Consider the following 72,089-nt stretch of genomic DNA (forward strand, 5'->3'; position numbering starts at 1 on the left):
TGTGTGGCAAAATCCCTTAATGACCAAATACCCATAAACTATTTCTATAGAATTCTATATCTCCAAGAGCAGTCATTGAGCAGTAATAAAAATGGAAACTTTCAAAAACCCCGATGTAGGAAAATAAGTCCATTTTTCTAAGCTGGTCTTTGCTTTATTTCACACATAAAGACTATGAGTGTATTATCTGATAAAAAAAAAAGTTTAGTAACTATCAAGAAATATTATTACCATTGTTCTTATAGTGTTCCTGAGTTGTATGTATTAATAGATGGAGGCTTGGGATTAATGTGCCTTTGTATAACTTCTGCTTTACTTAGGATAGCAAGTTCTCAATGCTTTGCTCATGCTCAAAAACAATGTCTTCCTTAGTGTCCTACAGCTTATAAGTACCCAAATGTGGTTCCCAGGAGAGTGAGGGTTTATGAGGAAGTATACATCACCTAAGAGGTTCTTCTGAAAGAACTGGTGATAATATGTTTGCGAATGAGGCCTGAAATATTCTCCTCAGCCGTGGCCATGAAGGGTTGCTGGCTGGACAGCTGCATGGGTCTCTCACCAGCTGGACAAGCAGCTGCACCTTTGAGGTGAGTGTTCATCTTTCCCCAGGGTGCTCGGTGTCATCCAGATTTTGAGGAAAGGTATTAAGAATGTTTCTTTACATGGTAGTTATGGTTTCCCCTTAGGGTGGGCATGCCACTTTACATAGCTTTGATAGCCCCGAATCAGTAACTTTACATCAAGTACCATGGCAAATTACTAAGTGACTACATGAATACTGTTATAAGCCAAATTGGATTACACAAGTCGAACTTCTTGGGAACTTTCCAGATGCCCTTCTTGACCTGTCTACGTAACGAGGTAAGTTATATAAGAAATCTTGTTCAGTTTAGCCTATGTAGAGCCACACTGCTTAAGGATGGAACACTTAATGAAAGATAGCTTGCCTCTGCTTTCCAAAATCAATCGATAAACATTAGCATATGTAAGAGACCATCTTTTGTATGCTGCTGACCTTGACCCTCATGTGTGTGTATGTGTGTATATATATATATATATATATATATATATATATATATTGCACATTTGGCATAGTGCCAGGCTGGGTTCTAGCTGGCATCAGGGAGACCTTGCACAGTCAGACACAACTGCCAGTGGCTTTGGCATTTGGCTTTTCTGTTTGATGCATCATAGAAAAGAAACAGGAAGTAAACAAAAGGCATGAGGAGGTTTTTAAAATAGCACCTTGAAACACATTGTGGATGTTTACTTCAAAGTAATATGTATGGAGATGGGACAGATGCCACTTGTGTCCTACAGCTCAGCATGTGCCACGGAAAATATGTCCTACTGACCATTAGAGTTTAAGCTCCTTGAATCACAGGGAAACGTGCTTTTCTGTGGGTGTGTGTATACAGATATTATTTCACAATAAAAATGTTCTTTGCTTCCTTGTCAGAAGAATCATCTAGAAGGAAAAGACATTTTACAGTTTTACAGACAAAAGCACCAAAAAATGAGGTCCCAGACAGTGAGCACTGTTCAATTGGTATTGACATACAAGGCCTTAAGAATACCTCATTTGCCTGGCCAGTATGACTCAGTAGTTGAGCATCGACCTATGAACCAGTGTGTCATGGTTCAATTCCCTGTTAGGGCACATTCCAAGTTGCAGGCTCAATTCCTAGCATGGGAAGTGCAGGAGGCAGATGATCAATGCTTTTCTTTTATGATTGATTTTTCTATCTCTCTTTTCAATTCCTCTGTGAAATCAATAAAAATATTTTTAAAAATAAAAATAATACCTCACCTGTCACTTTCATGGGATTTCAGAATGCATGTTCCAAGTACAATGTCTGTAGACTTTATGTGACTCTGTGAAGTGTTAGTACACCAGATTGCACAAAAGACAACTGAGACTAAGAAAGGTGATACATAGCTAGCAGGTGGCAAAGCCAAGCCAGAAATCAGCATCCACCCAATCACGGTAGCCTCTTACCTCTTTCCACATATCTCTTCTGAATAGGATTGAAGCAGAGAAAGTATGATTGTAAAAAATAAAATTTTTATTGAATGCTATCTAACATAGCATAATGCCTTTTGTTTACAGAAGATCTGAATTTGTTTAAATGAAAGCACCAGAATAACCTTAAATATAAGGTCAGTGTAAATGAAAAAATGGCAATTATTTTAATGGCATTAATTTCTGAGACTGTTATTTATTTATTCATTCATTTATTCATTAACTTGAACTTCTGAGCAATTCCTCAGGTCATATCCATACAATCACATGTTTTTGTCATCATTAGTTTGGTGTGGTCATCCTATGAAAAATATTCTACACAAAAGACATTCAGAGGCAAGTGAATATTCTTTTGAGTGGAACGTCTAGTGCTAAAATCATTTGCTCTGCACCTGAGTCCTTAAAAGTTTCTAAATGTTTCTTACAAACATTTAAGTAGAACAGGCAACTAAACCCTTGCCCAGTAAGTATTACTTTGTATTCCCTTCTTCAGTCATCACACACCACTTGGTGAGCTGTTCATGCTTAGCCACAGTGGATAGGCCAAAACATTCCAGCTTCCATTCAATCTTGGGGCCACTTTCCTATAACTGGGAAGAAATAAAACATAATTATACCAGGTTATCTGCCTCAGAGTGATTCCATTTAACACAAAGTCATTCTTTTAAAATTCTCACTCAAGGATATTTTTCCATTGATTTTTAGAGAGAATGGAAGAGAGAGGGAAAGTCAGAGAGAAACATTGATGTGAGAGAAACACATCAGGCCCCGGCAGGGGAGGAGCCTGCAACTGAGGTATATGCCCTTGACCTGAATCTACTGGAATCAAACTCACAGACCAACACACTATCCACTTTGCCACACTGGCAGGGGCAACTTCATTTTTATTTAACAAATACTCCTATGCTTGTCTTTTGTTGATGAGAGCATTGGTTCTTTTCTTACTCTTATAACCCATCTAAAAAATATTATCCTCAAATATTTGTTCTTAGAATACATGTTCTAAGCAACTAAAAACTTTCTGTCTGAGAGTCGGGATTGGATTTATGTGTATTTGGCTCTGTTTCGGGCTGAATTGTGCATGTCTCTATTCATATATTGAAGCTTTGGTCCTAGGACCTCAGAAGGTGACTGTACTAGAGAGGGGGGCCTTTGAAGAGGTGATTAACTTAAAACCAGGCCATTAGATTTGACACTAATCCATTCTGACTTGTTTCTTTATGAGAAGAGGAAGTTTGGTCACATAAAGACACACTTGGGGCCCTAACCAGTTTGACTCAGTGGATAGGCTTGTAGACTCAAGGGTACCAGGTTAGATTCTGGTCAAGGGCATGTACCTTGATTGCACGCACATTCCCAGTAGGGGGTGTGCAGGAGACAGCTGATCTATGTTTCTCTCTCTCTCTCTCTCTCTCTCTCTCTCTCTCTCTCTCTCTCTCTCTCTTTAATATATTTTATTGATTTTACACAGAGAGGAATTGAGACAGACAGAGAGCTAGAAATGTCGATGAGAGAGAAACATCGATCAGCTGCCTCTTGCACACCCCCTACTGGGGATGTGCTAGCAACCAAAGTACATGCTCTTGACCAGAATCGAACCCCGGACCTCACAGGCTGACGCTCTATCCACTGAGCCAAACCAGTCCCGGCTTTCATTGATGTTTTTAACTCTCTATTCCTCTCCCTTTCTCTCTGTAAAAAAATCAACAAAACATTTTTTAAAAATATAAACAAACAAACAAACAAACAAATAAAAAACAAAGACACACTTGGGTTATGAATACACAGAGGGACAACCACAGAAAGCCGTAGCAAGAGAGCAATCATCTGTAAGTCAAGGAGAGAGGCCGGAAACAGGTCCTTCCATTAGGGCTCTCAGCATCTTCATTGTGTGCTTCTAGGCTCCAGAACTGTGAGCACATTGATTTCTGTGCCCATGCCATCCAGTTTGTGGGCCTTTATTGTGGAAGTCCTAGTATATGAATACAATTCTTGTGCAGCCAGCCGAGGGTCTGGCACATGGTTGATTTTCTATGGCTTAAAGAATAAAGGGTTGTTTTTGGAGGAAATTGCCTCCTCTTCACCCAATCCAAACAGCCTCCCTCTCCTTTCTCTTGTCCCAGAAAATCATGATTGAGTTTGAGGAGTAGTTGGGAGTAAGAGATAGACCTCTGGAGACTGGTATGAACATGCACAATTCTTATACAATTACTTGCCATTTACATGAAAGAATTCTCAGGGAAGTCCCATTTTAGATATTATTTCCCTCTTGAATTTTTTTGGGGGTGTGTGATGTACACTCCAGAAAAACACAGAGATTGTACAAGCCAATGGAAACATGACAAGCATAATAATTTTTTCTCCCTGTGGTCTTGTTTTTCTCTTTTGAGTCTCAGAAGTTGGAAAGGACTGGGCGGGGGAGGGGGGGGAGCTTTGGCTCTCAGACACGTCCCTCAGGAAAAATAGCGTCAGCCTTCATTGTTAGGTTCTGTGGTGCTGCCAGGAGAGAGTATCCTTGCATCTTACAAAGTAAACTCTTACGGTGGTTTCTGGAGAATAAATGCTTCTCTCTGTCATCTAGTATAACTAACCATTCAACTCACTGGAGAAAATGAACAGATTGACATTTAAAAAAATGCCTTGAAATTTATATTTTGCAGACCATATTGATTTTTAAGACACACTAGTGAGAGTTTCTATAAATTTGCAAAACATAATTGCCCAATTATATTTTATTGTGAGTAAGACTGTTCTGGCAATTGTAAGAAAAAGAACAAAAAGGCAAGGCATGAACAAGCCATTGCACTTTTTATTTTTTACAAAGTTGGCTATAAATGTCCATTAAAACCTTAAATTCTTCTAGCAATGTGTACCCTATATAAAAAGGAAAATGACTACTCCATTTTATATTCAGTGAAGACAAAGCTCAAGTTCAGATAAAAAGGAAGGCATAACATACAGTGTAGTCATAAAATGCACACATTCATCATTTTCTCTTATATTAAAAAAGAGTGGTCCTGTTCGACCTTGTCTAGCACAAGCTGGGATTATAGGAGTGTATAAAGTCATCTGGAGTGCTAGGGATCTATGTAATTCTAATATATTATACTTATTATGATGATTAAATTCCTAATTATTTCCATTTTTCTTAATAGAAATAATCGAATCTAAAGAGATTAAGTTTTACTTAATGCACTCAATGCAGATTTTGGCAGAGTATAAAAATGAACTCATAAGCCAGAGTCAAGAAACATTTTTGTTCCTGTTTAAAAAACCCTTTTCCACTTTGAGAGAAAGAACTACTGTTGAAAGTCCTTGAACTCTCCCAGTAACTGTGCATTGCAGTTTGCAGATTAAGCTGGGAGCATGCCCTTAGCACCACAACTACAGTTAATTCTGCGTTAGCAGTGACTTTCACACCTGTCTTTCTTTCCTGTTTAAATACAACCCATGGGTTAAGGTATTTGTCTTCTTCTCGTTTTATTTAAATGATATGACTCTGTTTTATTTAAATGATATGTCATTCCTAAAGTTAACAGATTGATTTTACAAAAATATTACCATCAAAACATAAGAACAGCCAAAACCGGCTTGGCTCAGTGGATAGAGGGTCCGGGGTTTGATTCCGGTCAAAGGCACTTACCTTGGTTGTGGCCACATCCCCAGTAGGAGGTGTGCAAGAGGCAGCTGATCGATGTTTCTCTCTCATTGATGTTTCTAATCTGTATTCCTCTCTCTTCCTCTCTGTAAAAAAAAAAAAAATCAATAAAATATATTAAAAAACAACAAACAAACAAACAACAACAACAAAAAAAACCCCATAAGAACACTTCCCTGTGGTAAACATGTAACAATTAAACTGCATTCCAAATGGAAGCATATCTTCATGGCAGAATACTCACTAATCTTTTTCATGAAAAAATACTCTCATAATTGCTTTCTATGGCTACAAAGTATGAAATTGTTTATTTATCTTTAATATATCTTAATGGTAATTGAGAGGAAAAGCACTCTTACTGGCAAACAAATTGCATTCAAACCCTCCTTCAAGTTACTCCTAACTACACAATTCTGCTAGGTTTCCCCAGATTGCTAGTTGAGGATATGCTTCTACCATCATGCTTGATTACACCATGCACATTACATGTGAGCAAATATGTTCTCTGAAATTAATCAGAGATTTAAAAATACAACAACACTTGTACAATTTTTTAAACCATAAATTACATACGGAAATGAGAATATTAAAATTAAGGAAGGGTAATTCTAGGCTCAAAGACTCTTTTGGTTAGTAAAATATCCTATTTTTGAGTTCTAGACCCAGGACATCAAATAACATGGGGCAGCTAGAGGCTGTCACTCTGCCTGAGGTCAGTGAGTTCCCTGTAGTCCACTTTCTGGACCTTTCTTTATGTGTGGACTCTCTGTAATCATGAGTTATACCACCCTTCAGCTTTCCTGGTCCTGTCAGTCTGCCAAGATATAGAGTCTCCTGAGTGAGAAAGGGGATTTTTCTGACATCTTTAACACAAATTCCTAGTGGTAAGTAGCAGAAGTATCCAATTTCAGGTTTCAGGTAGTCACACCTTTTGATGGGTGACATTGCAATTCCTGCCTCTAATCTGATTCTGAGCTTAGATCTGAGACCTGCTCTGGCCACTGTCATTTTAGAAAATATGATGCAAGTGGAAGACAGAAAAATGCATGCAAAATTGAGCTTGCTTTCCTGCTCTTTCTTGCACTCCTTTCAGCTTCATGGCTTCTTGATTGGGCTATCCTACTGAAGGACAAGCGGCACACGGAGCAGATCCCAATTATTCCATTGTCCGGGCCAACCCTCAGATATTTAGATGAGCTCATCCAACATGAATAGAGCTGCCTCTATGACCAGCCTAGACATGTGGTATGCATGCTAATGTTGCATGATACTAAAGTTTTGTGATCATTACAAAGTGTTACTGTGGCAAGAGATTAGCTCATATGGTTCCACTCAAATTTCTCTAAGTTTCAAATCAGCCAGATGCTGGGTAGCTCCAACCATGTTGTTGCAAATGGTATACACATATTCTTCATTCATTCATCTCTTAAACCCCTAGATTGCTTCCATATCTTGGTTGTTATAAATAACTAGAGGCCCAATGTACGGATTCATGCATTGGTGGGGTCCTTCGGCCTGACCTGTGGGAATTGGGCTGAAGCCAGCCCTCAAACATCCCCTGAAGAGTCCTGAATGGTGATAATGTGCAGACCAGGCAGAGGGACCCCCACCAGTGCACAATTGGGGCCAGGAAGGGACCACGAGGGGGCTCCAGGGCTTGTCCAGCCCATCTCTCTCAGTCCCAATCGGCTGGACCCCAGCAGCAAGCTAACCTACTGCTCAGAATGTCATAGCTACTGGTTGAATGGTTGAACCAAGGGTAGGACACTTAATATATTAGGCTTTTATTATATAGAACTAGAGGCCCAGTGCATGAATTAATGAGCAGGTATGGTCCGTAGGCCTGGCCTATGATCAGGGCCATCCTCTTCCGACTGCCCTCAGCCAGCCCCACCCCACATTGCCACACACCCCCAGTTCCCTGTTTGCCAACAGGGGATCGGAGCCTGCTGGCCAGGGAAAAGGACTAGGAGGTGATCAGTGTGCCTCATAGTGACTGATTGAGCAGTTGTTCTGGTCATTCCACTGTTTGGCCAATTTGCATATTACTCTTTTATATATATACTAGAGGCCCAGTGCACAAAATTTGTTCATGGGGGTGAGGTAGGGTTATCCCTCAGACCAGCCTGTACCCTCTCCAATCTGGGACCCCTCAAGGCCTGATCCCACTGGGTAGTCAACATCCCTCTCACAATCCAGGACTGCTGGCTCCCAACTGCTTGCCTGCCTGCTTTTCTGATTACCCCTAACTGCTTCTTCCTGCCAGCCTTATCACCTCCTAACCACTCCCATGCCAGCCTGATTGATGTCTAACTGCTCTCCTGCCAGCCTGTTTGCCCCCAACTTCCCTTCTCTGTCGGCCTGGCCACCCCTAACTGCCCTCCCCTGCAGGATTGATTGCCTTCAACTGCCCTCCCTTGCAGGCCTGGTGCCTCCCAACTGCCCTCCCCTACTTGCCTGATCACCCACAACTGCCCTTCTTTACAGGCCTAGTCCCTCCTAAATGCCCTCCCCTGCTGGCCATCTTGTATCCACATAGGGGCAGAATCTTTGACCACCTGGGAGCAGTCATATTGTATGTTGGAGTGATGGTCAATCTGCATATTACTCTTTTATTAGATAGGATAGATGCTGCAATAAATATAGAGTACATATATATTTTAAAATTAGTTTTTTTTCTATTCGTATAAATTATCCAGAAATTGAATTGCTGGATGATATGACAGCTCTATTTTTTAATTTTGGGGAAAAATCTCCATATTTTTTCCATAGTGGCTGCACTAATTTACAATACACTAACAGTGTCTGAGGGTTCCTGTTTCTCCACATCCTCACCAGTACTTATTTGTTGATTTTTTTTTAATTTTTTAATTTTTAATTTTTTTTTAGTGGTAGTCATACTGGCAGATGTGAGGTGATAACTCATTGTGGTTTTGAATCACATTTCTTAATGCTTAGTGATGTTCAGCATCTGTTGGTCATCTGAATATCTTATATCTGGAAAATATGGGGGAAAAGTAAAAACTGCTTTGTACAGAAGCTAACATTTTAATGACTGATTTTGCTCACAGGAATTTGGAGAAACTAAAATGAGATTCCACATAAAGTAGGAAGTTTTGTAGCTGTTGTTATGCACTAGCACCTGGTATTATAGGTGGAAAAAGGCTGTAATTCAGCCCTCACCCTCTAAGAACTAATAATCAGATAGGTGGTATCAAATGTTCACATAATTCTTCATTCTCAAGAGCTTTATGTTTCTTTAATCCTCACTGCCATTACCTTGGTTCCAGACACCATTACCTCATATGTTGAAAATGTGAATGTGTCTTCCAATCCATTTTTCACTATGACAGAGTGAACTTTGTAAACCATAAATCTGACTAGGCAGGTCCTTGGCACTAACTTGGAGTGGACAGCTGTGGCACTGCAGCCCCCATCAAGAGTATTCCTAAATAATGGAGGTAAACTGAAACCCTCCCAGGGGAAGAATGTTTAACATTATATCTGGTCATCTCTGTCTGGACTGAGAGATGTGCAGTAACTAAGAGGTGGTCAGATGGTCAGGAACCTGTAAAGCACAAAATTAGATGACTGATAACTAAGGTGGCCTAGGAAAGAGGTATGCAAATAACCTCTTGGGATGCACACAAAGCATGAAAATATTTTGACTTGTGTGAAGCCACTGATTCTGCATACTTATTATCTTGTCTTCCTAATTGTTGAGCATCTACAATGCCTACAACTATTTCGATTTGAAGAGGCTTCACACAAGTCAAAAATATTTTCATGCTTTGTGTGCTTTCCAAGAGGTTATTTGCATACCTCTTTCCTAGGCCACCTTAGTTATCAGTCATCTAAGTATGCAGAATCAGTCTCTTTTACAGGTATCCTAGTAACAAAATATGAGAATTGCACATCCTATATAATAAAAGGGTAATATGCAAATTGATCCTAAAGGCAGAACAACCAGGAACAACCAGTCACTATGACATGCACTGACAACCAAGGGACAGATCTCAATGCAAGAGCTGCCCCCTGGTGGTCGGGGTGCTTCTACAGCGGGAGTGCCACTCAGCCAGAAACTGGTCATGGTTGGCCAGTGCAACAGTGGTATCAGGAGCCTTTCCTGCCTCCACCAGCACTAAGGATGTCTGACTAATGGGTTAGTGGTCTAAGCCATTAGTTGGACATGCCTAGAGGGCTCAAGGGCTGCCAGAGGGATGTCTGACTGCCAGCTTAGGCCCATTCCTTCAGGAAGCAGACCTAAGCTGTCAGTTGGACATCCCCCTAGGGGTCTTGGACAGCCCCCAAGTGCATGAATTTTTGTACACTGGTCTCTAGTGTTTCAATAACATGAATTTTCCTTACTAAGGCTGATTAGGCTAGTGCTACTGCCAAGTGTGTGATCAAAACCAGAGAGACAAGCCCCTGGATAGAACTGGTCCCTCATCAGGCAGACATCTAACAACAGGTGGATTCTATTAGACCTGTTCCTTTGTGGGGGAGTTAGCAATTTAGCCTCATGAGAACAAATAATTATTCTGCATTTGGTTTATTCCTCCTGCCTGAAGTGCTTCTGCTAGCCCTGGCATATGTGCACTTACACAATGCCTTGCCTGTTGTCATGCTAGCCCTGAATATAGCTTCTGGCTAAGGAACACATGTTCAATAGTAAAAATAAATGGAAAAACTGAAACAATAAAAACAAAAGGCCACAAAGGACTTAAAACTTCTCAGATGCATACATTTGAGTCACCAAACTTGGGAAAGAACTCTGACAAGCTAAGAAGCTGGCCAAGGCCAAATAGGGTATGAGGTGGTTTAGGAAGGAATTTACATATTGTTATGTGTGGTCTGTGAGTATTCCACAAAAATCAGGACTGTAATGATTGTGTAGAGTTTTACTGCTTGTTAAGAAATTATATATATTTATTCTCATTATTCCTGTAAAGATTGCTGGTAATAACTACTTAACGTAAATTAACATTTAGGTTATGTTAACCTTTAGGTTAGCAGGTGGAATTGTAATACTTATGGATAAATTAACATCACCCAGATATGGATACCACAACTCCTGGGATTTGGGATCATCCCAAATAGCATATTAGGAAACTGAACTGTGCCAATTCTTATTGTCTTTCTGTACCAAGTCCCTCCTTCTATACTCAATTTTATGATACAGCGGCTTGGATTCTGCAAACTGTGCATCTCCCTTACTAACTACCAACTCCCTGTTATTAAGTTTTTGCAATAGGGGGTAGTAGAGGAAAATGGGAATATGAACTTTGATGAAGGACTTGACATGATTATCCCAGCAATAGTACTTTGCCTTATTAGTAGCATGTCTGCTTCTTCTAGCCTCCAGCTTCTATCCATGTTGTAGTATCTGGCTCCTAATACCCACATAATGTATAATGATTCAGCTAGACCGTCTAGAGCATTCCCCCTTCCAGAGCTCTGAGCCCCAAGATCAAATGCCCCTCCCCATTTCGAATTTCTTTAATTTAACTTCTATTTATTCTGAAAGCCATAGAGATATTTAACTTCAATTTATTCTGAAAGCCATAGAGATATTTAACTTCAATTTATTCTGAAAGCCATAGAGATAGTAGCTTCTTTTTATAGATATTATCCCTGGAATACATTTGTTTTTATCTTTTAGCTAGAAGCTTGGTGCGCAAATTCATTCACAGATGGGGTCTCTCTGAATGGCCTGTGAAAATTGAGCCCCAGGTTGTGCCTCCAGCCTTGCAGCTTCACAGCCCTGCCTGGTATCCTGCTGTGGCCTGGCGCTGCCCCTTCACCTGCTCCACCATCTGCCTGTGGGACGATGATCAGGGCTGGGCCTCCCTGCCTGGCTCCCTCAGTGCCTGGGAGCTGGATGGTGGCCCTGACCCCCTCCTCCAAGGATGGTCGCTATCTGTGGAGTGATTGGCTGGGCAATTGGACCCCTGCTTGCACCTGCCTTGGCCTGGCACCACCTACTCGCCTGCTCCACCATCCATCCCACTGCAGTCCTGCTCTCATTGGGACCATTGGGGCAGCAGCTCCTTTACTGCCACCCCTGCCAGTGCCATGTCACTGACGCACACCATGTTCTGTGCCACCCCCTAGTGATCAGCACACGTCATAGTGAGCAGTCGAACTCCCAGTCTCCTGGTTGAACTCCCAGCTAAATATCTGCCTGAGGGGACAATTTGTGTATTAGGCTTTTATTATATAGGATTACTTTAGTGTTCCACTTACTCATTCAAATCCCCTATGAAACCAGTTCCCTACATTCTCCATATTGAAATGTCTAGTGTAGCTCATGTCTTTCTACTGAACCCTGCCCAATGCTACACTAGTTCCTTATTTCCCTGAGGGTAAAGTCCAAAAGTCTCTCAACTTGGCCTATAAGGCTCTTTGCATCCTGCCTCTCTACTAACTTTGCAGCTTCCTTTCAAGACCCATGTCATTCTAGTCAAACTGACCTACATGCAATTCACAGATTGCCTTTTCTGATCCTTTGCACATGATATTTTTTCCACTTCATATATATATATGTATATATATAAAGTGGATATATATATATATCTCCCCACTAGAATAATCTTTCCCATTTATCACTGTTGTGAGTGTTGTTGTTTTTTTTGTTTGTTTGTTTGTTTTATATATGTGTGTGTGTTTTACTTATATACTCTTTTGTCCTTTTAGGAGTCATGTCTCATTCTTCAATGACTCATTCAGGATCACATTTTGGGTGCACTGATTTACACCCCAAGTATATAGATATATCCCACACATCACTATCCATAAGTCTACACTAGATAGATGCTTGTTGCTTGTACTTAACAAAGAAATAAATTTATAGTTTCTATCTCCCAATATCATAGTAGGAATCCAATAAATAGTTGTTAAAGAAATAAATACATTATATGAGGTAGGTAAGAAAAATATCAAAGATAAAAAGGAAAGATGTTTCCTTGAATGGAAAACAAACAAACAAACAAACAAAAAACTCTATAGTTAATTAAGTCTGTTGTAAATATATTGGGTCCACTTGGATAATCAAGGGTGACCTTCTATTTTAAGTTACTGATTAGCAGCCCTATTCAACTGCATTCTTAATTCTCTTTGCCAGACAATGTAACATATTCATTCATAAGTTCTGGGAATAAGCTCATGAACATCTTTGGGGGACCACTAAGAAACCTACTTCAATCACTGCTGGAAAACTAGGAAAAGATTGTGTGAATTAGGTTAGTATAAAATGCCACCCAGGTTCTATGACAAGCTATTTTTTTTTTCCTCCCCACAGTTTTCAGCACTGTCTGACTTATTAAAGGGAAAATTTATTATTTACCACTAGCATACCCTAATGTGAATGGCTGTGCTAGCTGATTCTTCCTTATGTTATTGCTTATGTTCATTTCTTATTTTATAACTTACCCTATATAAGAAGAGCTAATATGGTAATTAGACTGGATGGTGGAACGACCTTTCAGAATGACCTTCCAGAATGACCAGTGGTCTGGGAGCAGGGCTGCCAGGCAGCTGGTGCTGCAGGGCTGAGGCAGTTAGGGCTGTGAGGGAGTGCCTTGTACAGATTTCATGCATCGAGCTTCTAGTGTTTAATAATCACTGAAGATAGAGTTTAGAATCAATTAGAGATCAGGTGAGTGTGCAACACGATTATAAGATAAAGTTGGCTGCCCTCAGTTACCTCCCCCTGTGACCCCTCTTCCTTAACTCCAAGACAAAAAAGAATGTTTCATGAAATCTGGAGGCTGCAGTAATCACATTTAGCTGCTCACAGTGATGTCCTGGTATTGCAGAAAATGAAGAGAAGATTGGGCAATCAGGAGTATTGATCTTATACATTGCATTCAATGTTTGTCTTCATTTTGTAAATAGCTATCTTAAGTATAGAAAATATTTCAGATTGAACATATTAAGCTTAATATAAACTCTCAATTTTAAATAGCATAAATAAAAGCAAAGAGGTTTTAATCTAGAGTACCATTAATAATTAGCTATTTCTTCGAGTTATTTTCATTTGTGTTTGATTAACTTCAGGAGTTATATGGCTATAATTTTGGCAACAGATCAAGAGGGTAATTAGTTAATGAAACTCTTCTGTTGCTATGGAATTTAAGTCTATGTGACCTAGGAAATAGCAAGATGTCTATTTTACATTCAGAAATCAGTCAAAAAGCCATACAACAACTGTTATGTAGGATGCATTTCACAAAATAGGTTGATTTTTTTCTTTCATAATTCTATAGTACCTACAACTATGTAATATTAGAGTACCAAAATAATTTTACTTATTTTTAATCAAATTTTAATTGTCACACCCATACAATTTAAAGCAATTATTTTAGCATCTTGTCTTTTTAAGAATATATTTTTTATTGATTTCAGAGAGGAAGGGAGGGGGGAGAGAGATAGAAACATCAATGATGAGAATCATTGGTTGGCTGCCTCCTACACATCTCACACTGGGGATCAAGCCTGCAATGGGCATGTGCCCTGATTGGGTTTGAAAGTGTTTATTTTTGAAAGTAATTACTGTGTTGCTATTCCTCAGATTTTATTTGTTTTCATAGGAATAAAATATAAAGGAGATATATTAGTAAAGATGGAGGTTAAATTTTCTGAATATAACAAACTTCTAGACATTCAGTAGCAGACATACATATGAAAGAGCAATTTTTCTCTGCTCATTGTCTCTCTATCAAAATCCTCTCCCCATCAGTGCAGGCTGAATCAGTGTGGCTGAATCATGGCACCTGTGAGCACCCTTCCTATCAGGCCACACTTGATTGACTTCTAATCACTCACATCCAGATGATCTAAAGTGCTCCATTTTTCTCCTTAAAACACAGATGCACTAAAGCTCAGAGCTATTAGTTGACTCTCTGGTGTGTTTCTGCTTACGTTACTGTTTAGCTGGTTATTTTTAACCAACTAACATTTGTTTGTTTGTATTTGTAAGCAAAAAATAAAAAACTCACGCAAAACAGAAGATTAATATTATTTTTGTGAATATCATGGAGGCTGCTTTTTAACAGTTCAATGCTAGCACATCCAGCGTGGTGCAGTAGCTGAATGGTGATTTATGAACCAGGAGTTCATAGTTAGATTCCCAATCAAGGCACATGCCCATTGCAGGCTTGATCCCCAGTGTGAGGCATGCAGGAGGCAGCCAATCAATGATTCTCATCATTGATGTTTCTATCTCTCTCCCCCCTCTCTTCCTCTCTGAAATCAATAAAAAAATATAATATATTCTTTAAAAGACAAGATGCTAAAATAATTGCTGTTAAATTGTATGGCTGAGACAATTAAAATTTGATTAAAAATAAGTAAACTTATTTTGGTACTCTAATATTACATAGTTGTAGGTACTATAGAATATGTATTATAATTGAGGTTAATATAAAACAATGTTAATATCTAATAAAATAATATATACTTTATGAAAAGGCCACACACATCTCTACTTAAATTATTAGCAAATTTATTTCTTATTTTATTCAATTTATTTAAACTAAAAAATCACAGTTACCCATTAATATATATATTAACAAGTTCTTTATTTCTTTTTAAAATATATATATTTTATTGACTTTTTACAGGGAGGAAGAGAGAGAGTTAGCAATATTGATCAACTGCCTCCTGCACATCCCCTACTGGGGATGTGCCTGCAACCAAGGTACATGCTCTTGACCTGAATCGAACCTGGGACCCTTAAGTCCACAGGCCAATGCTCTATCCACTGAGCCAAACCAGTTAGGGCTTCAATAAGTTCTTAGATCAGCAGGCTAATCCTGGTTGCAGTTGTTCCCAATAAACAGATTTTGCTGTATTAAGGCTTCATTTACCCTGAAGATCATGCTTATTCTTGAGCCTAGGTTTGTGCCAGTCATTGACTCTCTTTTGCAAATGAATCAAGAGGTAGATTGTCCTTCATGCATGCAATAGGCATTCTAAAACTGTACTTCTAGAGTTAAAATAGACCTTTTGAATCTTCATTACCAATGAAGATGCCATTTCTTGAGGTTGTATAGTGTAGTTATTTAAAGGCATGGGTTTGGCCAGGACCGGTTTGGCTCAGTGGATAGAGCGTTGGCCTGCGGACTGAAAGGTCCTGGGTTCGATTCTGGGCAAGGGCATATACCATGGTTACGGGCACATCCCCAGTAAGGGGTGTGCAAGAGACAGCTGATCGATGACTCTCTCTCTTCGATGTTTCTAACTCTCTATCCCTCTCTCTTTCTCTCTGTAAAAAATCAATCAATAAATAAATATATATATATTTAAAAAAAGCATGGGTTTGATGCCTGGCTGTCTCCTTTTGAGTTTGGACATAATCTGGCTATGTGAACTGGGACAAGTTACTTAATTTATGTTGGTTTCACTTTCCATTTTGAGACAATGAAACTTTTTTAAAAATAGGACTTACCATGATTACCTTGAAGCTTAATAAATAAATATGCTTGGACTAAATAGAATGGTGGCTTACATACTTCTATGTATGCTACTTTTTATTAACAGTAAGATGATTTTTCTAAGATCTTTCACATCATTATTAGTTAATTAAAAAAGAGAACACATATCATAGTTCTTCAATATTAATAAAAGAAGATACTATGTATAACATCAGGTCATAATAATTATTAAATAAATATAGCTATTTTATGAACTGTCTTACATTTCTAAATTTGTTATAGAATATTGTTATAGAATTCTATAACACATTTAATAAATACAGATTAATACTTCAGAAATATAAATTAATCAAATTAATACTTAAAAAACACAGATTGGGAAGTGAAAATAGAAGTGGCGAGTGGTGAGAAGCATATAAAATATTCCCTTTGAAGAGAAACCCCAAATCTGAAATTTTTTCACTTTTGTGTTGTAGTTCAGGCAGCTTTGCTTTACAAATGCACAGTGCCAAGCTCAGTAACCTTAAAAACCAAAGACAGGGTGTATCTTTAAAGAGTTTAAAAGTAGTAAAAATGAAAATAAATTAAGATAAGTACACATATATTAAAACACATACACAAATAGGGAGGTTATAACAGAATTCAAAAGGGGATTGTATCTTTTTTAGATATAATGTTTGTGAAAGTTCTTTATGTTTATGATTTTTTTTCAATAGAGAAATTTAAAACTAAGAAGAGAAGTTTCAAAAATATGAAGTTTCTACATGATCTGGAACTGGTCAAGTGTGGTAGTGAATATTGTTACATAAAGGGACACAAAAATTATTTTCTCACTCAGCAATCCTTACATGAACAAAAATAGGTTATGACTATATAAGCAAGTAATCAATGTATTAATCATTTTGGTACTCATTCATACTTTAAAATCTGTGCTTTCATGTTTAATATTACAACTAGTTTACAGCTGTAAAGTAGTTGTAACAAGAGACTTTTCTTCTGTTATGAATGACTTGTAAAATTCCAGTGTAATTTTACATAGTGTCTTCCACTCAATAAGTAAAATGTGGTTGATTGAGAGCTGTGGTCAATCTCTAGTTTTCCTACTCAAAGTAAAATGTATGATTTTATTCAATAAGAATATGTAAGAAAATTCTACTTTGGAGAGTAGTTTAGTATTATTTTCAGGATATTGTGTCATTATGAGCCAGTTATTCTTATTTTATTTAATACAGGGGCATCTAGCAGATTTTCCCATTCAGGCCACTTAGAGTGAATTCCAGAATATTATGTGCCATGCTTGCTGGGGCAGGTGCAATAACTGGATCCTTAGTTAGCTTTGTGGGAATTGTAGGGATATGGGCTATACTGAATTACTTCCCATTGATTTGGACTTCTTTTGAACTCTTTTCCTTAGGCCCAGAATGATAAATTCAATCATTGAAATGATCAAAATAAATTCCCTAATCAACATCCCAAATATCTCATTTTTCCACAATTTTCTCATCAAAGAATATTTTTAAAATTGATTTCAGAGAGAAAGGGAGAGGGAGAGAGATAGAAACATCAATGATGAGAGAGAATCATTGATTGGCTGCCTCCCACACACCCCCTACTGGGAATCAAGCCCAAAACCCAGGCATGCTGCCTTGACCAGGAATTGAGCCTGGGACATTTTGGTCCACAGACCAATGCTCTATCCACTGAGCCAAACCGTTTAGGGCATAAACTATTTTTTGATAAATAATATGAATTATTCAAACATTCTAGTCAAAGATTTTATTCTGAGTGACAAAAGTAGCAAATTAAAAAAAAAAAAAAGACAACTGGCCAAAATGTGCAGTTTTATTAGAGCTGTTGTTGATTGTACAATAATGCCGTCTGCCAGCCACACAGACTAACAAATGCTGTGTTATCTCTGGGTGGGCTATTATAACAAAGTCATGCCAAATGCCAGTAAATGGAAGAGAATAATAACAACTGCAATTTATGAGCATTGGTTTCTATTCCAGGCAATTAATAATCATATTTAATCATCAGGACAATCCTCAAGATTGGCATTTTTAAAACTTATTTATTTTATTTTGTTTTTCACAAATTACAAATTGTGTTTCAGAAAAGAAAAAAACATGTTAAATTACATACCTCATTCAAACTGGTAGATATTAGTGGTATATTTTATGATTTTCACCATATTCAGTGTTTTTCTTTGAGCTGCTCCTCTGCTTGTAAAACTCAGGTACAATTATGTGAGTCTGCTTTGTTCAGTGAAATGTGAGTAGGAGTAACGTATGTCATTTCTGAACAGAAGCTTTAAGCCAGCAGTTTTGCTCTGTCTACTGGTTTAAAACCAGCCTACTCCAACAGTTAGGGCTGAATGGTAACATGTTATAGAACAGAGTTGCAGCCCACTCAATATAGGTATGGAAAATATGCTGGAAATAAACTTTCATTGTCAGCCACTGACCTACTGAAGTCATTTGTTACTATGACATAACATTTATTGATTGACACAGAGCCAAGACGGAGCATACACAAGTTAATCTCAGGGCCAAAGATTGTACTTATTTTTTTCTTAAAAGAAATAGACTCAGCATTAAACATATTCATTAATATTTTCTTTTTGATCATGTGCTCTATACTTGTGCAGTAGATTTCTCCTAACTTATTTACTTAGTAATCTGCCTTCCACTCTTGAATTTTTATGATTCTTGTCTTTGTGCCTTAACTTAATTCTCATAAATAATCATATTTTGTTTTCTTTCCTTTTATCCAAACATTTTTAAAATTCCCAAGACCTGGTTAATAATTCTCCTTTTCTAGAAACCATTTCCTGATAAACTACAAAACTTGCAATGCATCAATAGAGTGAAAACAATCATTCCTAGTTTGTATCTAGACTTACCACAGTCTCACCAATTCATAGGGCTCTTACATATCTAATGTGTTTTAACTGCATTTTGGCTTCTTATCCATGAGCAAGAAAAACTCATAGTCAATGGGACAAGAATGTTGTTCTTACCACAAATAGGAAACAATGCAAGCCCTTACAGATGTCCCAAAGGAAGCCATGTTCAAAGAAATATTGTTCAACAAATATCTCCACTGTTATCTAAAATGTCCATATAATTTTGTCATGTGCTAATGGTCTTATTATTTTGTTATTTAGCTAGGTGGGGTGAAATGTGGTTTGTTTGTTTGTTTGTTTTAGTTTTTTGTTCTTTTTCTGTTAATCCTCACCTGGGGTAATTTTTCCATTGACTTCATTGACTTTTAGTGAGAGTAGGTGGGAGGAAAAGATGATGGAGGGAGAGAGGAGAGAGAGAGAGAGAGAGAGAGAGAGAGAGAGAGAGAGAGAGAGAGAGAGAGAGAGAGAGAGACTTGGATTAATTGTTTCCTTCACGTTATGGGGGGCCAGTTTTGAGGGAGGGATCAAAACTACTCTCTATGTATATACCCTTGATTTGGAATAGAACCCAAGACCCCTCCAACTGTGGGCCAATGCTCTAATCTCTGAGTCAAATTAGCCAGGGCAAGACTGAGTGAAGTTTTAGGCATAAATCAGTTCAGGAACTTTATTCACAGACTGGACAACCTGGTCCTCATTAATGGTCTAAGTGTGCAGGCATTTCCTTTATGAGAAATATTTTTTACTAAAAAATAAATAATTAGTACATCCCTAAGAACAAAAACATCAGCAAAAAAAGATGTTGGCTCAGTTTTTGGATAAGCTTGTTATAAAACCCCAAAGGCAAAAAATAAAAAAAATAAATAATCATAGCACTTTTTAAAATGTTTAGTTTTGCTCTTAGTTTATTTTTATTAATGTCTTATTTTATTTTGTTTTCTGTATTATCTGGGAATTAATTATTTTTTAAAAATGGTAATATTGTGTTAGGGGAGGTAATAACAATGACATTCCTTGATAGGGTAAATGTATCTACTTTAAAAAAAAAAACAACATCTTGAAATATTCTAGTTTTTTTTTTTAAAGAATAAGATTATTCAATTTGCATAACTATTAAGTTAAAGAAATATTTACCTTAATGGTAGGGTAAATAGGAAAAGGGCCATTTCAAATACAAATGACTCAGTTTTTTTTAATAGTCACACGGAACTAAGATTTTGTTCTTATTTACCACATAATAATTTAACAGTGCCTATTTTCTTTCTAGTGAACCTAGTATACATGCATGTAGAGGCAAAAGGAGCAATGCAATTTATTAATAGTGCCAGTTTTTGCTATTTTATCAATAGGTTTACTATAATAAGTCCTAAATCCAATTCTTATTTATGTTACAATGGTATAATCCCAGAAGATCTTAAAACTTCTGAAACAACCTCAGCTAACTAAAATGCATCATCTCTAAAATGTATATGGTTTCAATCCTACCCAATTAAATTCTTTATATGTTCTTAGTATCTGATAATTACCACACACACACACACACACATACACACACACACACACACACACACACATCTAAAGTGATAGAAGAGGATGTAAATGTAGGCAGAAACTGGAGTACAGTTGACATTTAAAAGAAAAAGGAGTGAGTTTACACCTTTTACAGCTTTTAGCCTGAAGGCATGTGCTAGGAAGAACAGCTAAAAATCCAGTAGAAACCTTTAGTATTTCTGATTGAAAAACCAAAGAATAGATTATGTCACTGAAATTAAAAGGGTAAATCCTAGAAAGCATAACTCTAAAGAGGAAACCTTTCCCATACAGTAAGCAGATCAGCTAACTGAAAAAGACTAAAATAATATTTAAACTGCCACCCACCATGGAGATTCCAGAGTTTACAGTTTTCCTTCAGCCACATGTTATCTGCCTCCTTTAAAAATAATAATACTCTTGGGAGAAACATGTAAAAAATCAAGAGTTTTTTAGAACATATAATTCACTATGTCCAAAATAGAATTTTAAATATCTCAACGTATGAACAATCAAGAGAACATATTTTCTCAAAAGAAAAGACAATCAATAGATATAAACTTTGAGCCCAGATATTGAAATTAGTACATGGTGGGTTTTTATTTATTTATTTATTTTTAAGCATTTATACTTATGCTCAAGGAAATAAGGGAAATGAGCTTATAATGAATAAAAGAGAAATCTCAGCATGAAAGTAGAAATAAGAAAAGTGAACCAAATTCTAGACTTAATAAATCAGTATCTGAAATGCAAAGAAATAATACAAGATGTACTTACCGTAATAATGGAATGTAGATGACAAATATTTAGTGAAGTTGAATCAACTGAGATTGTCCAACGTTAGTACAGAAGGAAAAAAAGATTGATAAAGAGAAAAAATTAACAGATACTAGGGTCTTGTGGGATCCTATCAAAAAGTATGGCATACATGTAATTGGAAACCCAAAAGTAGATTCAAGATAAAATAGGGCTGAACATTTTTGGAATAAGTAAAGTCTAAATTTTCCACAAAGTAGTGAAAACATCAACTTGCAGATCCATGAAGCTCAGTGAAAACAAGTCAGGATTAATACAGATAAAGCCACACATACACACATCACAATTAAAGTGCTGCTAGCTAAAGATAAAGAGAACCATTTCAAAGCAACCAGGGAAAAACATTGTATTGCCTATAGCACAATTTCATTAACCATCTATTTGTCACTAGGAAGATTGAAGGCCAAAGGATAGTGAAATACTCTTTAAAGTGAAGGGAGAAAAAAAACACCAACATTTGTAATCCAGAATCCTATATTCAGCAAACATATTTCTCAGCAATAAATACAAAATAGGACATTTTTTAGATAAATAAAATGAAGACCTTCCCAATAATAAATGTTCCAAGAAGTTCTTCAGGCTAAATAGAAATAAATCAGATGTCAAATGAATCTTCAGAAAGGTCTGAAGACATTTAAAAACAATAACTATATAGGTACATATAAAAGGTTAATTTCCTTCATTTAATTTATTTATAATGAATATTCTCTCTAAATAAAAACATTGTAAACATTTTATTTCAGATTATAAAACAGCTCTATTTTATATATACACTGAATCACCAGATTATTATGATCTCTGAACACATAATAATCTGGTGATTCAGTGTATATCTTATATAATAAAAGGCTAATATGCAAATTGTCCCCTTGACCAGGAGTTTGACCAGCAGGCAGGCTGGCCAACCACCCATGTCCCGTCCCGCTGGCTGGGCTGGCTGGACCCCACCCATGCACAAATTCATGCACCGGGCCTCTAATGTGTGTTTGTGTGTGTGTGTGTGTGTGTGTGTGTGTATGTGTGTGTGTATATAACAACTATAAAAGAATAATGAGGTAATAAATATACCTATATAGTTGCAAAGTTTCTATATTTTATTTGAAGTAGTTAGTACATTATTAACTCTAAGAAACAATAACTTTTAAGCAATCATTAACATATTATACAAATAATATAGATGAAAGGCCAATATATAAATGAAAATGAAACATCTCTGTTGGTCCTACAAACAAAACAAAAACAAAATGAAAAACATTATGAATTAGGTAGAAAAAGAGGAAAAAGGGAAAAAACAGAAACAGAAAACAAATAATAAAGTGATAAAAATAAATCCAAACATATAATTACATTGAATGTTAGCAGAGGTTAATAGACTAATACCTATTATTTAAAGGCAGAAATTATAAAATTGATTTTAAAAAAAGCCATTTTTCAACTCTATGACATTAGTAAAAGTCACATTAAATATGAATGCATGGATAAAGTAAATTAGTGAAAAGGGAAATGTGCAAATGTTAATCATATTAAGGCTGAAAAGATTATATTAACATCAGATAAAATATATCTTCAGCAAAAATATTATTGAAGATAAGAATGGACATTTCTTTGTAAAAATAGGTTCAGTGTTCCAGGAAAACATATAATATCACTCTCCCCCTAACACCTGTATGCGTCATGCATACATTCTCATGGTTCATTCCCCAATTGTTAAAAATATGTTACAAAATAAATTCACATAGTCATGCTAATATGCAAAGTTCCATGCATTCTTGCTCTTGTATCTAAAGAGAAAATTCTCAAAGCAAATGCAATTTTTTGTGCTTTCTTCAAATATTTCTCAATGGTGGACAGATATCCTTCCTGTGATTAAAGTCTTCATCCCATCACCCCAGAGACACCTGTGGGATTACAGAGCAACTTTTTACTAAAAGGAGGTCATTTTAAGGAACAATCTTGTCAAAGGAACAGGTTTTGCAAAGGAACTTTAAAAATAAAGATGGACCTCCTGAAATTGGTATAATTTCCCACACAGATGTATTTACACACTGAAATTATGCATCTGAGGAAAAGCTTGGTGTTTTGGAGCTAATGATATTACTTATAATTGTACATTTCCTATTCTGGACTTAGATTCAGATATTGCAGAAAATAATGAGAAAAATCTATTTGCTTTTGTTAGAATAGGCAGTTAGTCAGGTATTAACAAAATAGAAGGAAAGGAAAGGCGCCAGACATATCTGATTAAGCTTGAATAGCTTTTCAATCACTCCAGGGAGTAGACTGCATCTTTCCACCCAATTAAAGGAGTAGAGGGTGACTGGGAGGAAGAATTCCTTTCACTAACTGCTGGGGCAATAGGACCCCAAATGGCTACCATTCAAGGGGGAGGAGACTAGCCTGGAAAATTCTAGGGAAATGATCAGATTAGGGGAAGGCCTTTGAGAATTCAGGAAAGATATTTGATAAGTGGAGGGCACAGGCCAGGGAAAAATCAGAAAGAGACTGGGTAGTCTTAAAGAAGCCTGTTCTTTCCCAAACCGAAGGGCACATGAGGAAGCTAGACAAAAAAGCCATCAGGGGCCTCCTTGGAGCATACCCATGTTCTTCCCGCTCTCCCACAGGAACTTGTTGCCTTCTTTTCTCCTAAACTCTAAGGATTCCCCTGAGACTTGCAACCAGGGGAGTAGTGAGCAGCAGCAGCAGGGGAGTGTCCTTTGGCCTCTAATTTCCTCTCCTGAGTCCACATAGCCTGCCCACTCTCTCAGCCTCTCTGAGAGCTTACTACAACTTTTCACACTAATAAATCTTGCCACTATCACTTAAAACTTACCCTACATGAGTGCTCCTGAAATTCCTTGCATGTGACACTGCTGAAAAACCCATTTCCTCCAGAAACACTTACTCATAAAGATAAATACTTAATTATCATCAGGGAAGGTTAAAATCTTATAAAATTTCACATGTAGTTCTTAGGCATGTATTTTCAGAGCAAAGATCAAGAAAAGGGAAAAACAACAAATAATGGAATAACAGTTGAGGGTAATTAGGTGCACTGAATAGAACATATGGTCTAGAACAGTGATTCTCAACCTGTGGGTCCCAACCCCTTTCGGGGTCAAACTACCCTTTCACAGGGGTCGCCTAGGACTATTAGAAAACACAGAGATTTACATTAAGATTCATAACAGTAGCAAAATTACAGTTACGAAGTAGCAACAAAAGTAATTTTATGGTTGGGAGTCACCACAACATGAGGAACTGTACTAAAGGGCCACGGCATTAGGCAGGTTGAGAACCACTGGTATAGAACATTATTCATTCTGCAAAATGCCCACTTAAGCCCTGAGTAAAAGCCCTTTTCTATATAGAGCTTTTAGAATTTATTGCTTCTGGGGCCTTTTTCCCTGATAACCTATTTAAGAATTATGGTGAGAAGGGCATGGATTATTGATAGTTTAGGTAAGTATTCCTGTGATTCTAACTTCGTGCCAACGTTTATAACCATTGCTCTGGGAAATTCTCTGAGATTCCACTCAATTTAATTTAGTTATAGGTATATGAGTTTAAGTAACTTTGATTCTGTTTTTTACTTTTTCTGTAACATTAACATTACTGCTTTTTATAGCCATCACAAGTAGCAGGCACTCCTATATTTTTGGTGGGTGGGATTTCAAATACCATTAAGTGAGCACTATGCATGCAGAAGGTAAAAGTTGGGGTGGGAACTGGCAACATTGCTTAGTCTCCCTCCATTCCTTTCTGAGAAGTAAGCCCTGGAGAGAATTCACAGCTGTCCTCCTTTCCTCAAAAGAAATGCTAGAAGCTGCCAAAACCAGTTTGGCTCAGTGGATAGAGCATCGGCTTGCGGACTGAAGGGTCCAGGGTTCGATTCCGGTCAAGGGACTTGGTTGCAGGCTCATCCCCAGTAGGGGAGTAGGGGGTGTGCAAGAGGCAGCTGATGGATGATTCTCTCTCATCAATGTTTCTAACTATCCCTCTCTCTTCCTCTCTGTAAAAAATTAATAATAATAATAATAATAATAATAATAATAATAATAAAGAAATGCTAAAAGCTAAACCAGGAAGCCTTTAATACTATTGCTCCTATAATCTTACCTCTTATTAAAGACTAGGAGTCCGATGCACAAAAATTCATGCAAGAGTAGGCCTTCCTTCTCCCAGCTGCCAGCACCAGCTTCCCTCCAGCACTCAGGATCTGGGTTTTCTCTGACCACAGGCACCCAGAACCTGGGCTTTGCTCTGGCCCCGTCTTCATCCTGAAGGACATCCGGAATGATGTCAGGAAGGATGTTCGGTTTAATTAGCATATTACCCTTTGGTGATTATAGATGTAAATTAACCAATGTGGGGGGATGGGACCCCCTGGTTGTTTCCTTCCACATAGGTACTCTAGCCAAATTCTCCTTTTAAAATTAAGTTGGCCATTTTTCAACAGTCCAAACAAAGGAAACTCTTGACTAGCATATTGTGCAATTATATTATTCCCCAAATAAGTAAAGGTAAATGCTGCAAACCTCTAAATGATTTATAACTATTTGCAGCATTAAACAAAATACTTTCAGAGAACATTTCAGTCTCCTTGTTTCCTGCTGCTAGGCAACATGGCTCTACAGGTCTTTGTAATGTGCGCTCTGTTGCTAAAACTGCTGAAATGAAGTTCCTAATGCTGTAGCATAAACTCGGAGACAGTGTGGTATGTTTCCATTTGTGTGGAAAGAGCTGGTAATCTAAATCCTATCTAAATGAAACCTTTATAATTCACTCCCATAAACGTGAGACTCTTTAGCTATTGAATTTCTCTACTGTGCGATGGCAGAGTTGAGAGGTTTTAAGAACTGACTTCTTCCAGGATTTATGGTGATTTGTGGAGCATGGAACAGAAAATGCTGACAAAAACTTCGCTGCCTGACAGTTATCCATTAGACACTGGATTTTTTAATAACTGGTGCGGATGTACCCTCAAGTTGAATGAGTTCTCAAAAACACCATTTGGAGAAAGAGCCACTCATTTTATGCATCCGAGTGAAGCTTCCTACAAGTGATCTGTTTCCCTGCTTAAAGGTTTAGGTTTTGGTAGAACATAAGAAAATATTTTGCTTTCAAAATACTTTTTTTTTTTCATGTGTGTATGCTTTGAGAACTGAACAGATGTCGGGATTAATTATTTACAAGCCATTTATGAGATGAGAGTTTCAAATTCCCAAGAAAAGACTTTGAAAACATAATTGTATCAATTGCCTTCTGTGCTTTTGATGTTTTCACTAGAGGAACATTATCATTCAAGGCATGTTATTTTTCTACTTACGATAATCTTCAATACTGTGAAAGAAGATGTAAACTCACTTTGAAAAGTAATTGCAGCTTCATTTTTATTCCGTGTGAACACCCAAGATTCTTTTAACATCAACACATCATCCTATATAATTAACAATAGTTTGACTTGATATTGTATTCCACTGAGAAAGGCATATGACACTTGGAATGCTATTGCTCAATATTTTCTAAGTTTAAAAATATGTTTCTCATTTGGTAAAAGCCAAATACTTCTGCTTTATTTAGTTATTTTTATTCCAAATGTTGTAAAGTCTCTGACGTGATTATTTTTTTTCCAATTCACAAATGTGAATCTTGAGATGACTTATTTTCATGCTTTGTGCAGTTTTAACAATCTATAAATCTATAAATAGATAATTTTAGTCAGTAGTATTCATTAAAAATAATAGCATTGCACTCCTTTGGGATTCTTACATTCTTTTATTAACAGAAAGAAAGCCTGTTTATAGACATAAAGATCTGTATTTAATGAAAATAATCATAAGCCATTTTTTAATGGGGCTTAATACTCTATGGGAAGGAAGGTGACAATTAAGTACCCTAATCACTAAGAATGGGTGTTAAGTAGATTGCATTTTCCAGTCAGTACTCCCCTTCTGTTACATTTTTATTGGAACCAGTGTACATAGTGGCAAATAAAGACACCTGCACAGCTTACACTTGCAAAAGAAAGATATACAGATAAAGGAAAAATGCATAACCTAGCTGAGCTGTATCTTTCCCCTGCTTTGGAGATATATTTATTCCTTCACCACTCAACTGAAAAGTTTCTGGTCCAACGCTAAATTTTCCTGTGAAGAAATGATACAAGTAAGGTCCTAGGAATTAACACTGGGGGGCATGGTCTTGACTCTAGAAATATAGCCTTTTTTAGTTATATTTTTGTTTTGGCTGGTATAGAACCATATTAATAATTTATGCACCAGCAGGTAGTTTTGGAGTAGGCACCTTACCGGTATAATTGGTTCACTAGAAATAGCCTGCTCACTCAATGATTCACCCACTTCTTATTGGAAATGGAACAGACAGCCTATAAAGTTCCTTTTAAGAAATGCTTTTTATGCATTATATACATAAAATTTGCAAGTTTTAGATGTACATTTGCATATAAGTAGACCAACATGAATATACCGTGGTAAGTGGGGCATTTTCATATATGGGGGTATTAACAAAATGAACTATCTTCCAAACCTCAAGCTTAATATTGAAACTATTGTAATACAACTATTACAGTGTACACTACTTAATAAACAAATTGTGTTTATTTATTAAAGTATCACTCACTCCCATTTCCAGAAAATTATTTTCCCCAATTATTGTAAATTTATATTACCAAGTCTAAAAAGTATATAGTTATTTAGGAAGGCAGACAGAGAACTTTAATATGTGAGTCTGAATTAAGAAGGGAATTAGTCATTAAAGACAAACACATTAGCCATGTAAATCCTTATTACTCTCAGCGGTCATTTGCCTATATTATATTGAGTCCTCATTTTTCTTTCTCTTTTCCTTCTCCAAAACTGTTCACCCACATATCTAGCCTCTCTTTTATTATCTCCTTAGTTTAATTATAACCTAATATCCCCATGTTTCTGACTTTGGTATGACAATCTGATCCTAATTCCTAATGATGGTCTTGTTAGGTGGCTCAATTTTGGTAATTCTTCATCTTTTGCTGATTTCTGACTATTTGTAATCTATAAGAAAAAAGGTAAAAAAAATACAAATAATGGTGATAGTGATGATGATGATGATGATAATGATGAAGACAGAGACCTTTATGACCAAGAAACTGTAATGAGTTTTATACAATATTTGATTTTATAGTTACTCTGTAAGGCTGCCCCTATCATTATCATTTTCTAAAACATAAAACAAAACATTAGGTAGATTAAATAAATTACCCCAAGATATCCTATATAATAAAGAGGTAATACCCAAATTGACCATCACTCCAACACACAAGATGGCCACCCCCACGTGGACACAAGATGGCTGCCACAAGATGGCTGGCATGGGAAGGCAGATGTGGGCTATCAGGCCTGCAGGGGAGAGCAGTTAGGGGTGACCAGGCTGGCAGGGGAGAGAAGTTAAGGGTGACAGGCTGGCGGGGGAAGGAAGATAGGGGCAATCAGGACTACAGGGGAGGACAGTTGGGGGTGACCAGGCCTGTAGGTGAGGACAGTTAGGGGTGACCAGGCCAGCAGGGGAGGGAAATTAAGGGCAATTGGGCCAGCTGGGAGCAGTTAGGTGTTGATCAGGCTGGCATGGGAGTGGTTAGGAGATGATCGGGCTGGCAGGCAGAAGCAGTTATGAGTAGGTAGGCAGGCAGGCGAGCAATTGGGAGCCAGCAGTCCTAGATTGTAAGAGGAATGTCCAACTGCTCATTTAGGGTCAGGCCTAAATGGGCAGTTGGACATTCCTCAAGAGGTCCCAGATTGCAGTGGATGCAGGCTGGGATGAGGGACACACAGACAACCCCCACCCCATACACAAATTTCATGCACCAGGCCTCTAGTGCTTTTAATAAATGTTGAAACTAAGATTTGACTCTACTTTGACTTACATTGGTGTGTTCCTATCTGCCATGAAATCCTCCTCTAGAAGTAGAATTTATTGGGTTACATCTGCATGTCAGGCATGGACAATAAGCTTCATATATTATATTTGTATATAAAGAGACTATCAAGAATGTACCAGTAAAAAGTGGATCAGTTGCATTTCCCTCTTTTGTCAAACAAGTTGTGCCTCTTTAGGATTGAATTTTCCATAAACTATTATTCATTTGTGACACCAGCTTAAAGGGTAGGACCTTTTTAGATATTGCTGGAATTGCAGTCCATTGCCATTCAATGCCACACAACTCCTGACTGACAAGTTGAGTTATTAAATACTTTCATGCTTATTTCTATTTCACTGATATTGATATTTTAAAATTAAAGGTATAATAATACATAATTAATATAGTATACCAAAGACAAAGCAGATAATTATACAATAGTTTAAAGGATTTATATTAATGCACACACTTGTATATATGAATATGTGAATGCATACATATATGTGTGTATGTATATAAAAACACATGGTATTCATCAAAGTATCACATAAGTCAGTAAATATTAAAGTGTTATTGATTGCTTAGATTTTCTTTCATTTAAAAAATGTCTTGCTTGTCTCGCATGTATTATATGTGAATGTTTTTTGACAGGTTAGTCATCATGATGATTGGTAGTAACACAAATAAATCAGGTGCAATACACAAACTTTTAAAAAATCACATAAGAGAATTGAAGTTTTTAAAATAAAAAACTATTCAACATCTTATTCAAATGATAATAGTTTAAGGAAAAGGTAATGTCTACATTTGAATAGGAGGATGTAGGTAAGAAATAATATAAGAACTTCCCCCTTTTTCAAGAAAAAAAATGTGAAAAAATATGGCTAAGATTACATACTTCACTGTAATCACCTACCCAATTTTCTGGAATAATTTTCCACTATAAACAAGTGCTCACACCACTGACCCTATTATGGATAAAGGAAAAGGAAAGAGTCTAGTCTATTTATTCCAGGCCAGCTAGGCAGTAGACTTCCAGCAAACATGTCTAACAGATATTCCCCCCCACCCTGAATGCTGCCCTTCTCTCTCCCTCTCTCTCTCTCTCTCTCTCTCTCTCTCTCTCTCTCTCTCTCTCCCTCCCTCTCTCTCTCTCTTTCTTTCTCTCTCTCTCTTATATGTATAATCTTTCTTGCTTCATTTCTCCCTTCTCCTTCTCCATCTCTTTTGCTCTCCACTCTTTACCATGTGTGTCTGTACCCACACATAAATATATTCTGCACTGTATTTATCTGGCAATTATTCTAAATCAGTGACTGCTATAAATAAACTCTCATTCACATGTCATTTATTAAGTTTCTATGTATATCATTCATAAAGTGATGAACTAAAGAATGAAATAAAGGAGAGGAAAAAAGTGAAAGGAGGGAAGGAGAGAAAAAAGAAGGGAGGATGGAGAAAGATATAGGGAAGGAGGGAAGCGAAGGAGGGAGGGAGAGAAGAGAAAAGAATAGAAGAAGAGAAGAGAAGAGGAGGGAAGAGAAGAGAAGAGAAGGAAAGAGAGAGGAGAGAGAGAAGAGAGAAAATTTAGAGACTCTAAATTGTGATCAGTGTGAGTAACTGGTATATATTATTACATGGTCTATGTATCTGGCATTTTTTTTCAAACTTACTTAAAATCGAAGCTCCTGGCTTGGAGATTATATCATATACTGTTGAAACTTTAAATAACAGGTAGCATTTTGATGGAAATTCCTGTTTAATAAAATTACTTAGAAGTTCCAGTAGGAGGTTAACTTGTTTTAATAAATATTTGCTGCAACAGAGGCCCAGAGCAAATTTAACCATGTTCTTGAATATATGACTTCACTTCTCTGCTTAGAAAATGCATATCCTTTTCAGGATGCAACACAAGTTTAAAATTAGAATAAATACATAATTTTTTATTTGGATTTTATAGAATATAATGTTCTTTTTGTTATTACAGAAGATATTTTCTCTTGATTGTGGGAAGCCGTGTTCCGTGGGGTCCAAGGGCAAGGATGGAGCATAGGGTAGGGACGCCTACCTGCTCTCCTACAGGGGATTGAGCACAGGGTAGGGACGCCTACCTGCTCTCCCCTAAGCCTTCAGGGTCAACCAAGGACCGGGCAGACCATAGCCCCATTGTTAGAGAGTGCGCGTGATGCACGACTTATCTGGATGTTCTCAGCTAGGCTGTTCTCAATGATATCTAACCAGACGCTTGCTCTATGTATCTTTTCCAAGAATGTCTTGAGGGGCTGACGGGCGGCCTTGTCCTGGGAAAGGGGCACTTGGAGAAATGCCCAGAAAAGCCTCATAAATGTATGCTTGCAACTAATAAAGTTGCTGCAGTCTCATCATGGACTAGCAGTCCTCCTGAAGTCCCGCTTTCTCTTTGTCTTTATTTCTCTTAAAACCTCCTAGCCCTACCTCCAGGAGCTGTGATGCCGGCTGGATCTGGTACTTGATTTTAAATGTATTTTCTAAATGGCATGTATTGGTGAGGTTAAGAATATTGTCTTTGCCAAAACCGGTTTGGCTCAGTGGATAGAGCGTCAGCCTGTGGACTTAAAGGTCCCAGGTTCAATTCCAGTCAAGGGCATGTACCTTGGTTGTGGGCACATCCCAGTAGGGTGCGTGCAAGAGGATATGACTGTCATCAATGTTTTTAACTCTCTATCTCTCTCCCTTCCTCTCTGTAAAAAAAAATCAATAAAATATATTTTTTTAAAAAAAAGAATATTGTCTTTGTGTTTAGAATGATCTGAGGTTATAATTTGCTATGTGATCTTCAGCAAATTCCTTAATCTCACTAATTTTCACATATCTCATTTGTAAAACAGAGATAGTAATTGTACTTAGAACATTGGTTTGTTATAAAGATTATTCCCACTTAAGCTAGCATCATTTAACTGAGAGATTATGATAGGTATGCAAGGTTTTATCCTTACAAAGGTTTTATTAGGTTGTTTTTTTAGCACTCCTATTTTTTAACCTAACAATTGAAATTTAAAATGTTTCTTAACTAGAGTACAACTGAATATTTACTTCCAGGGGTAATGTGAAAAGTAAAATGTAAATTTGGTCACTCAGAGGAAATTGTGACATTTTTGTTTCCATATTCTGACTCTTCACTACCTTCTAGTTTCATCTTCTGCTAGAGTTGGCATCAGTTAAAGAGCTGGCTTCATAAGTGCTTCTCTGCTCAAGCACTACCTGAGTAATAAGGTGGAGGTCAGGTATGACAGATATTTCTTAGCTCAGATCACAGAAAGATGACATGAATGCATAGCACAAAATCAAAGAAGCAAAACAGAGAAAAATAGCTGGAAATTCGTAGAAACTGAAAGAGCAGGAAACAGGAAGATGTTCAAGAATCCAAATTTGCCGGGACCGGTTTGGCTCAGTGGATAGAGTGTCGGCCTGCGGACTGAAAGGTCCCGGGTTCGATTCTGGTCAAGGGCATGTACCTTGGTTGCGGGCACATCCCCAGTGGGGGGTGTGCAGGAGGCAGCTGGTCGGTGTTTCTCTCTCATCGACGTTTCTAGCTCTCTATCCCTCTCAATTCCTCTCTGTATAAAAATCAATAAAATATATTTTAAAAAAAAAGAATCCAAATTTGCATTCTGGTATATTCTGGCTGGCAACTTAGGTCAGAACAACCAGGGTTCGACATGGAAAAGGATGTTTTTTATTAAGACTAGCAATTGCACGTGCTTTCTGCTTGGGAGAAGACCAAATCCTGTGTAGTTCTAGTTTACAAAGCAGCAATGTACCTGCTAACACTTGACATGGAGCTGTCATAGCATAATGTTAGCTTATGCTTTATAAATCCTGACACTCCTGCCCTGAGCTTCAGCAGCCACTGGGAGATGAAACTAGAAGAAATGGATGAATAGAGTGTCTAGTGATATTCTCCTTTCTCTAACTTTGAAAAAAATAGTGCTTTCAAAATCACTTTCTAAAGTGCTATTGTGTTTTCCTGTTTTAGCCATTCAATAGAATTGGAACTGAGGCCAGATAATAAATGTTTCCCTCGTAGGTATGATAAAAATCCTAAGGTAGAGAATATGAGCACATCAGAGAGGAGACTAAACTGGATGTCTTCTGTGAGAGTTCAAGGATGCAGATTTAATGCAGATTTTGAATCTCCTCTCAAACTCATATGCACATTGCCAGCCTCACAGGAGCTAAATATTTTACATATAAGGTATCATCTTATCTCTTAAGGTTTTTCTTCTACCACCCCCCCATACTTCTTGCACATCACCTCTCTTAATTATTAGAATTACCAATCATTACTTTGAGATAAACTTGGACATTATCTTAGTGCTGGAAAACAAATCAGTTTCACTAGAAAGAGATGTTGACAGGAAGACAGGAAGGCTGGTCAACAACCTTAATTGCTCTAACCACTCCCTCTTTAGTTGAGACATTGTTATCGATAGCTGAAGCAGCCTCCACCTTGTTTGTCCAGTGTAAGTTTCTATTATTTCCTGCCTAAGGGCTACATGTAAGTTTCTGTTTATGTTGCCTAAGATGTTTTCCCCAAAGCCTTAATAAAAGGGGATGGCAGGGCCAGAGCAGTGAGTAGTTCTCCCACTAGAGTTGGACTACCACCTGCCTCCCATATAGCCAAGTTGAATTTCTTCAAGTCTCAAGTCTCTTCATTTGTGTGCGGCCCTTCTCCAGAACCTGAACCCTGGATTGGAACTCTTTCCACACAGGCTGTGAAAGAGATTCCTATAGGAGACATGTTTCTATTTTGGACCAGAAATGTAGAAGTAAAAGAGGTTAAAAATAATTGTTCATATTTTGGATATATTTTTAAAAGCAGGTATTACTCATGATGTGAAAGTTTAAGATAAATTTTATTTTTTATTTTTTTTAATATATTTTTTATTGATTTTTCACAGAGAGGAAGAGAGAGGGATAGAGAGTTAGAAACATCGATGAGAATCATTGATCAGCGGCCTCTTGCACACCCCCTACTGGTGGGGATGTGCCCGCAACCACGGTACATGCCCTTGACCGGAATTGAACCTGGGACCTTTCAGTCTGCAGGCTGATGCTCTATCCACTGAGCCAAACCGGTCCCGGCAAGTTTAAGAGAAATTTTAAAGTCAAGGATGTTTCCACAGAATTTACCCAAACAAAATGAAGGATCAAGGTATCATTTACTGAGAAGGAGCAACCGGAGAACCCCTTTGAGGGAAATGGTAGAGAAAAATAACAAAATGCTACTATGAACCTGGTGAGTTTGAGAAATGTCAAATATACAATTGATATTCAAATTGAAATATGGTGGCAACAATACTTGGGTAAAAACTGCTGATTGAATTTTAACCCTGCCATTCTGGCTTCTGCACACAATTAAACACAGGATAGTTACCTCAGCTTCCAGGTGGAGACCTAGAGGCTAAGGCAATTTTCCCCTTGCCTGGGACCAGAACTGCAGGAGATTGATTCCCACTGACTTAGTAGCTTTAGGGCTAGAAACTGTAGATAGCCTTTAGAGACTAACCACTGAGCCCTGCTTCTGTATTATCGGCCTCACAAGATAGGGCCATATTCCAATGTCCAGCAACATGTGACTGGGAATGACCCTGCTGGCTATTCCCAGCCTTTAGAATTTAGAATTTAAAACAAAGAAAAATTCTTGTGGTTTGGACCTTTCAGAAGACTGCCTCTACCCAAAACAGTGCGGTCATGTGGACTCTACTTGTGTGTGGTGCTCTGGAGGCCGTCCTGGCCAGTTTTTCAATAAATCCTTGCCTGCTTTTTTTAATCAATCATCAGCCTCCGGCGGACTTATTTTGAACCCAGGGTTCGACCCCACAACACCATCAGGAGTTCAGGAGTAGAGATATAAATTAAAAAGTCATCAACATATATAAATCAATGTAAACTACAATAGTAAATAAAATAGCCAAAGTTGTGAACATAGAAAGAGAAGCTCTGGCATTTACATTCTTTTAAAATTTAGTAGTCAGGGACATGGGGGATACTTGGCCAGAAGATTAAAGAAAAGTCAGGAGAGCTGAAACCGGTTTGGCTCAGTGGATAAAGCGTCGGTCTGCGGACTGAAAAGTCCCAGGTTCGATTCTGGCCAAGAGCATGTACATTGGTTGTGGGCACATCTCTGATGGGGGGGTGTGCAAGAGGCAGCTGGTCGATGTATCTCTCTCATTGATGTTTCTAACTCTCTATCCCTCTCCCTTCCTCTCTGTGAAAAATCAATAAAATATATTTAAAAAAAAAGGAAAGTCAGGAGAATATGAAGGCCTAGAATCTAAAGTGAAAGTATTTTAAAGAAGAGGATGTGATCAACTGTCTCATATTCTGTTGCTAGTGGTGCCAGACGGTTGGATGGCTGGAATTTCTCAGTCACTAGTGGGAGTGGGCTTGTTGGAGTACTGCTGGAATAAGAATTTCTCGAGGCCCCCATTGGAGAATGAATTGCTTTTATTGGCATGGAATTCTATTTGTTTGGTTGCAAAGTCCCACTGTCTTTAAACCGGTCCTGGAAAATGTGCAGCTGCAAGCTCAACAGAGCTAAACGCAGGACCAGTATCCAGAGTTTCTGTTCCATGGTGGAGCTGGGTCTGATGTAGCATTACACTAGTAAAAGTCCATTAGTCCATTGTGTGGGGTCCACATGTCTGTGAGAGATGTGGGGTAGTATATTGTATACAACTCCTGCAAGCCCTTCAAGCTAGGAGTCAGATGTTAGTAGCAAGAGAAAGAGAGAGAGAGTATCCCTTTGTTCAGAAGTTAAATATCAGATTTTGCAGCCCTGCAGTGGCCAGGCCTATTTCTGGCCACTGACTCTGTCCCAGGTGTGACTGATAGATAAACTTTTTCCCACATTACCCAGAACTTACTGGGCATGCATGAATCCATTAACCAGACCCTTCCTATAGCAATCTGCTGGGAGCAGAAGACCTGGAGGATGCTGAATTGCAGCTTCCTGGCAAAGCTGTACACATGTCATACCTATTCTATCTAGTCACCCCTTTACTTCTTTCCTGTTATTTAATAACCATGTTATTCTAAAGGTATGAATAGGTCAAGGAGATGAGGCTTGAGAATTCAACAATGGACTTGGTATGGTGGAGCTTATCGGTAATACATATGAGCATTTTGGTTGAGTCATAGGCAAGAGCATGATATGAGGATATTGATAAAATATAGGGGAAGAGATTATGTCTAATAAATATTACATTATTTTATCTATAAAAGGAAGAAGAGATTTAAAACAGCATAGAGCTTGTGTATCTTAACTGATCAACTTATTATAGTGACTATATACTTTTAAGTGAAAATATATTTTATAAATTATGAGCTTATCAAATTTATAGATTACTAATGTGTTTTACTACTCAATGTCTTATATGGGACTTTGTATTTAATAGATGACAAATTGACATTTGCAAAATGAATAAGTTTCAAAATATTTGAAAGTATAAGATAAATCACTGTAAGTGGGGCAGGGACAGTTAAAATGTTTACGAGTAAATGGAAGACTGTTAGATAATGAACTTCTCTATGTTCTCATATATAACATGAATTGTAGAGGATTAAAGCACTTAATGGAATAATTTAGATATGCTCTGCTGGTATCTTTATTTTAAGTGACATTAGCTGTTCAATAAAGTTATATTTTAACATAAATGTTAGGTTTTATAGAAAATTATGCTAGAAATAAGAAGTTGACCCATTTCATTTTTATTGTGTAAGTTATGATTTGTTATAATTAAAATTAGCTACACCAGGCATTTTAAGCATGTTAATAATTAATGTGTAAATGAAGTAATTTTAAGTGTCTTTGACATCAGCTCCAAATTCCCCAGAATTAAGATCTTATGTTTGTCAAATTAATGATTTATGCAAGTTTTGCAAACTCACTGGGGATAATTAAATCCTATTTACATAAATTCCAAAGCAGTGCCTTTGACTTGATATGACAAGCTACCTACACTGATCAACAGGAAGAAGTAGCTAATTAACAAGAAAATGAATGCCTTGTTTTTTAGGAGACACAATGCATGCTATGCAAAATAAAGCACTTAATCTACAAGATAATACTTAACTTTTTAATGCTGGCAGTTAGCCCCAGTCGGTGTTGCTCAGACAGGTTGCCTCATTCAATTCTCTATCAGGGTAGGCTATAGGCTCAGGTTGTGGGCTCTACCCCATTAGGGGTGTGCAGGAGGAAGTCAATTAATGTTTAGCTACCACATCAATCTCTCTCTCTCTCTCTCTCTCTAAAAGCCAATTTAAAAAAATCTTTAAAAATAATGTTAGCTGTTAGTTTTACATTCAGCTAACATGTAAATCCTTTACTGTATATTGATACCAAACACTATAAACCTACGTAAAAATATTTTGCTTGTACATCTATATTCATTGGTGTCTGGAAAAGTGAAGGCCCTTTGTCAAAGTTTTGGTGGCAAAATGGGCTCTTGGTTCAGTAACATCGGTTCTTGAGTATGAATTCAGAGCCAGACTCTGGTGCAAGAGGAAGTTCATTTAGCACAGAGGCGGAAGAAGTGAGCCAGCTGGGCTCATGGACTCAGAAAACAAGGTACAGAGGCAAATAAGGGCCAATGCTAGCCTGAGAGGAGCTACTCCCCAGTTTGTAAGTCTTTTAGAAACCTTTAGAGTTTAGGAGAAATACAAGCAAAGAATTGGGCTGAGTAAAGAAGGAGCGAGGAGACAGATGCAGATGAAGAGGAGCTGGGGGGGGGGGGGGGGGTGCGGGCGGGCTGGGGATTGAGAGAGAGAAACAGAAGGGGGGAAGAGAAAACATGCATTGGGTCTTTTGCCTCAGGGTTTTTATTTTTTTAAAGGCCAGAATTTTAGGGGAGGTCTCAGGAGAGGATCTCAATAGATCATTCATTCATCCATTTTAAGGTGTGTCCTTTCAGAATTGTGATCTCTCCTGCTTGGTTGGGAGCTAGGATAGGGGGTCACCAGTCATTGCATCTGGTCTTGATGTCAGTCATGATGTTGCTTCCTCTGGTTTTGCTGCTTTTCGGGGCCTAGAGCCGAAGCAAATCTGAGTTAGATTTTATCTATCATTTGACCAAAAATTGTATCTCTGTGGTTAACAGGCCTGAGGCTTTGTTCCTAAGATTACTTGATGCTGATCAGAACCTCACTGTTTTGAGGGCCTAATGCTTAAAGAAGTGGAAGTGCAAGGCAGAAGGAGCAGGTGAGTCAGCGTGCTGGATGAGGCAAGTTTGAATCGACTCTCTGCCTCAGTTTCCCCATTCCACTTGCCAAGGAAATTTCTTAACTTCTTACTACTCTGTTTCAAAGGGAGGGGGAATCTTTGCTACCCTTAATAATATCATTAAACAATTTTATTGACAGAAGAACTTTGTTTTAATCTGTTTACTAGTTCTGCCTCTGTGTAGAGAGAATAAAAGGAAGACTTCTCTTCAGAGAATGTATTTGCCTGAATTAGTCATAATGTGTTAGAAATTGTGTATTTTGTTTGGTAAACATACCATTTAACACCCTGAAAGATCAATAGTCTCAAGGAATACTTTTGTTCATCCCTCTGGAGCTAAATAAAAGGGATACTTCCATCAAAGCCGTGATATCTGGAAGAGGAAGACAAGGATTGACAAGGATCCCAAACTATCTTCTTCTCACCTTGCTAGATGTTTCAGAGTACCCCCTAAGAAGTATACTTTTAATATGTGATGTTTAATTCACCCTCACAGAGTTGATATCAGAATTAAAGGAGGTGATAATATATATAAATGTACTTTGCTTGATGTAACCTAATCATTTCTCAAGATCTAGCTCCAAAATCTCCTGTGGGATCTCCTTTTTATGGGTGTCCCTATCATTCCACTTAAACCTACAACACAAGGGATGTATTCATTCACCTGCCCATCCTCATTCCTCTGCACATAGTAGGTATATAGTCAATATTGAACATGAAAATCTCCCACTATAAGAATGACAAGGCAGGAACTGGTATGATTCTTCACTGTAGCTTTTGTTTCTAGTATTGTCCTACTCTTAATAGGTGCTAAACTTTTATGTTGAAAATAAATTTTATACTTAAAAAAAGGAAACAGAAACAGAAGTTAAACTAGTATCTAGACCCAACCTATTTTTTTAGTCTTTTCTCCTACCCTCTTATTATTATTTTAATTATGTTTCAGCAAAACTAGACCAAACACCATTTGCTTTATTCACTTTGTGCCTGAAAAGACACTTGTCATCCCTTTCTATCTAAACCCTATTCTTCACCAAGACTGTCTCAGATGGTACTCCCTATCTGCACACCAAAGGAGAAACTCCAGTATAATAATTTCTGTTAATCATACTCACCAGTTCCTAGTCTACTGCCATTACCATTCATAAAGGCCCCTCCTTAGCTTTATCTAGTTATCTATCCTCTTTAGCCCCCTCTCTGTCACTGTTCCTATATAGCCTCTCAAGAGCAACTATGTCAAGGGGTTTTACATGCATCCTTCTATTCATATGTGTTTTGGTCAGGTCATCATTATGTAAATGGCATGCTATGGAATACAACCTATCTTTTCATTTTCCATTCAGATCTATGATTTTTTGATATCCAACTACATTTCAGTATGTATATCCAGTCTATTGTTTCTTATTTTACAAATACTCTAATTATGCTGAAGCACAAATAACCTTTAAGAGCACAAATCTGATCTTGTTATTTAATTGTTTAATATCCTTCAGTGATTTTTTTATTTTATTTTTTCATTCTAGCCACAGCGACTTCAAGTTTCTGGAGCCTGTTACACTTCCTCTTTTGCTCTTTGCACATGGTGTTCTCTCCTCTTTTGGGTATCAGCTTAAATTTTGTTTCCTCAGATAAGGCTTCTACAACTGTCACAATAAATCAATGGTCCAAGTTTTAAATATTATTTTATACCAAATGCTTTTTATTGTACTTTATAGTCTGTGCATATATTTATTTGTGTCTAATTATTTAATATCTATTTTATCCACTGTAACATTAGCTCCACCAAAGCTGGGAAAGATATATTCTTCCTCAGTCCACCTTGTTTATGGCCCATTGATCATGGGAAGTCCTCAATGAAAAGTGTTGGATGATTGGATGGCATAAGAAAAGTGAGTTACCAAAGGACAGAAAAGTAATTACAGTCAAGCTGAAGATAGAAAAGTTGCACCTTTTCCTTTCTTGGACTTGATATTCTTTGGATGGATCACCATCATATATATCATGATGTTAATATATATATGTATTAACAGCTCAATGCCTGGCACATAATATAAGCAAAATAAATATTGCAGGAATACATAGAAATAGCAATGAATGGAACCATTAAGTAGGTGGCTTTATATTTACACTGAAGCACTACTGACTATTATGCTAAATCTTGGAACTCAGTGGTTAAAAATAGTTCTGATTGTCATTCTCTTCAGTTTATAAGCAGACACTATATTTTCTTAAAATTTTTATCAGGTTGAAATGGTTTTCTTTGCTGTCCTAAGGTCAGAGTAAAAATTTGAAAGTGTTGCCAGTAGATTCAAACTCAAAAAATTCCTGGTAAAAATGTAGAAAGCTAAGTTCCAAAGTGAAGCTGAATAGGATCAATTTATAAATGTTCAATTTGTGCTCATTTTAATAAAGTAAAGGAGACTAATGACCTGTCTGCTTAAAAGAAGATGGGTGGGTTTTAGTTTCTAAGGCATATTTCCTTTACTTTAGGAAATCTAGAATAACAAACTGTCATTTTTCCAACTTCATTTCTGCCTGAGCAGATTTTATCAATGAGCCTGTCACAATGCTGAAATTGGAAGCTTTGCTGTGTTGTGTCATAAATCTATCTTGAATCCTTGCAATATCAAAAAACAAAACAAAAAGAAAACACAACAAACCAAAAACAACTCTTAAGGAAGGCTCTTATTTAATTATAGAAGTATCAGTGAAATTGCCACGTCTTCACCAAGTGGTATAATTGTATAACTTATTGGATCCAGGCCTTGAAAACCAGGGGTAATTTTCCTGTTATACTCAAAAAGTTAAATTACTTAGAAAGGAGTACTGGTCTAAATTTTGGTAATGCTGATAGGTAAGTAAATAGAAAATATAGCCCCTATTGGTTTTGATGAAGGGTAGTAATTCATCTCTAGTCCAGTTAGTCTATCTCAGCAACTGATGTTCTGCTCTCTGAGACTTACTCTTTGGCTTAAGGCAGTGGTTCTCAAACTTTTTAATGCCCTGACCCTTCAATGCAGTTCCTCACGTTGTGGTGACCCCCAACCATAAAATTATTTTTGTTGCTACTTCATAACTGTAATTTTTGCTACTGTTATGAATCATAATGTAAATATCTGTGTTTTCTGATGGTCTTAGGCACCCCACAGGTTGAGAACCGCTAGCAGGGTCACCTAAGACCATCAGAAAACACAAACATTTACATTATGATTAATAATAGTATCAAAATTACAGTTATGAAGTAGCAACAAAAATAATTTTATAGTTGGCAGTCACCACAACATGAGGAACTACATTAAAGGTTTGCAGCATTAAAAAGATTGAGAACCACTGGCTTAAGGTATTATGTTTATAGGATTTACTGATTTATAAAGCTCAATCCAATTTTCAGTATTTACCCATTGATTAAGTTTTTCATCTTTACACAATAACTATAGCCAGATACATCATTAATACCCAATAATAAAAAGGAAACTAAAACTAACCAAGGATAAAATATTTGTCTAAGAACTTAATGCAAACACTCAGAAGATTCCAACATGTTAGCCAATAGGACAGCAGTGAGGGAGAGCATGTGAGTGAATAAAGGAGTGAGAGGGGAGTGTGTGGACATGTGTGTTGTGTATGTGGGTGAACAATGGACAATAAGATCTTGCGGGGATCTTGAGGACTGGCAGAATGGGATTTCCTGGATGCAAGTTCCTGCTACTGCAAGGGTACTCCCAGACTAGATGGCCTTGAGCCCAGATCACATGCCATCTTGAAGGTAGGAGCAGCAGAGGCCAGGAATACAGTCACACCAGCATCCAGACTTCCCCCAGAAACCACCTGGAACCCTCACAGAGAGCTGCTTGCCTGTCCCCTCGGCAGTGAGTGGTACCTTACATCACTGCCAGCTCTCAGTAGGGACCGCAAGACAGAGAGACCTTCCATATTGGGCCTCCTGGCCTGCATACCAAGCACCCCACATACCAGGACCTGGCTTGCCTGGATCCTGTGTGCACCCAGTGGCTGCCCAGACTTGTTGCTTTGGGGACCCCCATGTCCCAGTGCCAGATCTTTGCACCAGCAGCCTGCCTTCCTGGTCACCTTAGTTCAGTGGTTGAAGCTAAAACAGGAAGTTCATTACATTATGCCACAAGATGGAAATGCAAAGAATGGAAAGCTAGATGGAATCTAGCATTAAAGACAGCTGTAGTCAGGAACTTCTACAATCAGGATGGTGTACGCTTCTCATTTTACTTTTCTTTTTTTTTTTTTAAATATATTTTGTTGATTTTTCACAGAGAGGAAGAGAGAGGGATAGAGAGTTAGAAACATTGATGAGAGAGAATCATCGATCAGCTGCCTCTTGCACACCCCCTACTGGGGATGTGCCCACAACCAAGGTACATGCCCTTGACCGGAATCGAACCCGGAACCTTTCAATCCCCAGGCCGACGCTCTATCCATTGAGCCAAACTGGTCCCGGCTCATTTTACTTTTTTTGGTGAAATTTGTTGTTACTGTGCTACAGCATAAGTTTGATATGGAAGATATGGTCTTTAAAAGTGAACTTCAGTTCTATTGTCAAGAACATTAACTACATTTTTATTTTGAGAGCCCTTCATACTGTTTTCTGTAACAACTGTACCAATTTTCATTCAAATTGTAGTTTTTATTTGCATAAAATAGATATTTTAAAAAACAAAAGATAGATATCTTAGGAGACTATTTTAAAAGTCTAGCTAAGATTCATTGATGGACATAAGGAAGGCAGTAGCAATGGGTGTACAGAGATGGGGACAGGACTGAGGAGTGGTATGAAAAAAGAATCTATAGAATTCTCAGGGCTTAGAAATAGAGAGTAAAGAATATAAGAACAGAACTTCTATATTTCCAGTTGTATGATTTCACAATGGTACTATAATTAACAATGTATTGAAAACATTAAGAAAAGCAGATCTGGTAACAAATTATTTTAAATCTCCACCCAAGGATATGTTTATATTGATTTTAGAAAAAGAGGAATGGAGACAGAGTGCAGAGAGAGAAATATTTATGTGAGAGAGGAACATTGATCTGTTTTCTCTGTATGCATCCCAACCAGGATCAAACCTGAAATCTGGGTATGTGTCCTGACCGGTGTGTATTTGGAATGACACACCAACAAATTGAGACATACAGGCCAGGGCTAGCAGCAATTTTTGATAAATTCATTGTAATATCTGCCCAATTTCCATCTCTGGGTTACTGGTCAGTAACCATAATGCTCATAGAAAGAATGATTGTTTGATTGTTACTCTTATATTCTTTTGTCTTTGATGTAATTGAGCTTGTTCAGAAGTTGACATGTGGTCAAAAAGAAGGTATGAATCTTTCAGAAGTGTCTATGATCAGAGGCTCAACAAGGAGGTGCTTTCAGTAATGGCCTTTTCTCTTCCCATTCACAGAACTTACGCTTTGTATTCTCCATGGTACCTTTGTGCATAAGGAAGGTAGTTCTTTAAACAGTATATTTTTTTCTTACATATATATATATATATATATATATATATATATATATATGTGTGTGTGTGTGTGTGTGTGTGTGTGTGTGTGTGTGTGTGTGTGTGTATGCATTGCAAATTACTGCGTGCTAATTTTCAGAACTACCAATGTTATAGTAATAGCAAGAAATAGTAATGTTGGACATGAGACACGTGTCTGTAAGGGCCTCAATAAAGAACTTAGATATTGTCCATATTCACACATTTGAGATACTAAAATGGTCTCAAATTCAATTAACATATTTCTATGTGAAAATGTTTTCTTTAAAAGGTCTCCTGCTCATGTTTTCATAGACTCTTTAATAATTTCTTTAGCCCACAAGCTGTGTGATGATATTGTTTTGACTTCACTAAAAAACTGCTCATTTTAATTGGATATCACTGCCTCAAGCTTTGGAATACATTTTTTTTCTGTTTATACCCATAAATAATAGAAAATATGTTAGCACATATTTCATTAGTAATCATTTTGACAAGCTATCCAGTTTGATATTTTAAGATTTCATTATTTGGTACTATCTCTCTCTCTCTTTTTCCTTTTCTCTCTCTTTCCCTCTCAAGTACTCAGGAAAATTTGTTTTTGACTCTTTATCTTCTAGACCAGAGATTGTCACATGATGGCCTGCAGATTGGTTGTCAGTTTTTCTCTTAATACAGTTTAATAAAACACAGTCATACAAATTCATTTATGTATGTCTATGTTAGCTTTTGTGCTCCAATGACAGATTTCAGTATTTATAACAGAGACCAACTAGCATGCAAAGTCTAAAATATTTACTCATTCATTAAAGAAAATGTTTGCAAAACTCTGTTTAAACTATAATTTCTCCATAATGGGTGATCCTGACTACAAATAACATTCTCATTAAAAATATATAAGAATGGAATGATGAAATACTCTTTAAAAACCTTTCCTCCTTTCCACTGTCATTTTATTTTTCTTCATGCAATTCATACTTTCATATTATGTATGCATGATGTTGAATAGAATAATATTCAACATAACTCATTTGGTATACTGCATTATCCCCCAAAATAGTGAAAAGCACAAATACATGGAGGCTAAATAACATGTTACTATGTATTGAATGGGATAACACTGAAACCAAGGAAGTATTTAAAAGATACCTTGAGACAAATAAAAATGAAACTATATAATCCCAAATCTAGGAGACACAGTGAAAACAGTCCTAAGGGGGACATTCTTAACATTAGGAGCCTACCTCAAGAAACAGGAAAAATATCAAGTAAACACTCTAACCTTACACTGAAAAACTATAAAGAGAACAGCAAAGCCCAAAGTGTGCAGAAGAAAGGAAATAATAACTAACAGAACAGAAATAAATGAGTCTAAAAAACAAACAATATAAAATATCAATGAAACCAAGAGTTTATTCTTTAAAAGATAAACAAGACTGATAAAACTTTAATCAGACTCAAGAAAAAAAGAGAGAGGACACAAATAAATAAAATCATAAATGAAAGAGAAGGGAAGGCCTACTCTTGCATGAATTTATGCATCGGGCCTCTAGTAGAAACATATAATCTAAAACTGAATCAAGAAGAAACAGAAAATCTGAATAGACAATTATAATTAATGAAATTGAAACAATAATCAAATAACTTCTAAAAACCAAAAGTCCTGGACCAGATGGCTTCATGGGTGAATTTAACCAAACATCCAAAGATAAACTATTTAAAAAATATCTAGAGAAGGGATATCCCCCAGTGCCCAAATTTTGTGCACTGGGCCTCTAGTAATAACTATAAAAGAAAAAAGAAACAAAATGATTTTAGAAAAAAATTAAGATGCGGTATTAGAAACACAGGTAAATTTATAGACCCCTTATTTAGTTCAATTAACTTGTAACAATACCACAACTTTATAGCTTTATTGTTGACCTTCATTTTCATTGCCATGTAGGTTCTTCAGCATTTTATTTTCCAGATGAACTTGAAAATCAGCTCAAGTTGCATAAGCCCTCATTTAGAAATTTTCATTGATATCATATTGAATTTATAAATATATGTTTGGACATTCCACTTTCCTTGTAATTTATTATCATTGAGTCTTCTTTGCCTTTTTCAGTAAAGCTTTGTCATTTTATTATATGCATTATAGCCATTTCTTGCTATATTTATCCCTCGATGCTCATATTAGTTAGGATTTTAGGTTGCAAACAATAAAATTCCCTGGACAAAATAGGCAATAAAGACTTTTTATAAGGATATTGAAGACTCACAAATCACAATAGGAGCCTGGAAGATTGTTAATTGGCAATATCTAAAGTACTTATGGAGTGCTAAGAAAACATAAATACAATGACACTGACCCAGCCAAGGAAAATCAAGCATGTACTCTGCTCTTATAATAAATTTAAATCCAATCATTCTTTCTGAACCTGAGTCATGAGCAAGATTAAAAACTCTAGAGAGTCAATAGGCTGAGCTGAGATGGAATACTCAACCCCTCTGAATTACAAGGAGTTGGGAGGGAGAAGTTTATTTTCTTTTTAATATTTATTTTAAAATATATTTTATTGATTTTTTACACAAAGGAAGGGAAAAGGAGGAGAGTAGAAAATTAGAAACATTGATGATAGAGAAACCTTAATTCATCTGCTTCCTGCACACTCCCTACTAGGGATGTGCCCATAAGCAAGGTACATGCCCTTGACCAGAATTGAACCTGGGATCCTTCAGTCTGCAGGCCTATGCTTTATCCACTGAGCCAAACTGGTCAGGGCAAGAAATTTAGACCTTTTCAATTTCCACAATTGAAGTTGGATTCCTGGGATTATTTCCCACAAAATTACTTTACATGGAGAAACATTTCTCTTAGATAAAATGAGGGTGTGAGCAATAAATGGGAACTTCAGTAAATTCTTATTATGTAAGGATTTATGTAGGAAAATTGGACAATTTATCACTATAATATTTGCTGGGGCATAGGAAACCTACTAAGTTTTATGTGGCCATCTAATATATGCTTACTTGCCAGGACCGGTTTGGCTCAGTGGATGGAGCATTGGCCTGCGGACTGAAAGGTCCCGGGTTCGATTCCGGTCAAGGGCATGTACCTTGGGGGCTGTGCAAGAGGCAGCTGATCGATGATTCTCTCTCATCGATGTTTCTAACTCTCTATCTCTCTCTCTTCCTCTTTGTGAAAAATCAATAAAAAAATATTAAAAAATAATATATGCTTACTTCTCTTGATGTTTTATTAATTCTAAGAAAATTTTACTTAATTAATTTCTTAGACAAGCTATCATGTTATTTAAATATCAATATAAATAATATAGATAACTTAAATAATATAATATAGACATAGATGAATAGATATAGATATAGATACATAAATTTATCTCTGTTTCTAATACTGCATCTTAATTTTTTTTCTGAAATCATTTTGTTTATTTTTTCTTTTATAGTTATTACTAGAGGCCCAGTACACAAAATTTGTGCACTGGGGGGTGTCCCTCAGCCCAGCCTGCACTCTCTCTAATCTGGGACCCCTCAGGGGATGTCCAACTGCAGGTTTAAACATGATCCCAAAGGCAGTCAGATATTCCTCTCACAATCCATGATTGCTGGATCCCAACCGCTTGCCTGCCTGCCTGCCTAATTGCCCCTAACCACTTCTGCCTGGCAGCATCATCACTTTCTTATGATTCCCCTGCCAGTCTGATCACCCCCAACTGCCCACCCCTGCTGGCCTGGTTGCCCCTAACTGTCCTCCCCTGCAGGCCTAGTTCCCCCCAACTGCCCTCCCTTGCCAGACTGGTCACCCCTAACTGCCCTCCCCTGCAGGCCTGGTTTCCTCCCTCTCCCCGCAATTGCTCTCCCTTGCTGGCCTGGTTGCCCCTAACTGCCCTCTCTTGCTGGCCTGATCACCTACAACTGCCCTCCCCTGCCAACCATCTGGTGGTGGCCATCTTGTGACCACATGGGGGCAGCCATCTAATGAGAGGATGTGACAGCAATTTGCATATTACCTCTTTATTATATAGGATTTTCCAAGCAATACTGCCATATTGTTTATAAAATTCAAATCTATAACAATAAAAGCATAATATGTTAATTATACCAGACAGCTGAAAGACCTCCTGGACATCCTTCCAGACATCCTTCTGGACAACCTTCTGGATGAGGCAAGCTACTGCAGCAGCAAGGGCTGAGCCCTTGCACAAATTTCATGCCCTGGCTCTCTGGTAGTTCTAAAAGCTTCATATCCAAACTGATTTTCCCAAGCCCATCCTTCTTGTCTTCCAATCACTCTTTGTCCTTAATGATAATCAATTTGATGTTTAATCTATCTTTTCTGATGTTTACATCTTTATTTTTGGGCAATATGTCCTCAGAACTTCTGCTAAATTTTCAATTTGAAGCAGAGATTAATGATTTATCATTGTAGTAACCGAGGCTTTAGCTGTCTTAAATAATTTATTCCTTATTATCCTACTTTTATCTTCCCAATATACTTATATTTTTTTATCATAAGGCAAAAAAATGTAGAATTAATCACTGCTAAATTGCTTTTATTTACATAATTATGTATTTATCCACCAATACTTTTTTCCAAAAGCAATAATTTTCCAACCACAAGTCATATTTTTTTCAGTACCCAAACACACCAAATAATATATCTGATTCCTTTTTAAATTTTATTTCTGGTTCTATCTCTCCCTCAGCAATTTTCCTTTCTGCTCCAGTCTGGACTGGTTGATCTTTAGGTCTACTGCAGGATAGTTACACTGGAACATTAAAAAATCATCCTTCTATATTTCGGGCCCACTTTTCTGAATTCCATATCTTCTTCTTGATGTATTTCTCACAGAATACTTGCTAAAACCTTCTAGGAAAGGTTATTTGGAAAATTAAATGTTAAAATCTTTATTTTGTAAGAATTTAAAAGTATCTTTAATCTATTTTCTGATTATAATGGGATTGGATCTGGGTAGAGGAAACAAAATTAAAAATAATTCTCATAGGTATATATTGTAGAAGACATTGCTTCATTTTACTGTAGATCCAGATTGCTATTGAGCAAGCCAAATGACATTCTGATTCCCACTTCTATGATATGCCCACTTTCTGATACCACCTCCATATGCTTTTAAAATATTCTCTTTATCCACAAGATTTTGAAATTACATGACAATGTACATAGATAAAAATTTTATCCATTGGTCATTCTTCAAATTCTTTCACTACTGAGATCTAATCTGTGCTTCTTCAATTCTAGGAGATTTTCTTTCTCTAAAAATACCAAATATATATAATATGTATTAATTTTATAAAGAAACCATACATTTTTATCTCCTCTTTTATACTCAATCTACTTCTCTTGGGTTTCATTAGCCACACCTAATAAGTTTTATCCAGCTCCACTGACTCTCAACTTTGCTCCACAACAATCTTTCAGTAGATGTCATTGCATTTTAGTTTTGTCCTTCTCTTTGTCTGCTTCTATGACCTGGTGTGTCCTAAGAATGGATTTTATTATTTTTTGCCAAAATATTTTCTCTTCTTTTTTTTTTTAAACTTAAAGGTCTTTTTATTCCATGTTTCCAAATATGAATTCATCAACTGTATAAAAAAGTAACTGCTTATTTTTTATAATCACTTTACTCAGATTTATGCTTTTGGATCTCAATCCTTTACAAATTGCTAAAGAAGTTTTACTATGCTTGAAAATAAAACTAGTATAATCAACTAACTTAAAAATGGAATCATTTTGTCAATTACTCAAAGGTTGAATTTAACACAAAACTATATTTAATACCTAAGATTCTAATTTTAATCTGACAATAATTTGAGTTCCAAAACAATTAAGTCTCCTGTCTTTCTTGAAAATTAAAATCAGTATTTCCGTGGATTCCAAACCTTGTATTTTAATAAATTCTTAAAGAAAAATAACTTTGGTATCTGAGAATATACACAACCATCTTATTAAACTTTGGATCTTACAAGCAAACATGGATAAAGGGAAAAGAAGCTATAGTCTGCATTCATATCATTTGTATATCTTTCCCAACATGTAAAGTGATTATATTTGTTCTGAGATGAATCTTGGTACTCTAGGAAATAGTTAAATTCCATTACCACGCAGTCATTTACTAATGTTTTATTTACTTTTTTTCTTTTTTAAAGAAAATGAACATATTCTTAGATTAGATATTAGTAAGCAGTGTCTTTGGTTAAACAAAAATTGAAACCTGTTGTTTGCATTTGAGGAGCTTTAAAAAAATTATATATATATATATATATATATATATATATATATATATATATATTAGAGGAAAGGAGCAGGAGAGAGACAGAAACATCAAGGATGAGAGAGAATCATTGATTGGCTGCCTCCTGCATGCTAGAAATCCCAGCATGTGCCCTAATGGAATCAAACAGTGACCTCCTGGTTAATAGGTTGATGCTCAACCACTAAGCCACACCTTTCTCTAGAACAATGCCTGGCAGTTAGCCAAACTGCACAGTAGAGACAATCAGAATTAAAAAAGTCACTCTCCTTGATTCTATGGAGCTTAGTCTGGTAAAATGCCCAATAAAAAAAAAATCACAAAAACAAGTAAAACGTGTTAGTGTTTAGGAGGCATGTTACATACTGCTGTCAACATATGAAGTAGTTGGATTTAGTCTTATCATTCATCCAGGATTTATTTTGAAGTTTGGCTAACTGCCAGGAATTGTCATAGCTGCTGGAAATGCCATATGAACAAGCCAGACACAGTTTTTACCAACCAGCAGATGCTCTCAAGGAAATGTATTGGTAGCATTTTTATTAAGTTGGGGGAGCCAAAATTCACATTTAGCTCAATCTGATGCCAAATTTCATCATCTGCTATATCATTCCACCTTCTCGAATGTTATCTGTATCTAGTGCAGTACTCATTTGTCTCTTCTGTTGTTTGTTTATCTGCCCAATGACAGTAAAAAAAAAAATAAATAAAAATAAATAAATAAATAAATAAAAAGCCAGATATGTTTTCTGAGTCACCCATCCAAAAATTGGTTGGAAACTAATCTAGTATTCTTACCCTGCATTTTAAGTAGATTTAGGTATCTTGAAAAAGGAGCAGAAATCTTTGAAGGAAATGATAATACCTGTGTTCAGGGCTCACAGCCATGGAAGTGCAATTTGTAGCTCCAATATTAACAGTGGCAACAGCGATGGTCTCAGTGTGCTGTGGTTTTGACTTGGTCTTTCCTTTTTTCTTACTGTTTTCTGAATCTGGTTCTCCCAGCTTTCTGTTGACTGATTAAATCATCAAAATTTCCCCCTATTGCTTGCAACTAAGAGCCCATGCTAATTGAGTTTTAATTATTTAATCAAGAGCACTGAACTTGCCTGACCAATAGAGGATTGGATGATAAAGGAATGAAATGTTCATGTGTTTATGCAAAATTCTAGACAATTTCCTCCATCTTCTTCACTGTAGGGAAAGGTAAAGTAATAGGAATTAGAATATCCATCACGATTTCACAACCATTAACAGATGTGATAGTAAAGACAATTCACTTAAAAAAAATTGGATTATTGAAACATAAATTGATTAGGTCAAAATGAATATCTATAAGTATCCAGGCTCTAATTAATAGCATCTCAAAACACTTGGAAACAGGAATAAAATTGAGATGTTTTATTTTTCCTTTTAGTCTACTTCTAATAGTTATCAACTTTTCATTCTAAATTTTATTTTTTCAGATTTTTGTGTGAACATAATTCTAAAAATGTGAACTAAAAAATTCTGTCAAAAACATTTAACACTAATGACCACCAAATAACCAAGTACTGTGGGGTTTTTTTTCCCCTCATTTTTTTTTTCAACTAGTTACTCTGATATCATATGCACAAAATATAAAGAAACAGTTTATCAAGAAATTTGTTAATTCTCAAAGTTGGGATTTTAATCAGAGAGGTTCCCTTACCATAATGTATACATACTTTTTTCCTTGTTAAAGTTTATAAGAGTTTTATGTTTATTCCAAGAGAAGTTTGTCAAATGGATGCATACCTAAGTAGAAATTTTCTGTGATATTTATTTATGATAGAAATTATTCATGAATCTGTTGATTTAGTATCTTTAATTATAGGAATACATTACCAGTTCTAAAAAAGAAAATGATTCATCTGTCCACATTTTTCATTCTGCCAATGTTTCAAAATTTTCAAGGATATTAGAGAGCTTGGCCATTGAGCATATAGCGATATCAATTAATACTAATATGCAGCAACTACTGCATATTAATTACTGAGTGGATAAACTTTATTCCAGATATTTCATAATACCTAGAAATTTGATGATTGACAAATGGATATCTAAGTATTTTTAAAAATTCTAAATAAAATATGTTTATCTTTATTCATATGAGCTGATGCCTTCAGTGATTACTCAAACTTAGTTTGAATAATCAAAGCGTTTTATATATGTGAGAGGTTGTTACATGAATCCACAGTTGGGAGGAGCTAGTTCTGTCTCCTCTGACCCTGAATGACCTTTCTACTACATGACAGCATCTCACTGTCAGTTGTTATACTTAGAATAAATGTTTATTAAGCCAAACTCCCATATTTCAAGACATTTTTATGATGTATGAGCCATCAGGTAATATGAATTTATGTTTGAGAGTAAAGTATCATAAATATTGGTATTTAATAAATGCATGGTAAAAACATTTTGGAAGATGGTGGCATAGGGAAATGCAGTACCTGGAACCTCTAACAACCACATCAAAATTGCAACTAAACGGCAGAGCAGCCATCACTCAGAAATGCCTGACATGTAGATGAACAGAAGTCTTATAAGTAAGGATTTAAAAAAGAAGCCACATCGAAGCTGGTAGGAGGGGAAGAATTGCAGAGCATGCTGGTTCCATACTTACGTGTGGTGGTTAAAAATAGGGAGGACTATCTCAGCTGTGAAGATCCTCTTTGAGGAGCCAAGGGTCCAAGACTAGACCCACCAGTCCAAGATTCCAGGGTTGGAGAGACAAGTCCCATAAATTCTGGTTGTAGAAACCAGTAAAGCCCTGGCCGAATAGTTTAGTTAGTTAGAACATTGCCCCATTATGTCCAAGGCTGAGGGTTCAATCCCTGGTCAGGTCACATGCAAGTACTTATCAACCAGTGAATGCAGAGATAAATGGTACAATGGATCAAAATCAATAATTTAAAAACAAAACAAGAAACAGTGGGGATTTTGGCTGAGTGAGACAGTGGCTTTAGAGTCCCTTGTGTTTCTCTTAAAGGGCCTGTGCACAGACATGTTTGGATTCACTCCCTCTGAGCTGTAGTTCTGGGGCAGAAGCTTGAAAGGCATCAGGATCATATGGGGAGCAGCCAAATCATTCAGAGACAGCTGGAGGGACAACTTTCTGCAGACAGAAGAGTTGGCAGAGTCAACTGTTCCTTTTCTGAGCCCTCTCCCAACAGAGCCAGCAGGCAGGTACCATATCTGAGTCTCCATCAACTTGGATAACACCATTCACCCCTCCCTGGTGATTTTCCACTTGCATGCCCACCCAAGCAATCTCCAATGGCTTTTCCATCCAATGGCCTGTTCAAGTTTGTATTGAGGACTTTCCTAAAACCTCTTAAACAAGCAGTGTTTGTCCTCTGGATTCCTTCTACCTCTTCCAAATTTATTCTTATTGTTGAGAGTTTTATATTTGTCCCTCATTTTCCCTCCTTTGATCCCCTCCACTCAGTTACCGCTACACACTGGCCTTCACCACACTAATATCTATATTCGTGGGCTATGCATATATGCATGTAAGTTCTTTGATTAATCTCTTCCTGCCTCCCCTCCTTCACTTTCCCCCTTCTTTCTGAGATGCATCAGTCTGTTACATGCTTCCATGTCTATGGAACTATGTTGAACATCAATTTATTTTGTTCATCAGTTGATTTTGTTCATTAGGTTCCATATATAAGTAAGATCATGTGATACTTGTCTTTTTCTGACTGATTTATTTCAGTTAGCAGAATACTTTCCAGTTCCATCCATGCTATTGCAAAGGGTATGAGACCCCCTTTTTTTTTTTTTTTACAGCTGCCTAGTATTCCATTCTGTAAATGTACCACAGCTTTTCTGTCCACTCATTTACTGATAGGCACTTGGGCTATTGCCAGATCAAGCCTGCAACCTGGGATGTGCCCAACCTCCTGGTTCAGGTCGACATTCAACCATTGACCCACATCAGCTGGACTCAAATCTTTCTGCTCTTTCCACTGCTTAATGCTTTGCCTCTATTCTGGATTCCTACATTTTAATCTTCTTTGAAGTTCCTACTCAAAAAAAGTCCTTTCTTAAAGTACTTTCTACTTCCAAATAAGCACATGTCACCCATTTACCTCTAATTACAGATATCTGCAGGAGGTTGTAGCTAACAAGAGTTTTTGTGAGCAATATCTCTTTATTTCTTCTGTCTTATTGAGAGTCAGAATAGGCAAGGACTTCAGGTGTTGGTATCTATAGAGGCAGTCATTTTATGAGGCTGAAAACAACTAACGTGATAGTGCTTCCTTTATGTTCATGGATTAATTTTTGAGAGACCAAGTAGCTTTGAAGTAGAGTTTTAAAAGATGGCACTTCATTTCAGAAAGATTCAGGTTGAAAATCCATTTTTATTAGCAGCATTTTTATTATTTTAATGATTACAAAATCACTAGATTGTTTTTGTAAAATGTTCAGGCTCAAATGGTTGCCACATAAAAGACCATTTAATGACAATGTTTCAAGAATCTGATGACCTTCAGAATATATTTGTTAGCTCTCACAAGATACCCATTCTAATTGTTTTTACTATTTTGAATTCCAGAGATTATAAGTAAGTTTTAAAAGGTAACTTTATTAAAATTAATGGAGATATTTGGATGTTTTCTTGGTTTGGGGAATGAGAGAACATATATTCATTTGTTCAGCAAATAAATACTGATGAGCACTCATTTTTTTCTTTTCTTAATATATCACATATAGTGGGAACTCAAGGAAGGTTTACTTTAGCTGGGGCATCTCTGTTTAAATCATTTATTTTTTATTTATCTTTTTATTGAGAAAGTTATATGTTCTTAAATAAAACTTTAACATTACTTTCATGTAAAGTGATTTATAATCTTGTTAAGACATAAAATTTTTCAAGTTTTGTGATCATATTTGGCCCTGAAGAGTTTTCTTCATTTTTTACTTACTGGAACTTTTCTTATCTACAAAATAAGAGGAAATACATGGTATTGCTGCATCTTGTTTTTACAACAAGCTTTACTGAGCACTTACTTCTACGTTTCAGAATTGCTGGCCTCTGATATATAAAGAAAAGCAATATTAGCTATTGTAGCTACTACCCTCTAGAAGCTCAGACTAGTGGGGGGAAATAATAACATCTAAGGCCTAAGTAGTGCCTTACTGATTATTTAGCTTATGCATTTTTATTAGTGCTGTTTTATAGATGAGAAGTTTGACTTTCAAGAGTCAAGTTGTTTGCCAAAAGTTACACAGTAAGGCAATGGCAGAACTTACATTTAAACCAAGGTCTTATGTCTAAGTCAGAGGCAACCCTGTTACAGATTTAATCTCATATTAAAGGATAGTGAAAGCCTTGAAAAAATTAAAAGCTGTCTTCTCTCTGATTTTTTAATTTAGAAATGTTTGCTCAATGACAAATTCATTCTCAGTAAACAATTATAGTCTTCAAATTATCTTTATTCACCTTTTCAATTTGATCTGAGTGTTTCATAGATTTTTAGGTAAGGCAGAAACAGAACGAATACTGTACTACCCAAATACTCTGGAAAAGCAGCAAAGAATTATGCGAAAACCCAGAGTTGACCATAAAGGGAGTCCAAAATCAAACAGGTAACCAGGCTTCATTATTATAAATAACTAGAGACCTGATGCACGAAATTTGTGTAAGGGGCTCAGCCCTCACAGCCCTGGCTTGATCCGGATGGTTGTTCTGCTGTTCCATCTAATTAGCACATTAGCTCTTTATTATATAGGATGCATAATCCAATAATTTCTGAAATGCTTGTGAGTGAATATTTACCTAATTTTCTACTTGCTACAAAAGTTTTCCTTAAAAAAAAAATAGATCTGGGTCCATTTTGGATCTTGCAGCACCAAAAGTGTCATTCACTCTCAATGGTAATGACTGAGGGTTACATTAAAAACAATACAAACTTTAGTTTTGTAAACTTTATGACTATTATTAAAAAAAATAAAAAGTAAAACTGATTTAGGCTAGTAAATATGCCAGAAATAAATATGAGTCAGTAGAGCTAACTAAATTTAGAAAGTGATAAATTTTAGCTTACTATAAGAAATATTTCTGCCAAAACCGTTTTGGCTCAGTGGATAGAGTGTTGGCCTGTGGACTCAAGGGTCCCAGGTTTGATTCCGGTCAAGGACATGTACCTTGGTTGTGGGTACATCCCCTTGGGGGGTGTGCAAGAGGCAGCTAATCGATATTTCTCTCTCATTGATGTTTCTAACTCTCTATCCCTCTCCCTTCCTCTCAGTAAAAAAATCAATAAGATATATTTTAAAAAAAGAAATATTTCTAACAATTATAACTGACCTTGAATAGAATAAGCTGACTTTGAAGTAGTGAGGTTCTTATTATTAGATGTTTGAATAAAGAATATATAAAAGCCCTGGCAGGTGTTGCTAAGTGGTTAGAGCATCAGCCAGTGCACTGAAGGGTTGGTTGCAGGTTTGATGTTTGATTCCTGGTCAAGAGCACATACTCAATTGATTCCTGAACGAATTGAGGCATGTGAGAGAGGCAACCAATTGATGTGCCTCTCACACGTATCTCTCTCTCTCTCTCTTTCTCTCTCTCTCTCTCTCATCAATCAGTGAAAAAAAATATCTCCTTGGGTGAAGAAACTCTATTATTAAGAAATTAAGCATTGAAAAAAAACACATTCTGTTCTCTTCTGCTTCTAAAAAATAATATATTGCCTGGATGCTGTGGCTCAATGGTTGAGCATCGACCTGTGAACCTGTCAGGGCACATGCCTGGGTTATGGGCTCAATTCCCAGTAGGGGGCATGCAGGATGAGCTAATCAGTGATTCTCTCCCATTGATGTTTCTATTCATCTCCCCCCACCCTTCCTCTCTAAAATCAATAAAAAAATATTTTAAAAATATTAATGTGTAAGGCATTGAGTCTAAGGATGTCATGACATAAATAAAAGAGCATTCACATTTCTACTTCGGTAGACTTTTCAGTCACATCAGCTGACTCATCCTTTGTTGCAAATCATTAAAAATAGTATACCTAACACACATACTGAAAGCACGTAAACGCCATGCTGTGGGTGGATTCTGTCGTGTATCCTAAAGTTTACACAGGAGTTTTAGAAGGCTCCTTTTTATATTCAGCCAACTTATAAACTATTTCAGCAATGTTCCTGAAATTATTATATTTCTGCTTTTGGCTTTTCTTTTTAACCTTTTCTCACTGGACAATAAGAGCTAAGATCTTTCTTCAGAGGTCATTAAATGTTTTAAAAATTGCTCTGGTATGTTGCTGGAACCACAGGACAAAACATTTTCTCTGAAGTTTGGTATTTTGGTAATAAAACACAAGATTAGCAAATATGTCTAAACTGCTAATATATTACATTGGAAGCAAACACTCTTACAGGTTTTATTTTTAAAACCAGAATTGGAATTTTGTTTCTCTTTTGTGTTGCTTTTTCCAATTTGAAAAAACTCAACTATTTTGATAGATGATAAGCAATAAAATTTTACTATGTAATTCTGATATGTCTATATTAATATTAATATACATCTTTGACTCACTGACAAGACTATTAAAAGATTTACATTTTATCGAAATAAAATTTTCAATCCACCAGAAAGTTTTAACAAATTGTATGCATCAAATAATTAGATTTAAAACACATAAGACTAAAAGAACTAAAATAAAACTTTAAAAATGTAGAATAATATTAGAAGCTGTCTTAGAACAAGAAAAAAATGAATCAATGTTTAAAAAAAGAAAAACAGCTCTCATAAATGTTGATATGGTAAAATAAATAGAATGTTGTATCAAGTAACTGAATAACATTATTTTTAAGGATACATAAAATATATTCTAAATAAGGACAAAGAAAATCCTAACACATTTCATAGGGTTGAAACTCTTCAGAGTATGTTCTTGTCCTACAGTTAAGTTATACAAAAAGGCAAAGGCAATACAGGAAAGGTTTCTTGGAAAGGCTCAAATACATAAAATTAAGCAATAAACTTCTAAATAACCCTTTAGTCAAGGAAGATATTAAGTTATAAACCTGTCTGATGCTGTTAATCTGTTCCTAGTAGGAAACATCTAGGTTTAAAAGTTTCTAATAGACCAACATAAAAACTTTAATATTAGTGATAAATGTGTATATCTCATAAAGCTAGAAAAATAACAGGAAATTAAATGTAAGTAAACCAACAGAGAATAAATAAAATGAGAGCAGAAGTCAGTGAAATAGACAATAGAGGCAATTAACAAAGCCCAAAGCTGTTTTTTTGAAAATACCAGTATAGTAAATGTAGAAGTGAATAGAGAGAGTTCTCCTGGAGAGGACTTTCTGCCTAGCTATAGGGGGTGTGGTATGTAGAAAATATTCAATTATTATCTCCTTTATGGTCTGCTCAAATGTAGAGAACAATCTGCTCTAAATCATTATTTTCCAGGGCAGCCCATATCTGATCAAGGCAGCATATAAAATCTCCACAATTTCAACCTGATATGGGGTAACTTGGTAAATGCGTAATGCTCCCTGCCATGTTGATCAAGGTTTTGGCAGGCCAACATCATAATGTTTATCCTTAATAAACTGTGAACATTGGTACTGGGAATGGTTTAAGAAAGCAGGTGAGAAGATGAATAATTTTTGAAGTTAAGTTTTGAAGTTGTATCATTCACTACCTGTCTGACAATCAGTATCCCAAAGCGGGTAGGTGGAGAAGACAAATCTGCCATAAGGTGGTTGTCCAGTGGTTAAACCTTTTACTGAGAGTGGATTCAGAGGGTATGCTGGAGAAGGGGAAGCATTAGTTAATCTTATGTATTAGGGTTTGAAATATACAGAGGAAATGGTAGCCATAAGAATGACATACTTGCCTTGATATTGCCAAACACCTTTAATGTTCCACAGAAAGGCAATGGAGAGCTGAGGGAAGTACTGGGCAATTGAAATCCAGGTATAAAAACCTTTCCTGCAGGAAGGGGTAGAGAAAACCAAGGACTGGCTACAGTCAGACTGGCCTGGAGATGCTTCTGGCAGTAACATCACCAGGGCTGACCAAGCAGAACCCCAAGTTCAATTCAAACTTGTATCGGTTGGTGACGGTGGGGCTGGGAAAGCGACATTTGTGAAATGCCATCTGACTGAATTTGAGAAGTAAGTAGCCACTCTGGGTGTTGAGGCCCCTCCCCTCATGTTCCAATGGAGGGCCTATTAACTTCAATGTGTAGGGTACAGCAGGCTAAGAGAAGTTCAGGAGATTGAAAGATAGCTATTACTTCCAAGCCAAGTGTGCCATTATTATAACGTTTAATGCAACTTCCAGAGTTACTTACAAGAATGAGCTAACTGGCATAGAAATCCAGTATGATTGTGGGAAAACAGCCCCATCATGTTGTGTGGCCACAGAGTGGATATTAAGGACAGGAAAGTTAAGGCTAAATCAATGATCTTTCACCGAAAGAAGAATCTTCGGTACTATGGCATTTCTGCCAAAAGGAACTACCTCTTCTCTGGCTTTCTAGAAAACTAATGGGAAACCCCACCTGGGAGTTTGCCGCCATGCCTGCTCTTGCCCCACCAGAGGTTGTCCTGGACTCAGCTCTGGCAGCAGAGTATGAGCGCAACCCATTGGCTGCCCAGACCACAGCTCTCCTGGGTGAGGGTGACGGCCTGGGAGAAAGGGAAGCTGCAGCCCGGCGTCAGAAGTCTAGTTCATAGTTCATAGTGATGTCAGTGCATAGCAGAACTTTTGTTTGATCTCTGGGATGCTGAAAGAGATGAATGGACTTTGGAATGAATATGGCATATTTATTTGGGAACGTAGTTGTTTCCTTATTGAATTCCAAATCTAAAACTGCTAGTCACATCACAATATTCAGTGGTAAAACCTTGCTTGTTTTATGTCATTCTCATTCCTTTCTCCTTCAGAATCAAGTTGTATTTCGGGGGGGGGGGGGAAGAAAGAAAGAAAGAAAGAAAGAAAGAAAGAAAGAAAGAAAGAAAGAAAGAAAGAAAGAAAGAAAGAAAGAAAGAAAGAAAGAAACAGGACCATGTCTAAAACAAATTGGAGAGAACAAATTTAAAGAGGGTGAATGCTCACCAAGGCTATTCTGTTATGTCAAGATCATTTACAATGGTTGGAAATCATATGGCTTTGGATGGAGACACCAGAGTGTATTTCAGATCAGGAAACAGGTCAAGATGGGGAACTGTGCAAGAAATCATGGTTTTTTATTGAGGCAACTTCCCTCAATCTCCTTCTGAGTCTTCAAAAGAGGCACTCCATCTAGAACTAGCATGCCCCATTCCCTGCTTTTCATTTTGAAGATAATTCTGAGGCTCTTTCCCATCATAAGATATGTTCCAAGATCTGCTCCCACCTTCCATCATAACCACTATTTCTATAACTAGGGTTAAGTTGTAGCATAACCTTGATGGTTCTGTAAAAGAGCTGTAGATTTTATATATCAATAGGTACTGAGGAAGTAGGAGTGGGACTGTATTCTGAAGGTGCTTAATCAAGGGGGAAATAAGATAAAATAGAATACATTTTTTTAAACTTGAAAATGATCTCCTGTTATGTAGTAGTTATCACTGAGAAAAATATTCCAGGAAATGGAACAAACTTGCTACTGATATGTTTCTGAGAAGCATGTAGAAAACAATGGTCTACACTGAGTGAATTTAAAAGGTCAGATTGCCATACCAGAAATGGGAAAAATAAGTTAAAATGCTCATGGAAGTGGAAAGCCAGGAATACTCGTAATATACATGGCCCAAATTCCACCAGATGTTTATATTCCATGGGAAGGCTCAGATGACATACCATTCACAAGGGCTATGAGCAGCATCAACAACACTAAAATTTTCAGTGATGGCATTAATCTGTAAGCCATGGCTGTCAATAAGAGAAAGTATCATAAAATGTGGCTCACTGACAAAAATTGGAATAATAAGACTTTCCCCCAAAAAAGGGACAGATGGTAGAGTTAATCACTGAATCCAATAGGCTACAAATATCATATTATCTATCAAGTCAAAGTGGAAACCAAAAGATCTAACCTATGAAGAACTTTGAACATGAGCATCCCTTTGGGCATAAAAGATAGGAAGTCTATGGAGATACTACTTAGCTTGTACCAGCAGAAGAAATCAAGGATGGATGACCAGGAAGCTGAGGGAAGTTGCCTCAATAAAAAGCCTCAATCTTTTGTACATTCCCCATCTTGATCTGATCTGAAATTCATTGACTGAAGAGAATACCCAAATCCCCAAAACAAAGGGTTCTTTAAAAACAGCAAATATGTGCAATAAATTTCATAGTCTTTCCCTAAGGGATCTACAACCAGTTATTCAGGTTAATCAATAAGTTAAAAAAAGAACTGTCTTGTACAAACATTTTAAGGACTATTAGGCAACAATATAAATTGGTATGGATCCCTAGGTGCCCAAAATATTATCAAGGTACCCCTGATAAGGGTTGGGTCATACAAAGCCAGATAATTTTACATATATTGGCAAAATTTTAAATTATAATGGATCTCTTGAGTCTGTAAATTAATCCAGTGGCCATTTTTTTTGTCGCTCAATGTATAATTAAAATTCTTGGCAGTTGTTGCAATCTGTACTATGATTCTTTAGACTTTGGGGTAAGAGTTATCAGACAGGGAAGACCAAGAAGAAGTCTCCATAACTACTTCCATTCCTCAGACAGGACAGTAACTAAAACACAATATCATACTCCTTATGGTATTGCATCTGCCTTGTGGTGAGTTTGTCCTTTTTAAAATTCACTATGTTCCCCTCCTCCCCATGTTCCAGGATATCAAAGTAATTCATCTAGTTTATTTATTTCTACATACTCCTAAAAGGGTTTTTAAAGAAGTCTTACCTCTCTTTATACTACAGCTAGAATTATCATTCTAACACAAATCCAATCACGTAATTCCTTTTTTGAAAAATCCATAAATGCTTTACTCTTGGATTAGGTCAAAACTGTATAACCTGGGGTGAGGGGTAGTAAAGGGTAAAGGGCATGAAATGTAGAGTAACAGAATATCTGACTTTGGAAGATGAATACACAATGCAACATACAGAAGATTTATCATAGAATTGTATACTTGAAAGCTATATAATTTTATTAATCCATGTCACTCCAATAAATTTAATAAAATAAATTTATAACCTGGCATATGCCTATTACGTACTTTTGAGGCTTCTCCAAAATTTTCTTGTACTGTCACAGTACCTTCTTTCGTATATTTATAAACCCATAGTTTAAGCTTCTGTTATCTTGTCTATTTCCTTTAGCTGTCCTGCCCACAGTAAATTATATTCAGAGGCAAGTGACTATGTCTTATTTTCTTTCTTCCTAGTCACTTATTTAGTGACTAATGCATAGAAGGTGATCAATACATGTAAGACTGGATCAATGTTTATAAGAGTACCTGGCCCACATTAGCAGTAAGAATCCACAAAGGCCAGTTAAAGATTTAGTTGAGTGGTGCCAGGAGGCAAACCAGGGCAATATTTGCATTAGGGATGCAGGATTGGCTCACTGTCTTTTGCAGAATTTATTTGCTTTTATAATTAATTTTAGCCTAGGCTAGCATTAAAATTAGTTGTCATTTCCAAGGGCATAAAAGTGCCAGAAAATGATGTCAAGGATAATTTTCTCCAAGCAGAAAATGCAATAATCCTGAAGTTAAAAATTCACATGCAAATACTGTAGAGTTGGCTATCATAGAAATGCTGATCAGTAATAAAGAGGCGTCCTGAGTTCTGCTTCTCTGTGCAAATGAAGTTGCCCATAAATTCTTGCCAAGTCAGTATTCAGAGGACATGTGCATAGTCCTAGTCTAATTTCTAAGCACAGAGATTGGAAAAATAATCACTTATCCCTCACAAATTTCTGGAAGAATCCTATGTTAGGAATAGAAGGATTTTCAATATTTGTATTTGACTCTGTCATTTATAGCTTACCAAAGTTAACTTATATAGAGAGAAACATTAATGGGAGAAATAAACAGTGATCAACCCACAGCCTATGTATATGCCCTGACTGGTACACAGGATGACACTCCCAACAATTGAGCAATCTGACCAGGACAGTAATGCTGATCTTTGAGATACAGTAATCACCATCAACCACCCTCTCCATACAATTGTGATGAGCAAAATCCTATGAATAAACTGATTTAAAAATATTTTTTCTCTTTGTCTATTTAAACCTGGTCAGAAAAGTGTTAACAGTCTATAATTATTTCTAAGGAGAGTCTAAGATTCTGAAAGTAAGAGACATTTTTAGAGGTCAGCTACTCAATGCTCTCCACCTCTTGTACTTTTTAAGGTTTGTCTTTAAACAGTAAAGATTACATTTTTCCATACATTGATTAACGACCTGATCTTTCCCTCCAAGCCACTTAAGACTCATCTACAAGTAGATTCCCTAAAGAAGCAAATAACCAACTAGAGTTCATGACATTTCTTGTGAAAAATATATAAAAACAAGTTCTCAAATCTTTATATAAATATCTACACCCTCAAAACTTTGGCTTCCATCCCCTTCCCATCCTAGCATAAGATGGCAAGTTTGCTGCCCAGAGAATTGAGGACAAGAAGTGCAGCATGAAAGAAGTATCTGGGAGGTTATAGGCAAGAATAGAAGAAAGGAAAAATAGAAAAAAAATTAAGATAGGTTGCACTATTAATGAGCCACTGCACCAGCTCTAGAATCCTTATTTTGAGATCTCTTATATATTCAAAATCATTAAACATATGTAATGCTTAACGTACTATTTTCTTTCATTTCTGAACTTCCAGAAACACTCCTGACCAGTATCCTACTTGGACAATAAAGGACTGGTTTCTTGGAAAATCACAATTAAAAAAAATCCTCTGTGCTTTGCCTACTCTTCTTCTCTTTTTCCCACTGAAATTCCTGGCAACAACTGATCTTGTTACTATGCTCACAGTTTTGCCTTTTCCAGAATGTCATGTAGTTGGTATCATACAGTGTATAGCCTTCTCATATTGGCTTCTTTCGCTTAGTACTAATAAAAATACAAAAATATATTTTATTGACTTTTTTACAGAGAGGAAGGGAGAGGGAGAGAGTTAGAAACATGATGAGAGAGAAACATCAGTCAGCTTCCTCCTGTACACCCCCTTCTGGGGATGTGCCTGCAACCAAAGTACATGCCCTTGACCGGAATCAAACCTGGGACCCTTGAGTCCATAGGCCAATGCTCTATCCACTGAGCCAAACCGGTGAAGGCTAAACTTCTTTCATAGCTTTTCATGGCATGATAGCTCATTTCTTTTTTGTGTTTAATAATATCCCTCTGCTTCATCCCACTGAGGCTTCATCTCTGATGGAAGGAACTGCAAAGTGACATTGCAAAATTCATGGATATAAGCAAGAAAATAACTGGGATCATCTATGAATATATTTTAACCCAGCACAGCCAATTTTATCTCCTCATATCATTGCTTTGTGTTTTCTAAGAGAAATAATTTATACACAATAAACTGTTTAGAAATAAAATAATTTTTCTCTAACTGGTTTGGCTCAGTGGATCGAACATCAGCAGGCAGACTGAAAGGTCTCAGGTTCAATTCTAGTCAAGGGCATGTACCTTGGTTGCAAGTACTTCCCCAGTAGGGGGTGTGCAGGAAGCAGCTGGCCAATGTGTCTCTCTCATAGATGTTTGTTACTCCTTTCCTCTTCCTCTCTGTAAAAAATCAATAAAATATATTAACATATAATTTTATAAGTGCATACATGTTGTATACTCATAAAACCATCACCTCAATCACAATATCAAATATATCATCTTCAAAAGTTTTACTTTGTCCCTTATAATCCCTTTCTTCCTCCACACTCCATCACCCACATCAATTCCCAGGTTACCACTGATCCACTTTCTATAACTGTTAATTAGTTTGTATTTTCTATAATTTTATGTAAATTTAATCATACATATGTACTCATTTTTCTCTTGTTTATTTCAATCAGCACAGTTATTTTGAAATTAATTAATGTTATTTTTTTGTATCATTGTTGTTGTTTTTTGTTTTGTTTTGTTTTATGGTTTTTTTTTTTACTTAGGCTGAGCAGTAGTTCATTTTTGTACCATTTGTTCATTCATTCGAAAATCTGGGTTGTGCTCAGAATGTGTTCATACATTGTTATGAACAAACTTTTCTATGGACGTATTATTTCACTTATCTGTGCAAATGCTTATGAGTGGCGGATGGCTACACATCCTTCTCAAAACTTGGCTGAGTCAGTAGTTTTAAGTGAAAACGTATCTAATTGGTGTGTAGATATTTTTCATTATGGTCTCTATTTCCCTATTGATCAAAAACTTGAGCAGCTTTTCCTGTGTTTATATAGCATTCACACATTTCCCCAAAAAACAACAGAAATTTATTTTTCACAATTCTGGAGGTAGGAGAAGTCCAATATTAAGGCCCTTTATTCTCAGGCCTCTGCTCTTGACATGTAGGCAGGTGCCATCTTCCTGTGAATTCATTCACATGAACTCTTCTCTGTGGGACAGGGGAGCAAGAGAGTGAGCTCATCCACCCATGTTTTGTGGAGAGTCTGTTAAAAACAATTTGCCCAAGATTTAATGTGTTTTTGTTTCTAATTTTGAAAGTTTCATATTCCAGATTTAAGTCCTTTGATGACTATATATGGATTACAGATATTTTCTCAGTCAGTGGCTTTTTTGTTTGTCTGTTTATCTATTATGACTGTCTTTGATGAGCAAATGTACTTAATTTTGACCACATGTGATTTATCTTTTTTTTTGTTCTTGTGTATATTTGTGCCTTTGTGTTGTTTTTGGTTGTTTTTTTCTTTTCATATTTTTAAAATTTTCTTTATTGATTAAGGTATTACGTATATGCCCTTATCTCCCCATTATTTCCCCCCACACAATCATGCCCTCACCCCACTGTTGTCTGTGTCCATTGGTTAGGCTTATATGCATGCATACAGGTCCTTTGGTTGATCTCTCTCCCTTACCCTCACTCTCCCCTACCTTTCCTCTGAGGTTTGACAGTCTGATCAATGTTTCTCTGTCTCTGGATCTGTTTTTGTTCATCAGTTTATATATTATTTTTATTATTATATATATTTTTTGTTAATCCTTATCCAAGGATATTTTTCTATTGATTTTTAGAGAAAGTGGAATGAAGGGGGAATGACAGAGAGAAACATCAATGTGAGAGAGACATATCAATTGGTTACCTTCAACAGGAGACTCAAGGGTCTGAGGGCTGACACTCTGACTCAAACCTGCTAGGGCTATTTTTTATTTTTTATGTAAGAGATCCTTCCTAACCCAAGATAACAATGAATGTCTCCTTTTTTCTTCTAGGAATTTTCATATTTTTAAGTTTACTTTTAAGTCTCTGGACCATTTATTAAACTTTTTTAGAGAGAGAGGAAAAGAGAGAGAGAGAGATAGAAACATTAGTAAGAGAGAGAAAGTGATCAACTGCTTCCTGCATACCTTCTACTGGAGATGAACCCCACAATCCAGGCATATGCTCTGACCAGTAATTAAACCAGTGACCTCTTGGTTCATGAGTTAACAATCAAACACTGAACAACACTGGCCTGGTGTCTCTGATGCATTTTGAGTTAATTTTTTACATGATATGAAGTATGGATTAAATTTTGTTATTCTTTACCGAAATGATATCCAATTGTTCCAGTATCATTTTTTGAAAAGAGTATTGTCTCTTCACTGAATTTTCTTTGCACTGTTGTTGAAAATCAATTTCTGGATTCTTTAATCTGTTCCATTGATCTATTTATCTATGTTGATGCCAAGTTACATTGTTTTGATTACTATACCTTTTGTAATCTGTATTAAAGTCAGTATTGTATAATAATTCAACTGTGTTGTTGTTTTTCAAATTTATTTAACTTTTGTAAAACCTTTCAAATTTCATATAAAAGCTTAGAATTATGTTTCCAAGTTCCATGAAAAGCCTGCTGAGTTTTAACTAAAATTGGATTGACTATGGATCAATTAGTGAAGAGGTATCTTTTAGATACATTTCAAGTATCTAAACTCAACTTTTTTTGTTTTAGAGACAATGAACTCAGTACAATGAGCAACAGAGCAAGATAAACATCGTAACTTTAACTCAACTATTTTAATGAGATTAAATAAATAATTGTGTTCACTATAACCTAGTTAAGTCTGAAATATATCATCCTACCTAAAATGCAGGCAGGATGTCAGGGTGGGTGTGATAAAAGAAAATACTAATAGAGTTTCTTGGAAAATAATAGCTTGGCTCTGAACAAAGAGAATCTTGTCAAAAATACATTTAGAATCACGTCCTCCTATGGTTAGAGCCCTTTCAGGACATTTTATGGTATTTTCTACAAGCACCGGTCTGTGGCTATTTATGTTGGTTTCCTATTCCTTTCTTAGTACCATGTAGGATAGATAGCTAACACATGTCCTAGAACCCTGGTAAAAGACAACGTAGACAACACAAGCATGGTATGGCATTGCTCAAACTGATTTTTTGTGAAACAAAAAGGCTGTTTTAGAATATTCAAGCCCTTAAAAGAGTATAAAGAAATGAGGAGGAAAATGATTTCAAGGATATCCTGTGCATACACAATATAGCATATTGTTGCATTGTTGTATAAATATTAAGAATGTTAACTATACTAATCCATTGATGGGGAAGGAAATATTCTAAATATGTTTACCTCTTATATTACTCTTCTATATAGTCCAGGAGACACAGCTCACTGATCCTGGAGATGGACTTCTGAAGGCAAAGCAGTGCCTTCCTTGGTGGGTCAGTAGATGGCAGTATGTCTGAATCTAGTTTTGTAGTAAGGGAAAGCTTTTTAGCGTTTTCCAAGAAAATGAAGGTTTTGAAAGCTGTGAGGCAGCATGGGGCCTGGTGCATGGGCCAGGAAGTTTGATCTTTATTTCTGGCTCAACTCCTGAATAGCTCTATGTGAATAAATGGAGAATAGCCACTTAACTTTTGTGTTTCTTGTTTTCTTGAACTTGAAATTAGAGGAAATACTCTGCCATTTCCCCTCTCTTTCACAAGGACACTGAGTGTTAAATCAGACCTCAGAATCCTATCTGCTCCTTGAAGAAAGACTTCTTTATGAATCTGCTATGCTGTTTCTTAACGTGGGTTGCAAAGATGATCTGGGTTGTTCTAGGACTTGAAGTAAATAAACATAGAGGCGATTGCAGGGAGAGTCTTTATTTCAGTGCCATAATTGTTGGTGTATTTTGGTTTACTTAGCAGCTTTTGACCTCAGGATGCCAAGTAACTCTTGTTACTTGGAATTAAAATAATTTCTTCAATGTCATGAGACTTGACAATGATGGAATAGAGCCAAAGGCCGCTGGCAACTTCCCAATTTAAATGCCCACTCTTCATTGCAAGTACAGGTTCAGTCAGATACAATCGTTTTCACTTGTGCTGCCATTGAACATGATAATTTTTACTTTGGCATTTTACTCCAGAGCTGGCACTGTGATAAATAGGAAATGAAAATATAAATTTGAAATAGCATGGGCTGAGTGGACAGTTCTCTTTCCCACTGTGATTTGGCTATCATGAAATTAGAATCCTCAACTTTAACATCCTTGTGTAGATGCGTGGCACCAAATGGGTCAAGACAAGATTATGTTGGGCAAAACAAGCTATGGCATCTGACCTGCCATCCTGGATCTGGCCATGGGTACAGGCCAATCTCTCTGCCAGAGACCTGCTAAGCTGAAGCTGGCAACATTTATCAAAATGGATGAAGATTGGCAATACTCTTCTGGACATGTGGGTTCAGATAGGGAGGGGAGAGTGAATAATAGAGTGCTGACTTCTATCTCATCTGATTTTTTTTTTTTTTTTTTGGAAGCAAAACTCTGTATTGTGTAGGATAAACAGAAACTACCTGCCACACAAAAGGTAAAATTATAAAACTAAATGGATGTCATGACTTGAATACATATTATACCATCATTTTCACCATGCACTCATTTAGTATGGACAAATATTTGAAGCAAATTCTTGCTGTATAACCAGGCAGAAAATCTATGTTAATATCAGAAACTACTGTCAAATTGTTAGCAAACAGCTAAGTTTTTTGGAACTCTCTTGTGCATTAGCATAGATTCAAAACAAATGATTTTTGCTCTTTGTCATCTTATTTGTCTGGCATGCCTCTCTAGCTGGATGGTGAATGGCTTGTTGGTTTGAATGTCAGGAGGTTAAAAATTTAATTTAAATATGCATAAGCATTAAAATATGTTCAAGGGGATGTCAAATCAACCTCAATCTCCAAGTACAAATTATGTTGTTTGGGTTCCACATTTGACACTGTTCTGACTCAACTGATACCTCCAGCTCAGAATTTCTAAAAATGTTCAGGTCTCAATTTCACTATACATTATATTTAATGTAGAAACATAAAGAAGAACTGAATTATAGGAACATTATTTCATAGTTTTAAAGACATAAAATCCAAAGCATACTGTTTGCAATTAATGAACAATAATAAAGATATGCAAGCCAGCATGTAATTTATCATCAAGATAGAAGAAATATACTTGGGTAATTCTGCACCCTCTCAACAGGATGAATTCAAAACAAATAAATTTTTAAGGTTGGAGTTTAATTAGAAAGACTAATTTATAAATTGGATGAGAATCTATTACCCATGCCCAGTAAGTTGAATTTTATCTGAAGTTAGTTATTTAAGAAAAGCAATGATGCAAGAAAGTCAGAGGGAGTAAATATTAATTAACTTTTGTATTATATATTAATATAGAGAACTTAAGTGAAAAAACTGGATGATAGAAAGTGAATTTAAATAGATAAAGCTTTACTTATCTAAGCAGTCAACCAGAATTCTCTATTAAGAATTCCATTATAAATTAATAGTAAAATGTTAATTGCTGTTATTGATAACTCCAAAGCACTTTTGGATTCAGGAAAAAAGTTAAAGTATGCAGAATGTGTTTTTAATGATACATGCTTTATTATAGCTTATAATTTTGAATTTGATTATTCATACCAAATTTGTGGAAATCTTGAGTTTTATCAGTGGTAAATTGTAATACTTCTTTCCAGATCATTTTCCTCCCCAATAATTTCTATACTAATGTAAATTTAAACTTTGGTACAATGATGTTTAGAGATGTTTTCAGTTTACTAGTTACCTAAAAATATGGATCACAAGAATATGTTTCTACATGTTAGTTTTACACATCCATAAAATAAATCCAAAATAAAAGCGGTACAAATAAGATAACAAAAACTGAGGAACTGAAAGCCAGCAGGAGACCCATGGAAATGGAAATTCACTTTCTGAGTCAGAGAGAAAATTTAGTAAAATGAAGGAAGAAAAGCAAGTTGGCAACAGACATCAACAAATATTGCACTTCAACTCTCTCAGTTCTGTGGATAATGATGTCCGGATTGTCCTGATTTTGTGAAATGGGTGGAGATTTAATAAAAATAGATTGATTTTCTATAAACTGAAAAGGTTACAAAATTTGGGAAGTCAAAAGTTACAGACACACACAAAGGAAGAACAGCAATTAGTTAGCAACAACAACAAAAAAAGTAATGGTATCTTTCAGATCAACAAAAAAAGTAATGGTATCTTTCAGATCAGATACTTCTACTCTAAATGGTCAATAGTTAAACTTAATTTGGGATAATAAACTTGGAATATTATTGGTTAACACAAACAAATAGTTTAGTTTAATTAGGAACTAGAATCCTCATGATAAAAATTTCTCCTTTAAGTTGTCCCCTGCTCTCTGGGCTAGCTCAGCTCTCAGGACGTTAATGGCAGTAGCAGCAGCAGCAGGCCTAACGTTCTCATACATCCATTGCAGAGAGAGTACTGTTGTCTGGCATGCTTAGTTATTGTTCTGAGGAACACTCTTATGAGACCAGATTAAATTATTTGCCAATGACTGAAGCAATCTTGATGGCCAGGAGAATTATATTGTCCCTATTGGCTGAAGTCTGTATTCATCCATTGATTTTTTTTTATGGCTGCTGTTTTGTTTTATTTTTTTATTTCTTTATTGATTAAGGTATCACATATTTGTCCTCATTCCCCATTCCCATCCCAAACCCCTCCCCACGTATGCCCCCACTCCCCTGTTATCCGTGACCACAAGTCCTTTGGTTGATTTCTCTCCCTTTTCCCCACCCTCCCCTACCTTCCCTTCCCTCTGAGGTTCAACAGTCTGATCAATGATTTATAATCTCATCCAACAATTTAATCAATATATCAAAATCTTTCCTTGACCTCAGTCAGTATGGCCAAGGGAAAGAGTTGCACCAATAAAATCCTATGAAATGCCACAAACATTGCATAAACAATAATGGGAAAGTGGTAGTTAGTTTTTTTTTTCCCCCCAAAGGCAGATGACATGTTATTATTTGAAGAATGGAAAATGGATACTTAAAAGCAAGCAACTGCAGGGGAACTCATAGCTGTTTTCATGATTCAATATGCTCATATACATATACATATATTTGTACATATATATTACATGTACTTCAATATATACAAGCAGCAACAAAGCTGAATATAGAAAGAGAGTGCAATTCAATATTGCAATGCTGTCTCAGAAGAAGGGGGTATATCTGTGATTGCCAATAAGGTGAACTATTTGGTTAAAACCCAGATCACACCAATGTTTGTGAGTCTGTGCACTGTTA

General features: G+C 36.5%; 1 pseudogene; it reads left to right on the forward strand.

Moving 5' to 3' along the window:
* The first annotated feature begins 771 nt into the window (after window positions 1–771).
* LOC118713779 lies at window positions 772–60,059 on the forward strand (annotated as a pseudogene).
* The last annotated feature ends 12,030 nt before the right edge of the window (window positions 60,060–72,089 follow it).

Source organism: Pipistrellus kuhlii, unplaced genomic scaffold (genome assembly GCF_014108245.1).
Source record: "Pipistrellus kuhlii isolate mPipKuh1 unplaced genomic scaffold, mPipKuh1.p scaffold_m20_p_9, whole genome shotgun sequence".
In the NCBI taxonomy this organism is placed as follows: Eukaryota; Metazoa; Chordata; class Mammalia; order Chiroptera; family Vespertilionidae; genus Pipistrellus; species Pipistrellus kuhlii.